Below are 72089 nucleotides of genomic sequence, written 5' to 3'. Positions count from 1 at the left end.
CAATTTACTTTCCAAGAAAGAAATCTCAAACAAGGACTTCAAGGTAAACCATGAAACAACAAGATACGTAACCAAGTAACCTCGAGATGCAACTTTTAACATTTTCGAAACCCCATGATAGGCGTTACCTATTACTTCTATTTCGTCCAAGTTAATTCGTTAGTGCTCTCATGTGCATAAATCATTAGTGTTAAGTTGGCCAAACTTAATACCATGAAGTATGCAATAATAGACTAATGGCATCAATCAATAGACCGTCATGTGCATAAATCTCTAACTCTTGTCATCTGAACAAGACCTACTACATGATAGATGCTCAGAGTATGCAATTGAAGCATAGTCAATCCATTCCTCAGGCTCTATAGGAAAGACTGCTCTGATACCATAATGTAACATCCTTACTATCAGAATGTCACACTTCTGGCTGCGTCTCTGATAGCGAGGATATTATGATGACTATATACTTAATAATAAAATAGGAGTCTTTAACTCGTAACCGTATCACTGTTTTATTTGAAAACCAAAAGTTCTTTTTCTTGAAAACAAATATGCATATACAGATATACAAATACTTCTTACACAAGTAGCTTACAAATATTATAAACATATATATCATTACAATTCCTATCTCTTTTTACAGAAACCTAATAATAACAAAGGTAAGGAAAAACCTATAACTAATATATCCAAACAAAAAACAACACAGCTAAGAACTCAGCAAAAACCTCAAAAGCTTTCTCGTCCGTCCTGAAAAGAGAAGTTTGTAGGGTGAGAACATCGTCCTCGCAGGTTCTTAATAGAGAGTTTAAGAATTGTCATAAGAAGATATTTAAAAGAAAACTGTTTTTAAATGCAGTAATCATCGCTCATCTTATGAATCTTTTTGGAAACCAACGATTAATTATCCAAAAATCCAAATTCATATTTTAAATTTATAAAAGCAAATAAAACATAGTATCCCGAGGGTTTCACTATATGCCAAAGGACCATACTAACGAAACTTACCATTGATTCCTTTAATCACGGCCTCGAGCCCAAAAACCAAATCACAGCCTCCGACCCAACACAAATCAACTCATGGCCTCCGACTAAACACAAAATCAAATCATAGTCTCCGGCCCAAAAAATAATCAAACCACCCCTCAAACCACTATAGTCTGAACTAACCAGTCACAATCATAAGTAATAAAGTTCAAATATAATCAAGAATAATTACAGCAAGTATGACAATTAGCAGTTAAACAAAGATATTCACGTAGGCAAATCAAATACAACATGCACACTAAAACAATATCACATAGATGCAAATGATACATGGCTGCCCTATGGCTAATGAGCTCATCTATCGATTAAAGCCAAACCCGACATGTCCGGTAGCGAACCCTGGATAGTCCTTCGGTGTGCGCATCCACAAGAGGTATTCACTTTCCTTGGAGGAATTATATGGAAAGGTCTAAGTGTCCGACCACATCTTGCGACGGAGGGTCAACAAATACCAACCTAGAGCAAGCAGGACAAAACCACAATACTTGCGTCTACCCGGAAAGCTCAAATTCTGATATGGAGCAAGCGGGACAAAGCCACAATACTTGCATCTATCCAGAAAGCTCAAATACCAACTTGGAGCAAGAGGGATAAAACCACAATCCTTGCGTCTACTCAGGAAGCTCAAATACAATCCGAAAGCCAGCGGGATAAATCCACAATCTATGCATATACCCTGAAAGCTCAAATATCAAAATCTCTTTTAAAAACAAGTTAAATCCATTCCTCTTTCATAAAACTCAGTTTCACCAAAATCCAAAAGTCTCAAATCAACTTCTATAATCAATTCTTCTTTCAAAAGCCAATTCTCACTTAATCAAAATTTCTCAAACTACCTGAAGCCATTTCAAGTTCAAACCTCTTTCAACAGACAAAAGAAAATTATTTATTAGTTAAATCCCTCGCCAAAGTCTCTAGACTTTAGAGGAGCGACAACCAATCTCATCTTTTTAAACCAACTTACAAAACTTTCTCAAGAATCAAAATCCCAATTTAAAGTATCTTCACAGTCTCCAACCGTCGTCTCAAAATTAAATAAGTTAAATCATAAACCAACTTCAAAACCATTTCAAGGTTCAAAGCTATACCCGTTAAAAATTGAAAATCCAAATTAAAAACCCCAAAAGCATTTAGCTTCAAATCCATTATTTTAATTGCTTTAAAAGTACTAAAGACATATTGATGAGAGCCAGATGTCGGTTTAGAATTTCTCAAAAAGAATTGCTTCGTCGGCAGTATAGTTCCAAACCATCAAATGAACCTAATCAAAGTTTAAATGATTTCCATGATACAGTTTAAAATAACTGGAAGTAGAATCTCAGGTCGTTCTCCTTAGGAATTGCAATCGAGTGCTTGGTTATTGGCTATGAGATATCGGAGGTGTATAGCAATTGACAGGAATTTAAATAGCAAGAAAGCAAATAACAATTAACTAATAAAAGAAAGGAAATTAAAATGCTAAAGGACATCTTAGCAAGGGTTGAGAGTCAAAGTTTCCTATCCTAGTCATATATCACAAACATGGCAATTATGAAGAGTTAATCTGATTTAGTCAACCACTAATATCAGGGGTAAGTCAAGTAGGCATAATTGATCTCAATCCATCAACTCACTAATTAGGCTTAGTGAAAAGATAGTGTTAGTAGAAACCAAATCAACTAACAACCCTAAATTACCAATCAATATTAGACATCAATGATTCAAGGTTACCTAAGTCCTCAATCCCAAACCAAGAATAAGAAAATCTACTCTAAGGTTAAAATGAGGTATTTTATCAAACACTTAGAAGGCATATAAACAAAACATCATAAATTGCATGAATAATAAAATTTATAACTACCAAACTCAAGAAAGCAATAACAACAATTCAATTAAGCATCAATAACATGAAAAACATCAATTGTATTAAAGAAAATTCTAATTAGGCTTAGTGAAAAGATAGTGTTAGTAGAAACCAAATCAACTAACAACCCTAAATTACCAATCAATATTAGACATCAATGACTCAAGGTTACCTAAGTCCTCAATCCCAAACCAAGAATAAGAAAATCTACTCTAAGATTAAAATGAGGTATTTTATCAAACACTTAGAAGGCATATAAACAAAACATCATAGATTGCATGAATAATAAAATTTATAACTACCAAACTCAAGAAAGCAATAACAACAATTCAATTAAGCATCAATAACATGAAAAACATCAATTGTATTAAAGAAAATTGAAATTCAACAAGAGAGTTCATAACTAAAATTAACCAAAATAAAGGAACTAACAAGAAGGACTAGGTAAATTAAGATGTTAGAACAAGAAAATATAAAGAAAACTAAACTAGAACAAGATTAAAACCTAACTCTAAAGAGAATTTAACCTAAGAAATCCTAAATTCTAGAGAGAAGTTGGAGCTTCTCTATCTAGAATTCTATCCTAAAACATAGTTCTAAACTATTCTATGACTACTTGCTTGATCCTCCCTTTGTCTTGCCTTCAAAATGCTTCAAAAATGAGTTGGATTAGGCCCAAAATTAGTCTGAAATCGCGACCCACATGTTTACTTAAGTAAATCATGTGCTACAAGTCATGCGTACGCATGAGGGATGCGTACGCCCAAATTGGTAATTTTCCAAAAGATGAGTACGCATGAGGCATGCGTACGCGCAATTGGACAAGTTTCCAAATCTTCATTTCTTCATGAATTTTCCATTTTTGCATCTTTTTTCTTCATTTCTTCAATCCATCCTTTCCTTCTAAGCCTGAAATCACTCAACAAATACATCAAGGCATCGAATGGAATATAAGTGAATTAAATTTAGCAATTTAAGGGCCTAAAAAGCATATTTTTAATCATTAAGCACAATTAGGAGAAATTCACAAAACTATGCTATTCAATGAATAAATGCAAGTTGATAAAATCCACTCATTTCAATCCAAAATTTACCATAAAATACTGGTATATCACATATCTCTTTTAGTTAAAATTAATCAAACCAAACTCATTTTTCTTTAAATTTCTTAAAATTCTTAAATCATAACTCTTTTCTTTAGTTAAATCAAAATCAAATAAAACAATTCTTCAACCAAATTAACCAAGATAAAACTTCCAAAATTCTCATAGAAATTTCGGTAGAACCTTCCCTAAAACTCAAACTGTGCCACTTTTTTCGGGTTTCAAATAAACCATTTCTCAAACTCTTTTCAAATCATTTCCAAAATCAGACCAATTCCAATATCTCAAATCATTTTCAATTCTCAAAATTATTTTCAATAAATCAAACAAAACCAATTCCAATATCTCAAATCATTCCATCATAATTCAGAAACCAATTTCAAGAAATCAGTCAAACAATAACTAACTCAACAAACTAAATCAACAAATTAGAATAACCAACCTTCTCAACAGTTCAATAAATCAATCAAATAAATATTCATATCCATCCAAAATAGTTCAGTTCAATCCATAAGACTCATGAAATCATAAAAATATATTTTTCATATTAATATCGACTTGTAACAATTCTTGAAAGTAAAATGAGTTTAAGAAAACTCCTCTACCTTGAATAGTCAAAATCTGAAAGCTATAAAATGCGCAAAAACACCTTTTCCTCTTGGCCCGTAACTGCGGTAGCCGTAACTACAATTCCAAACCACTTTCGTAGTAACCACAACAACTCTAACAGCAACATGTAATAACCAAAACTCAACCCTATAACAATAACGCCGCAAAAACCTCAACATAAGATAATAGAATAGTGACTAAAAGGGTTTTCAAAGTGAAAGCAACTTACTGTACAACAAGGAACCAAGAGCAGCACAGTTGCAGCTCTGAAAGCCTCACCAGCAAGAACAGAACCAGCGTGAACACGACACCACTTAGAATAGAGCTGGCGCAAGGGATTTTCACCGAACCAGAACCAAACAGCAGGAGGAAAAGCTTAGAGCGGCAGCATCGGTGGCAGCTGCGGCAGAAATGGAGATAACCGTAGACGGTGATGGTAGCAAGCTCCCCCTCCATACGCGACTTCCTCTTTTGTCTGCATCTCTCTCTCGATGGCTCAACGGCGACGAGACTGGTGACCCCGACGAGCTACAGATCGATAGCGGCGAGCTAGACGTGGGCTGGGTAGTAGCGGCCTTCAAGCCCCCTCTCTCTCCTCAACGTCGCGCATCTCCCTCTCTCTGCGAACTCCCTCTTCCCGGTGTTGTCTCTCCTTCTTCCCCCTCTCATTCCTTCTTCTCCTTCCCTTTTTTATTCGTTTCTATTTCTTCCTTTTTCTTTTCTTTTGGTTGGGTATTGGGGGGTGGCTGTTTTTGGTGAAAGGATAAGGGAGTGTGTTTTGTATAATGGAATTAGGATTAGGGTTTCTTTGCATTAAAAAGGGATAAGGGCAGTGTAGTAATTTTATTAAAAATAAAAGAATAGAGTAATAATTTAAAACTAAATTAAATACAAAAATATATCTTCGAAATACCATTTTATCATCAACATGTAAATTATTTTCAATTAAATACTAATTCAATAGAAATTAGAGATAATCAAATTAATTCTTCTTTTATTCATAAAATAAGGTTTGAAGTCTGAATATTCAAATTAAATAACATAAAAATTTCCATTCTTTTTCAATTACTAAAGCTCTAAACTATAAATAAGAACTTTTCTAATTTATATACAAAAATCTCTAAAAATATATTTTTGAATAAATAAGATAAATCATAAATAATTTATTATTTAAGTTCCAAAAATCCGAGGTCTTACAAGAGACCTATTAACTTACTACCTTATGGTTTTGAGTTGGATGTGGTGTCTTCTCATCTTATCTTCTCTCACTTAGTTCCTTCCTGAAGTCTCTTCAGTGATTTAGAGTTTTTCAGAGTGGCCCAACAAGATGGTATGGTAGCCAAGACCCCAATTTGCAAGCTACCATATTCATATGTGAAACAGGGAGCTACCATATTCATACCTCTTAGATGAATCTCTTCAATAACCTACATAAATCAAGTGTAAAATAGGATAAAAATCCCCCAAAATTTTGATTCTAAATCACGTAATTACGAGTTCAACCTACAGTAAGTGCATGTGCGATAGGGATCAGAACTAAGAAAAGCATAATCCAATGTAGAAGAAAAATTAACTCAAATAAAACTAAAAACTGATAAGAGATATGGAAAAAGGATAGGCAATAGAACATAAATTAGGAGCACAAGAATCAAAATTGAGAGAGAATTAAGGAACTCATACCTGATTACTAGAGTGCGATAGAGATTTTAATCAAAATTAGCAGAAGCTTGTTTGAGAAAAGGATTCAGAGCGCGATTAAGATTGAGATGAAATTTGGGAAGAGATTTGAGCAATGAAGAACATGGAATGAGGAAGATGTGAGAGCGAGAGCGAGATCGAGGAGGAGGAGGAGGAGGAGGAGGAGGAGAAGAAGAAGAATTTGAGCGATGAAGAACAAGGAATGATGGAGATGTTAGAGTGAGAATGAGATCGATGAGAAGAAAAAGAATATTGGTGTGTGGTTCTCACTTCTCAGAGAGAATAAGGCACAGAGAGAGTAGTTTTGTGTGAGGAGGTGGCGAGGCAATGAGAGAGTGATGTTTCTGCATTTCATGGTTTAGGAGTTTTTTTTTGTTATTTTTAAAATTTTAGCCTTTTTTTAGTGGCAATAACTGAAATGGCCATTATATTCTATAGTATTATTGGCAAATATATATTTGCCACTAAAAATGACTTTAAGAAGAGAAATTGTGACAATAATACTATTGCCGTTAAAGTTAACTATATCGACATATTCTTAAGTCCAACGGTGAAAACTAAAAAAATTCTATTTTTTATATTGCAGTGCAATTTTTTCATAGTATATCCGACAAAAACGCCAATAAAAGTTTTCATGTTTTTGGTAGTTGAAGGTAAGGATGGAAACATGCTAGACTTCACTATTAATAGGCCACGTCTGCTAGGAGTGGGCAAAAAAATCCAAAATTTGGATTTTAAACCAAATCCAAACCAAACCTTTAAAAAAAATCAGTTTTAAACAAAAAAAAATCCAAACCAAACCAAATTTATTTTATAATTTGGTTTTAAGTCCAATCCATTTAAACGGTTTTAATCCGGATCCGGATCCAAATCCAGATTAAAATCCAAATCTCACAAAACCCTAATTCTTAACTTTTGATTCTCAAAAAATCCAGATCCAGAGCACCGTCACGATTCACGAATCCTTTTCTCCTTCGCCCGCAGCCGCCAGCCGGCACCGCCGCACCGGAGCAGGCAACTGGCACTGCAGTTTCGTAGCTGCCACCACCACCACAAGCGCGTCGCGCCACTGCTCTGTTCCGCCATCCGCGGTTCCGCTGTCCGCCTTTTCTCGCCATGACCCAGCTCTGTTCTTCTCCGTTCTCTGGGTACCCTCAAGGCGCCGTCCGCCTTTTCTCGCCGTGACCCAGCTCTGTTCTTCTCCGTTCTCTGGGTACCCTCAAGGTTAGATAGGTTTACCATTAAGTAATTAATTTGATAGATTGAAATGTTGTGAAGCAACAGAGAAGAACCACAGAGTGAATCTATCATCTGAGAAAAGGAATTGAGTGGTAGATAGGAATTTACTATATTTGTGATTATATAGTTGAAATTGCCAAATGTGCTTCCATGTTCTTTTCTGTTCTGTTCCATTCCATCAATTTGAAAAACTGAACAAGATTTGATTGCTTATGCTGTTATGCATATCAAGTGTTTGTGTTAATGCCATTTTTATTTTGGAGTTTTTTTTTGTAGCAAGGTTGTGTGGTTGTCCTTTGGTCAAGTGTTGACGGTGATTTCTCAGAAGTAGAAGGCTATCTTGAGGAAAGTTTATAAGAAGAAGAGGTACACGTCAAGCTCTTGATCTCCACCCTAAGAAGTAAGAATACCAGAGCCATTCGCAGAGGCTCACCAAGCACCAGGTATTTGCCTTGCCTTGTGTTTAAATTTTTTTAATTAGCTTTGAATTTTGTTCCTGTTCATTCATCATGCTACTCTGTTGTTGAGACATTGCACCAGGTTTCTAGTTCTAGCATACTGTTAAAGCATAGGATATTTCACTTTGCTAATGGTTTATTGCTGAGGATACAACACATCAAAGTTCATTGTTTGTTTACTGGGGAAGGGATGCAAGTATGATTTTATTAGGGAATAGTTTATAGTTGATAGTTGATTTTTAGCAGTATTTTATTCCCTGCCAAAGCTAAACAGAAATATATGGATGCAAATTGCAAAATTTTCAGTAATGGTTAACAATGGATTTCCAGGTTCTTTGTGATTTAAGACCAAGAGAATTATACTAAGAGAAATCAGCTACTAAGAATAAGGGTTAGGGTAGTTAGAAGCTCAATTATATGATATATAAACTGAAATAATGAAGCTGTATTAGTTGAGTTTGTGTTGCTGGATTTGTGCTTGATTATGTTATGGCGAATGTTTAATTGATCTTCTGAATATGTGATTTTATATTGTGATGATTGAATGCTAATCAAACACTTGGGGCTGAGATTAAGCTTAAGGATAGTTGAGAATCAATAAAATAAATATGATCTTAAGTACTGTGTGGTCACAATGCATATTGCTGCAAGAAATTATTTTAGTTATATTTGCGAAATTTGATAGTTGATCACTCTGTTGTGATCTGATGCAACTCTATTAGGGTGATACAACAGAGGTAATAAGAAAAATTTCATGGAAAGATCCCGAGTTTGACTTTGGGGAACGGAGAAATTGTGGCTTTTCTTCGATAATAACTTCTAAATTTTTTAGGATAGTTAGAAACTAAGAAAATTAGTAAGTCATATTAAAATTGTTAATCACAGTTTAGAAAGCAAAAAGACAGGGGAATAGAGTTAGGTCCACTTTTATACAGAGATAAAAGAGAAATAAAAAAGAAAAGTATAATAATAAGGTAGAATAATGTTATTTAAGAAACAATTTTCAACTTAGAACCATGTTGGAAACATTTAGATAAAGTTTCAGCTTAAAAAAAGTGTTAAATGGTTGGACCATGTTGTCTGATAATTGTTCAATGCATACTCAGAACAGAAAAAGCTTAAGAACAATCTTAAAAGCTTTCAACACTTGGTAGAATGTATAATTCTTGATTCACATTTGGATGAACTTCCTAAAATAGTAAAAACGGATGGTTGGTTTTATTATTTATTGGTTTTTATATGAATCTTAGTTTTATTTCATGTTATTGTTGTTTAGGGAAGTTCTGAACCTATGTTTAATTGGCTTACGAGATATATGAACATGCATTAGTTTATGAATCATGCTGAAGTTTTATTGGCTGCTGTTTCTTTGGATTAGTTTGTGTTAATTTTAACATGTTTGGCACCAAATTTTGAGTTATGTACACCTTGCTTTATATACAGAGCAAGATGATTAAAAACAGTAATATTGAAGCAGCAGGGATGTCTGCTAACACTCAACCATCTTCTCCACCGTCAGGTGTTCGTAAGAATCGATCAGCTGTCTGGGATCATTTTGATATGGAGAATGCTACTGAGAAGAAGGCTAAATGCAAATATTGTGGTAGCTTAATACAATATCGGAATGGAACCAGCTCAATGGGTGGTCATTTGAGAAGATGCAAGCAAAATCCTAATAATGATTCAAACAAAAGAAGAAAAACAACGACCACACCGACTATAGATGAGCGTGGTATTTTAAATTCACCCAGTGCTTCCAAATTTGACCAAGAGGAGGCTCGAAGGGCACTTGTGGAAATGTTTATTGGGGAAGAGCTACCATTTCGCTTCGTTGAAAGCCCGAAATTCCAAAAATTTGTGCATGCCCTACAAGCAAGATTCAAAGTTCCTTCACAGACTACATTAGCACGTGACATTGGAGCTCTTTATGCTGAAGAGAAGATGAAGTTGCAAGATTTTCTTTTGGCAAATTGTGGTAGAGTATGTCTAACCACTGACACTTGGACTTCAATTCAAAATTTTACTTATATGAGTTTGACAGCACACTTTGTTGATTTGGATTGGAAATTACATAAAAAAATACTTAATTTTTGTCAAGTAACAAGTCATTCAGGAGAGGTTATAGGAGCAACAATTGAATCTTGTTTAAATAATTGGAATTTGAATCAGGTCTTTAGTGTGACAGTTGATAATGCCTCGTCTAATGATGTTGCAATTAAATATCTGAAGCAGCGATTGAATTCTTGGAATAGCATTATTTTGAATGGTGAATTTATTCATATGAGGTGTTGTGCACATATTATAAACTTAATTGTAAAAGAGGGGTTGAAAGAGATTGATGAATCGGTCTTGAGGATTCGTAGTACAGTAAAGTATGTTAGATCTTCTCCATCTAGAGCTAGTAGGTTTCAAAAGTGTGTTGAACTAGAAAAAATCCAATATAAAGGCTTGCCTTGCATGGATGTTGAGACTAGGTGGAACTCTACCTATCAAATGTTAGAGGTAGCTTTGAAGCATCGCAAAGCATTTGAGTTGCTTGCTTTGAAAGATAATACCAATATAGGAGAGATGAATGGAGGAAAAGGGAGAGGTGTTCCTTCTGATTCAGACTGGGAGTATGCTGAGTCCATTGTACCATTTTTGCGAGTGTTCAGTGATGCCACTATACGTGTTTCTGGTACCTTATATGTTACCAGTGATATGTATATGAAGGAAGTATTTGCAATTGGACGATTTATTCATCATTCTTGTGATTCTGTTGATTTTAGTACTATGTCAATGGCAGAAAGGATGAGGGTTAAGTATAAAAAGTATTGGGGCAATCCTGATTCGGTGAATATGTTGTTATTGATTGCTATCGTACTTAATCCAATGCAAAAGATTGAGTATGTCAATTATTTCTTAGATTACTTCTTTGGAGAAGAAAAAAGAGGCGAATTGAAGTCAAAGTTGTCCAAGTGCATAAAGTTACTTTATCAGCAATACCAAAGTTCTGAGGAAGCAAGTGAAGCTGATACGCAAGATGTTCAAGCCAACAACATTAATACCGATCTTCATGGCATGGGCTTTTTTCTGCAAGCAACCGGTCGCAGAACAAATACAAGATCTGAACTTGATAGATATTTACAAGAAGAATGTGAGCCATACTCCCATAAGTTCGATATACTAAACTGGTGGAAGGTCAACCCAACCCGATTTCCAATTCTTGGAAATATGGCTCGTGAGGTATTGGCTATACCTGTTTCTACGGTAGCTTCAGAGTCTGCATTTAGTACTGGAGGAAGAGTCCTCGATCCATACCGCAGTTCCTTAACACCTAGAATGGTAGAAGCCTTAGTCTGCACAGGAGATTGGCTTAAGGAAGATCTTTTCTCTGCTTTAGATGATGATGGTGAAGTTCTTCAACAAGTTGATCAAGGTATAAAAATTGTTTCATATTTCTTCTCATTTTATTTTATTTTTGTTTTTGTTATCTTTCTATTTTAGAATTTAGGTATTAGTTACCAATTAAAAGTTGTTGAATATAGACTTGATAATTAATTTGATTCCCTTGGCAGATATATTTTCCTCTAATGATGGTGCTTGTTCTATGGCGGCATCAATTGATAATCTTGATGATGACAAGGTATGCTTAATATTCTCATTTGGTTTAATACTTTCATTCAAAGATTTGTTTTAAAATGACAAAGGTATATTTGTTATTTGCAGATATATTTTCCTCAAAGGTTGTGGTTGTTTGATGATTTTGTTGGCAACTTGGCATCTTTTGATACTTTTTGGTTGTTGTTTTAGAGAGATTTTTTAGTGGTATTCTTTTGATGTCTTGAGAATGATTAAATGTTATATAAATTAGCTATTGTCAATAGATTTATAAAGAACCAAATTCTAGTTGTAATGAACCTATACACTTTAAAATGACTTTAGTATTAATTTTACTTTTAAAAAAATTATGGTTTGAAAATTAAATTTCTAAAAACGGGTTTTAAAAGTGGATTTTTTGTTAAAATATCTGGTTTGAAAATTTAATTTTTAAAAACTAGTTTTAAAATTGGATTTTTGTTTAAAGAAACTGGTTTTAAAACTAGATTTTCAAAAATTGGTTTTAAAACTGAATTTTTGGTTAAAAAATCTGGTTTTAAAACTGGATTTTATAAAAAAAACTGGATTTTAGATTGGATTTAAAAAAATGGATTTAAAACCGGTTTTATATGTAAAACTGGATTAAAAACCGGTTTTATATGTAAAACTGGATTTAAAACCGGTTTATAAATAAAACCGGATTTAAATTTTAAAACCAGTTTAAAACCGATTTTTATTTTTCTAAACCGGTTTAAAATCGATTTCTCTCTTCAATCCAGTTCTGGTTTAGTTTCATGAACCATAAAACTGGTTTTGAAATGGATCCAGTTTGGATTTATAAAAATCCAAACCATATCCAGCCTTAACGTCTGCAATAAAATGTACTGGTATGGGTCTTACATGTAGTGTGTTTGTTATAGATTATTTACTAAGTACGAAGTTTAGCTTGTTGATAAATCTGGCCTAAAACCTGTTAAAAGGTCTTATAATTTAAAAAAATTATAAAATAAATAAATAATCAAGTAAAAATATTAAATGAATGATATGAAATATTTTTTAAAAAATGTATATACGTAATTAAAGAATCAATTAGCCTAATGAATAAAAATCTTTAAATAAAATAAATGAATTAAGTTTAAGCTCTCATTATTCTATTTTTTAATATAATAAAATTATTCATTTATATATCTTAATAGGCTAGATCGACTTGACAGACTATTTTATAAAACTAAATCTGTCTTATTAAAAAATTTAAAATTTTTAAAATAATTTAAGCCTGAATTTATTTTTTATTAGGCTAGGCTAAACACCGGCCAATTCACATGCGTTTAGCAGGTTACTTGGTCTTTTTCCACCCTAGTTAAAGAAGGATAGCAAAAAAAGTGATGGTAAAAAAAAAAGAAATGAGAAGAAAATAATAATATAGATGAAACATGAGTTAAACCTCAAAATGGTTCTTGAGATTGACGTTGTGCACTAAAATTGTCTCTGAGATTTTAATTGCACCAATTATATTTTTAAGATTGAAAAAAGTGCACCATATTAGTCCCTGGCCCATTTTTCCTTAACGACGTGATGACATGGCTGGATGATGTGGACGGTAAATGACACGTGTAATGAAATGATGATGTGGTGACCAGTGACACGTGGCATGCTGATGTGGATAGTTGTGCCACGTGTCGCAACAGTATTCGTGCACATGTCATCCATTATGTCATCGTTGTAGAGGCACCAAATTAATCCATCATCACTTTGCATTAAGTGACTCATTTTAGTCCCTGAAATTGAATGTCGGGCATCAAACTAGTCCCTTCACCAATTTTTTCTCATTTTTTTCTATAAATTCAAAATTCTCAATATTTTTGAATGCTTTAATTTCAATTCTATTTTTTCACATGTTATTCAAATAAAAGTGCTTTTATAAAATATTTTTTCTCTTGCGAATACCCTAACCGCCGACTTGGAGTTGACGTAAAGGCATTTCAAGCACCTTCACTACTATCTCCGACCTCTTTCAGTGCTTTTATAAAATATTTTTTTCTCTTGCGGATACCCCTAACCGACGTCTTGGAGTTGACGTGAAGGCATTTCAAGCTTCCCTCATTACCATCTCCGACCTCTTTTGTTTAGACTGCAGAGGTCGGAGATGATAGTGAGAGTGCTTGAAATACCTTCAATCTAGCTCATTTACACATAACGAAAGCATGTATTGCATAAGAATAAAAAAAATGTATATTTTAATTATTGATTTCTTGTTAAAAGCACATGTTTTTTTATGAAAAGAAAAGTATCCAATCAATCATATAATTATTTTTTTATAATAACATACTTATATATTACAAAATTTACCAATGTTAAATTATTAAAAAAATTATATAATTAAAACTAAAATATTAAAAATTTTTATGAAAGCACTTGTATTTAAACGACATATGAAAAAATAGAATTGAAATTAGTGCATCTAAGATATTAAAAAATTTAAATTTAAAAAAAATGAGAAAAAATTGGTGAAGGGACTAGTTTGGTGCACGATATTCAATTTCAGGGACTAATTTGGTGCATCCACGATGATGACATAATGATGACACGTGAACAAATACTGTTGTGACACGTGGTACAAACAGACATGTGGCCAAATAATATTGTGACACGTGGCACAACTATCCACATCAGCATGTCACATGTCACTGGTCACCACATTATCATATCATTACGCGTGGCCAATTCATAGAGTGACACGTGTCACTTACTGTCCACATCATCATGTTGTTAATAAAAAATGGGTCAGAGACTAATATGGTGCACTTTTCTCAATCTCAGAGACGTAATTAGTGCAATTAGAATCTCAGGGATGATTTTAGTGCAAGACGCCAATCTCAAAGACCATTTTAGGATTTAACTCGATGAAACATACATATACAAACAATGGCAAGAATAACAACAATGACAACGAAAACATGCGGAAAAAGAAGAGATGTTGGCAGTGGTGATGGTGTTAGGTGCTCGATTTGGGCATGAGAGGTTTTGGGAGAAAAAAGGAGCCTAGCCTAGATGAGATGAGCGATGGTGATCGATGATGATGTATTGCCGTATTTGGTGATGATAAATGGTTTTAATGAAAGAGTAAAATTAAAAAGGGTGTGAACTATCTTTGCTTATCAAAAAGTCAACGGTAAAAATAAAATTGAGACATATTTAAAATATTAAAAATAAAATTAAAATCATTAAAAAAATAAATAAATAAATTAATTAATTAAAAAAATTAATTATTTGGTATATTTTTAAAACTCTTGAATAGTATTAGGAAAAAGTATATTTACGTGTTAACTAATTATCAAAAGTGTTCGCAAGTTTTGTCAATACTTTTGTTGATATTTAATAATTATTAACTGTTCAAAAGTATTGTCAAAATAGTTTCATTTTGACACATAAATTAACTTTCAAAATTTTTTTGTGAACATTTTTTAATTATGATCCATTTTTTAATACGTTTAACGTGGTGTATGTTTTGCCCGAAAGAAAAATATATTGTTTAGAAATATGAGAAAAGGAAGTGCAAATTTCAGAGATTAGTAATAGAGGAGCGAGAAAATCACTGGAATATTGGTATATAAAATATAAATCCCTTTCAAAACAGTTTTCTTTATTTATCTCAAACTGATCTTAAAAAATTAAATTGACCAACCAATAATAATGCATCATATTTTTCAGTTTTATAAACAGCTGGATCATTTTATGAATTTAAAAAGAAACAAATTGATAAATGAAAAGGATTTTGATGTTAAAGTAAGAAAGTGACAAAATAAAAGAGTAAATCTTTAACGTTATCCTAATTCTCCTAGCAAACATTTTTGCATACTAAAACCTTTTTCTAACGATTTTATATATTTCATTTAAAATTTTTAATAATTTGACAAAATTACTTTTAGAATTTATAACTATAAATTCGTCTATCACCATTTAAAAAATATAATCAATTAATTATTTTAATTTACACATATAATAAAAGACTTAACTTTAACAATAATCATACTACTTACATTAAAAATTAGTCTTTAAATTAATCATTAATATAAAATATATATTAAAAATAAATTAAACAACTTATATATTTATACACAAATATATAGTAATTAATTTGATAAGTAATTTTTTTATATATTTTTTATTTTTTAAATAAAAAAAATTATCAGATATAAAACAATGTATGATAGCCGGCTAGACAATAACAATAACAATATAAAATAATGATCGAGAAGGAAAATTCAACTTCACTATGTAACGGTTGGGTATATGAAGATAATTTTAAGACATAATTAGATTGTTTTTTTAGAGAAATATTTATCTTTAAATTTAGTTGCTATAAAATTTATGATAATATTCTCTTAAAATACAATAAAATCTAAGAATTTTTTAATTAGTAATAATAAAAAATTTTCAATTCTATTGAATAAAGAAAATCTCTTAATAGTTAAGTAAAATATACATTTAGTATTTGTGTGTTTGAAATATTAGACAAGGAATTATTTATACATATTGCACGTAGCAATTATAATTTATTACGGCAGAGGCGGAGCATAGCGGCGTTTTTTTAATGATTAGTGGCGGTTTTAAACCGTCGCAAAATCAAAGGCCGGCGGCTTTTCCAACCGCCGCCAAATGTGGGTGACACAATTACTGGCATGTTCACCGGCGGTTCCAAAACCGCCACAATTCTTTTTGATCTTTCATGATGCCGCTTGTTTTGCGGCGTTTTTAGAGCCGCCACAAAACAGTCCTGCTTTTTCGAAGCATTTTCCGACGGTTTGTAACTGCCGCAATCTTTGACAATTTTCCAATTATTTTGTTCGATTTTTCTGCGGTTCTAAATCGCTGCAAAATTAAGAATAATTAAAAAGTAGGAAATTTGAATTTTTAATTTAAAAAATCGTGTAATTTTTAATATCAGAACTATTTTTTTTCTTTTGTGGCTTTTTAGATTTTTGTAATATCTTAAGTGTTAATATATTTTAGACCTTAGAATGTAAAATTGTAGAAAACAAATAAATTATTGCAAGCCAAAATAATATTTTCATAAAAATATGAAGAGTACAAATCTCTTGCAAAGAGTTGCATAGTCTAATTCAAAGAAAAAAAATACTTGATTCGATCCAAAATATCTCTAATCCTACTATTATTGTTCACTCTTTCATTCGACGGAACTCATCTCTACAGTGATGTCTCGCGGCAGCTCCTCACCCTGCCTTTGAAAAAGATAAATCAGAGCTCTCTCCATCGCCTGCATCTTTTTCTTATCTGCTGCTGCCTCGTCTTCCATCGCCTTCCTCTTTAACTTCTCGCCTTCCAATTCTGCATGCAGTGCAAACAACTTCCTCTGGGTCTCCTCTTCTTCGACTCTATTTCCTGGCACATGTGAATTCGAACCGAAGAGTTGGGTAGGAGTCAGACCGAAACCCACACCACGTACTCTACCCGGTTTCTCTTTACCAAAAACCTGAGCAATGGAGTCATTTTGAGACAACACTCTAGAAGATTCATCATGTTGCTCAATCTCCTCAATTCTTTCTTACAGACACAAATTAGAAAATACAATCATAGCATTTATCGGTCTATGTCAATAAAAACTCAGTCAAATATGAGAGAAAGATATATGGTTCGAAAGTAATTTATGTAAAACAACCAAAATAACGCACGTCACATAGGATGTTTCTAACACTATAAAAAGAAATAAGGAATAACTTAAATTGATTTATTTCAATTTAAACCTAACTGTCTCTAAATTACATAGAAGTTTAAACTCTCTAGAAACAACTGAGGTAAAATAGCAAACTAAATAAAAGTAACCAGCGTTGGGAAAAAAATTTCCTTTGGTCCATTTTGAATTAGGATTGATAGAAACTCATCTTTCAATACCTTCTTGTTGTTTCCAACCCAAGTCCAAACCATTCAGCAAAGAAAAATAGAACAAAATATAATAGAGAACTAAACTATTAACGTATTTGAAAACATAATTTTACCAAAAATTTATGAGAAGTAGTACTTACACCAATTGCCCTTACTTCATCATTCATATAGGAGCCATCATTTTTTGTGCACTTTTATCCATAGCTCTCCTCTATCAAGTCTCCTTCCTTGTTCTTCAGACTGTAACAACGTTTACGCCATTACCATATTCCACACAATTAAGGAAACTTAAGTCATATAGATAGTCCAAACAGTGAATAACAAGTGGAGTACCTCTTCTTCCATCCGCCGTGTGAAGCTTTTTGAACCGCCAGTGTGGGTATATACTTGCTTTGATCGATTAGTCGCATTCTTCTTGCACTTCTCCTATTGGTCCATAAGTGCCAAATTAAAGTCACGATTAGATACTGATTTAATAGCACTTAATGCTACATAAAATACAGCACAGTCTACCAATGGTATACTGGATTACCTTCGTCTCAGGTTTGGCGCGATATTCTAGGAACTCTCTCCAATTCTCTCAATCAATTTCCGGTGGACGGTGCTCGATATTCTGCTCAAATGTGAATGTTGGCTCGTAAAAGGCATTATACAACCTCAGCCTTGTATCCTTCCAAGACCTTCCCATACTTTTCAAAATATATTTCTTGATACTTCCTTCACTATCTTCATCAATATGAAATTTTGCTGCACATATAATTGAATTTTGTTAATAAAAGAAATTTGTTACAAAGGGGATTTAAATCTTTACAAAGGGGATTTAAATTGAAGCAGATTTGAAAAATTTGCTGCACATATATTTCATAATACAATTTGTCAATAATTGAACAATAAGCAGATTTGTTACAAAGGGGATTTAAATCTTTACCTTGACACATTCGTTATACACCTTGTCTTTAGTGGTAACCTTGTGCCAACTTTCCTTACCGATAGGAAATTTTAAGTAATCAGATCCCAGCAGACCAAGCACCCCACTCAACAATCCAGCCTCGTCTCCAATTGGATGCATTTCGTTGTTGAATCTGAGCACGATCCTTCTACCATTAGGCCGTTCCATAGCCTCCCTCACGCTTAATCTTGCCGGCTTGACTGTGCCATTAGAATCTATAATCCAAATATAAATCCTTATGTGTGCATCCGTTGTTGACATTATGCACGAAAAAAATTATATAACATAGCTCAAATCGATTATAGAAAAATTATAAAATACGTTATCGATGATCTTAACTGTCCAAAACTCTGTAGTCTTGCGCCTTTTGCAACTCTGAGCTTCAGAAGAACTAAAGTGGTCATCAACTTCATGATCACGAGATTCTACCTCTGGAGCATTACCCTCCAAAAGGGTCTCCTGGCCTAGCTCCGAGTTGTGAACGCTATTTGCGCTCATCTGTATAGTAGGCCTTGGTTCATTGCGCGGCGGACGAAATGGGTGGGAAGTTGGAGGGATACCGTCACCACCGGCCGGGAGGACTTGAGAGTCAGCTTGGTGGGAACCTGAGCCCAAAGGCGGAGCGGTTAGAGGTTGCTGACATCCTGGTCCTAATTTTGGCTTTTTCGTGTACCGACCTTTCCTAGCCATCTTAACGCCCTAACACCATGGGACAGGATAAAAATCAAGTCAAATTAAAATCCAATTAAGATGATTTGTTAGTAACCATGAGCAAGTTCGAACAGCATTCATCAACAATTATAACAGAAAAAATCACTCAAGCAAAAGGTAAATACATGTTTTATAATCTGGGTTTATAGTAGTCAATAGTAATGATTTGCTACCAAAATTTAAAAGATGCATTTGAACAATATTACCCGGTACTTCAGAATAATCAGCAATGTGAAAAACTAAATGATTGACACAGTTATTTGAATGCATTTACAAGCACAATACAAGTGCACCAAAATTGGACTATTAAAAATACTACAAGGTCCTGACTAAGAAACCCACCAGCATAGATCTCTATATAAGCCTAATTTGTCTGACCTATATATAAGTTACAAATATTTGCTTATCAGAAATAGCTAAATCTTGAAAAGTTAAATAATGAAATCTAATAGAAAAAATGTCCCTGTATGACCTAATTAATCATTAAAACTCTAGTATACGTGGACCAAATTTTCTATTCTTATTGTCGTGTAGCATTATATCATACCACTAAAACAATAGTACTCACTCTTTTGGAACTGCCGAAATCCATTCTTCTTCAGTAAGCAACCTTATTTACAAATATTCCATTTTAGTAAAAAAAGAATAAAGAAAAAAAGGAAGCATACTTTGATATAAAAAATAAAATAATATTTCACCCATGACTCTATTCTTGATTTGTTCATGACCAAAGTCTAAACACAATGCTTTTAATAATGTGTACCAATGGTAACGTGTTCACAGGGGGAAGTTACAACACATAACACGCCTATGTGCTAACCAAGTAACTATGTATATACCATGATATGAATATATCAAATGTACATGGAAGGGTCACAGACGTTGGTGTTTGGTGAGTGCTGTTTCTCTTTCTGTAATAATGAAGAACCTTGTTTTAGCACTTTTCCTGATGAAGTTATGATAATTTCATTACTATACAAAATTAATTTTGGTTAGTTTAATAATTAGTTCATTAATTAATTTAAATAAAAGTTAGAATTCGAATTTTATTGTGTGTATATAATAATTGGTTAATAACAAATTTTCAACCTATAACTGTGTGTTCTTAATCCCCAAAATCCCTACCCTTCATCCTTTCTTCCCAATTAAATTAAACTCCCAAGCATACCCTAAGAGAATATTGACACAGTATGAAAAAACCATCTCAATATCAACACATAGATGGAATAATGATATGAAGAACTCCTAAATTCTAGCACTACTCATGAAAACATCAGCAATATAAAAGGCTTTAAAATTTTAAAGACACTTATGAGAATCAAATTCATTCAATGCCCTTCAGACACCCACCAAGTTGATAAAAATGGCATATATGATAAATCAAGTTGTAGATGGCATAAATGCAAGCTTATCATGATCCCAAATTCATCAAAACATATTAAAATATAAATTTTCATGGGTACATGAGAAGCAAGATAATCACAGTAGTAGTAATGAACTTATAGTCCACCTCTCATCCTAACAGCAACTATTGACAGATAGCAAGAAGCAATCACATTAGAACATCACAAATGTTATTGAAAGAAATTAGGGTGGTTACCGGAATAGAGAGGGCGGGCCTAACAGCCGTCCCGAACCGACGACCTCCAAAATAATAGAGAGAGCGACGTGACCGGCAGGTTCTGGAACCTGAAAATCAAGGATACAAATGAGCAGTACTCTTCGTCGACAACAAAGACAGGCCAGAATAGTGAGCTAGGGCATCGTGGGTTATAAAGTGTATAAGGAGTGAGGAGAAGTGGTAGGGCGCAGCAGCTGGGGTTTTTGAAATTTGGTAGAAACAGATCCACTATTTGTTATAATGAGTAAATATTGTCCAAAAAAAAAAAAAAAGAAAAAATTAACTGAGACGCGGGAATGATTATAGCAAGAGGAAACTGAAACAATAAAAATATTGTAGAATCTAAATTTATTACTGATTCTTTAATTTTGAAATAATAATAATAATAATAATAATAATAATAATAATAATAATAATAATAATAATAATAATAATAATAATAATAATAATAATAATAATAATAAGAGAAAATTCTACTCGCCTCTCCTGCGAGATGCTAAAGTGACACTCCCCTATCCTCTATTTTATTAATGTACATTTCCTTCCCTTCTAACTTTCAAAAAACCTTCTCTTTAATCGATTTTAAACCTTTTGTATTAACTAATGTTAACTTTATCCATTTTTAAGGAAAAAAACATTTATTTTAAAGTAAAAACCCATTAGCAAAAATTTTATTTTTTATCATTAAATTTTATTTACCAAAATACCCTTTAATAAATTATTCTTTTATTGATTAAATTGTATTTTTAAAATAATTTAATAGTTATATTATTTTTTTTAAAATACCCTCCAATAATTTTTTAATTTTGGTAAATTATAATTTTACCAAAATTTCTGTTAATAATTTATTTGTATTTTATTATTAATTCTTCAATATCCATAAATAAATTTTGATTGTTATACATATTAACAGTGATAAAATTTTTTTATTTAATGCTAAAATAATATATTTTACTATGGACTTATTGTCCATTTCAGGATCTATCCCATAATTTATGCCATCCCTATTGTCCTGGTTCTTGATCCAAATTTCTTCCCATCCGATTGTAAACCTATCCTAAAGAATTGGACTGCTGGTCAAGCAGAAAGACTCAATGATGGGAATTGCTTGTGTTCCTTACATAATCTCTTAAAATGCATATTTACCAGGAAGAGGCTGTTGTTTGGACTGGATTTGGCAGCGGTTTTCTCCTTATTTACTGGTTTTTCCTGTTATTTATATGGATGATAATTCTTACATGAGGCACTACTATACAACCTTACTAGAACAGACCCAAGGCACAACTTCTCCATCTATTTCTATCACATCTATCTTCACTATGGTTATGATATTTCAGTGGTGGAGAAGCTTTTCTCAATTTTGCCACAGTTCATGGTGCAGCTGGTTCTTATTTTTTTGTTTTGCAAAGAATTTGTCATTCTGTCTGTTTGCTCAGACTGTAGCATTTATAGCATTCAATAAGGTTTGCACTTAAATTTTCTACTAGTTATTATTCCCATTTAATTATTTGCAAGGACTTTGTACTTAAACATAAGCATTCAACACCGTGAACTTGAAATAGTGACAATTTCATGGCACTTGAAACCTTTATTTTTGTGTGTATCTTGAATGATACAAGTGCAGCAAAGATATTATGCAGTGCCTGGAAAATCAAATTGGGCTTGTTGATCATTTGGCATAATTTCATTGCCAACAACAATGTACCTGAATTTGACATAATTTCAGGGTTGTATATTCTATGCGGAACAGAGCAGGAATCTTAGCAAAACAGGTCACTTATTGTCCCAAAAAATTTATATTAATCAGCATCTTGAAGTAGTAAAAATAAAAAAATGCAGAAATAGGTAAAACAGTAGACCAATGGCCTTCAATGCAGCATACTAACAATCCCTAAAAACAATATGAAGAGTTATAAAGTCATGACAACTTCAAAACACAAGTCTTGGGTATCCTATAAATTTGAAACCAAATTCTTCAATTATACTATTGCAATATCCTCAAGGGTTCAGGTATCATGTCGCCCACATAGCTAGGTGCCAGGCATTCTTCTTATCAAGAGACATTCCACTATATGGATATTCATTCTCATCCGGCGTTTATTGAGGTCATATGACAGCATCGAGGCCTTTTGTCCAGCAGAATCAGCCTCTTCAGAGCTATCGGAGGAGACAACGGCCTCTTTCTCCACTGAATCCAGAACCACCTCCCCCGTTTCTACCAATGCCTCCTGAATTTGGGATTGAGATAACCCTGAGAGGTACATCATAGCGAAATATAGGCACAGAATATCAAGAATTAGTGTATGAACATAATCATATTAATTCAACAACCAAAAAGTTGATAATCTTATGTTCCTATAGTCGTTCAAGTCCATGTTCTATGAGTTTGAATTCCTCTCGTGCTGCAATATCCAGTTCAACAACAAGAGAATTTTCATAGCGTACCTGCACAACACACCACCAAAATAATGTAGAAAAACTTTTTGCAAAAACCTGAGACAATATAATCCCTTACAATATATGATATATAAAATTAGCTAAATTATTTCGAACCTAAAAATTAGAATACTGGTGACCAGTCAGTTCATTACTATACATTTTTTTTAAATAACAAACAGATTAGATCACAAGAAGACTACAGCATCAAAGAAAGAGAACACAAGTAACAGCAGCAAATTACCAAATCTTTGGGGTTGTTCCTTCTACTCAAGTCAGAATAAAAAAATTAGCCTCATACACACAGTTGAGTTTAAGACGTAAAATTAAAAGAGAATCCACCTTCAGCAATATCCCCGTTAATGATACATATATAATTAATATATATATATATATATATATATATATATATATATATATATATATATATATTAATTATATATATATATATATTCCCATATAAAGAAGCTTCCCATATAAAGAAGCATGCGTTAATCCCATGCATTACCCTTCTAGAAGAATCAACCATTTGTACTTTATAAGGGAAATTACTATTAAAATAGGATAAGGATAATAAGCCTAAGTAATCCCAGAAGGCAAATTCATAACAGGTTTGAGAATTTCGCATTATATATATATAAAACAGTTATCATCATGACTTTATCTTCATGTAATTTCACAATTTCCTTTAATTTATTACACCCGCATAGATTAGATAAGATTTTTGGGTGCAGTTTGACAATTTTTTAAGAAAAAAGTCTTAAAAGAATGTAATATCATAACCATCTAGCTAAGCATAGCTTCTCCTGTAACATGGCATTTTGAAACCACAAGAGGGTCTATATTATATGAATGAGTATGACAATACGGTCTCTATTATATGCTATTAAGTTTCTTCTAGCAAACATATCTCATCAAGTTTATTTTGCTATACAAAATACAATTAAACTACCCAGCCTCAAAAGTGATTCGGCTTAATGAACCAAATTTATTAACTCTAGAAAGCAAATATTATGGTTCAGTTTTATATACTTTAGATAAATAGCAAGCAAAAACACCACTATTTTACCTTCACCTCGTCAAGTATTTTCTGTGAGCACCATGTTTTCATACTTATTATAAACTCAAACCCAAATTTAGCCCGGTACTTTTGGTTCCAATAAAGCAATTCCTAAAATTTAAACATAACCATGTGAATATGGATTTCATTCATGAATAAGAAAAGGATTAACATAATTAAATTGGGCAGCGGCAAACAAACCGTCATCATTGAAGTCGGGGCATAACGAATGGCTCGATAGAGGTGACTGTGTCCAGAGAAGGCATCCAACCATGATTGTATACGAGACTGTTTGAACCACAACTGCCTTGCAAATGAGGTTGCATCCTCCAACGAAGAGAAAGGAGACACATCTATCATCTTCTCTGCGAACCAGCGGCTTCTGGAAATGAGAAAGAAGTCTCTACTCTCCAATTTCCCTGAAAGTCAACGGAGATAGAAAGAATGTCCAAAGATAATATAAAAATGTGATTGTAGGAAGACTTGAAGGAGAGGGTACAGCATTGTGAAGACCCAACAAGATAAAAGAGCTTTATATGAAAGGATAAGTTTTAAAGAATTTAAGAAAACTCAATCAATTCAACCTACTGTCTAATGATATGACTAAAATACACTCCACTAAATACAACCCAGTATTTTATGAATCGGTTGCCTCATCACAATCTTCAACCCCGTCGGTAATGGTCTCCTCTAAATCGCCGTCTCTTGTCAACCGCAGGCCTTCAACATCAAATTCAGGCAAGCTAGTCATACAGGACTGTGGATGAAGGTCGACCTCACAATGTTCATAATCTTCGCCCATGTCAAACAAATCTCTTGGCTTTACATGGACTACTACACTCCATCCGCTCTTCACCTCATCCTGCATGTAGAACACAAGACGCGCCTCAGATGCCAAGATGTACGGCTCATCGTCTTCATGTTCACCGGTGTGAATCGGTGTGGCAAAATTGACACAAGTGTGGCCCAAAACGTCTTGTCGGATGCCTCTCCCCGACGTGGTATCTGCCCAAAGACACTTGAACAAGACTACAATAAATTGACCATTGTAATTAAGCTCGATGATGTCTACTAATCTCCCGTAATACGAGACACCGCCAACAGCAACATTGGCATCCCGTTTATTTGCATAACTTCTAGTATCCGAAGTGACATAAACCCCGCTATTCTGTGTTTTCATCCCTTTCTCCCTTGACATGGTCCTAAATTTAAATCCATTGACGTTGTATACCTGATAGCGTTTGGCCTGAGCAATCGGACCGCAGGCGAGCCACTTTAACTCGTTCTAAATAAATGAATTAGCACATACAAATAGATAATTAGTAAAAAAAGACATGAAACTAAAAAAAATAAAAAAAAAGGGTGTGTGTTAGGAGAACCAATAACAGTCTATCACAATTATGATATGAGAGAGTACCATACGTAATAAACTCGACAATATATTACAAGCAAAACCATGTAGGGAGCGACGTAATAACTCAAAAGGGAAATAGAAACAAAGTTACTTGCATCCCGGATAACATGAAGCACACGAAAGGTATTGAGAAGGAGGCTTACTCATTGCAAAATTCTGTGCTTTCTTAAAAGATTACTGGTAGAAAGAATTGCTAGTTCCAAGTCCAAAAAATGAAAAGACAAAGAAAAGCTTCCTTAAAAATTGAAAAAGAAAACAAGAATAAATGTTAAATTTTAAAAATAAATAAGTCAATGAATATAACTAAAAAATCATAATGTACAGTGAATAAAATCTTCAAAATATCTTAGAAATGGAAGACATAACAGTATTGAAAGTTAGAATTAAAAGATAATTAAAAAAAAAGCTAGGTTAACAATTATAACAGATAGAGGATAGGATCTTAAAATTGTAGATATATTATGCCTTGTATGCTTATAAGAAAGTCATATTATAGTTTTTCTGTCCTGTCTTCGACCGTGTAAATAGCATAAATTAGTTCAGTGAAAAAAATAAATTATTAACCCTTCATTCAAGAATATTTTCTGAAAAACAAAGAATCCATGATTAAAGCATTGAAAACATTATTCGGTTAAATACATTTAAATCTGCTTCTCATGGACCATCATTAGTTCATTACTCTTTTATCACCAAACAAAGCGGCATCTTCATGAAAGAAAATTCACAGTATACAAACAAAACCCAACAAATGGTATAAATCATTAAAGAAAAGAAAATGCCAATAGTATTCAGTAATGATTTTATATGATAAGAATTATAACTATTTTATCACTGATTATACTGCATAAAAATAACTTAAAAATTAGAAGTTTAGTTTATGTTATAATATGAAACCATTCTAGAAATTTCAATTTTTTTTCTTCAATTTTTTTCTCTCTATTCTAAGAAAATGAATGAATACACAAGCTTCTCATCAAGATACTTTGTTTAGAACCATGCCTGATCCATCATTCTAAGAATCAATTAATGGAGACTTCAAGCACAAAAGGTTTGTCTATGAATTTGCTTCGAATCCAGTTGCAATTATTGATCTTACAATATAAGAGCATGACCAAATCCAATTATCCAAACAAATTTGTGATGGATCAGCATGAAAGTATTATGTACATCGAATAAAGCCACTTTATTCAATGACTCTATTGCTTTCTGTTATGCCAGCAAGATTCAATGCTTAATTTCCTTTTAATTTGATCTTTGTGTTACTTTCAAATTGATACTGTCACCTTATTTAAGAGATATTATTCTCAATATAAAATGCATTTACGACTAGATCTTATCAACTTGAGATGTGACCGTTTGAAAAGATCAAATTGAAAGTAGCATTCCTTCTAGTTAGCCATAGTCAATGCGATTAGGAAATTATTATCGACAAGGTCCAAGAACTTGCATCCTAATAATTAAAACTAGATTAGTCCAGATATTATTATCGTCAATGTCCCAGAACTTGCATCCTAATTAAAACTAGATTAGTTTAGGATTCCATATAAGATTATTTAATTAATAATACAATAAAAACAAGAGTAAATACTAAATAATCAATCCAACCATGACCATATACTTGTTATATAATGAATGCTAACAAAGTTGAATCAATAGACTCTGCCCTCTGTAACCAGCAAGTATATTGAATTAGATATGTAGAGTTACATCAGGACTGTGTTATGACTATTGCTCAGAGCAAATGAATCAACAGGAGTTTAAGAAAATGGTGCATCAAAAGAGGTGAATTGCAGAAAAGGAGCTAGTAACTATTTAAATCAACTTGTCTACTACTATATAAAGGTGTTGGCTACTTGGCAGAGTTTAACTGCCATGCCTTGCCATTGCACTGAAAGGGAGCTATTAACCAGCAAGTATCTTACATTTTCTACTTGTTAGGAATCTAATAGAAAATTTATATAACATGAGAATATAATTATAAAAATTTAAACTACAGAGATTTTGTATTAAAATTTTGATAATACTGTACGAACATATAACTTAAATCTTAAAATAAATTTCCAATTACTTGATTGAAAGATCACTTCAAATCAAACTTTAGAACGAAAAAAGTTTGTCCTGTAATAAATTTCTCTCTCTATCTCTCCCGCTTTACACTTCTCATATTTAATATGGATTACTCATTACACATGACACATATACTTTTTTCTGCAATTCGTTGAAGTGTCTCCAATTTTTTTACTTTAACATCATGAATCTATATTTATACTATTAATTTCAATCTTTCTTTAATGACTTTGTTATTAGCTATGTTCTTCTGTGTATGCAGAGGTTCTTCAGGAGATTAAACATCAACTGAAAAATCTCTATTGCAAGTTCGTACATATACATGCAGCAAACATCTCTCACTTTTCTTGTTTTATTACCACTTTTGATTCTTCAAAATGAAAATAAAAACACACACATGATCAAACAACAACACGATTTCTCATCATCATCCACTTCTTCAGTTTTGCCATTAATGATCGATCGTAAGAAAAAGGGGAGGAAAAAAGCAACAATGAACAATCAATTGAGAAGAACAGAATCTGTAAAATTAAAACAATAGAATGGTATCAACATGCTCTTCTGATCACTCAAACCCCTCAACCTTGTTTCTCAACTCCACACTCATCACACAATGGTATCAATATTTTAATAAAAATAACTAGCGTGCGTGCGTGTTTTTCTTTTAATCAATTTTTCGAAAAAAAAACTGAATTCTATAATCTTTTTGGAACAAGAATCAAAGCATCATGGAAAAAAAAAAACCAATGGAATCAACTACAATTAGTTTCGAATTTAGAACATAAAATTGAAGTTTTTTTGCTAACAGTTTTTAGAGTTTTTATGAAACTATAGTTTCTCATAGTAGATTGATCAGATTCTTGGTGATAAGATATAGATATAGCTAAGAAGATCAAGAGATACAGAAGAAAGAAAAACTGAAAAGATAGTGTGCGTGTGGAAAACCTTATTCCCAATTATTTGTATAGGGAATCCTTATCCCCAATTTGTATTATCTTCTCATCTTAATGAAATTATCTCTTTTTTTCAATCCAAAAAGAAAACAAAAAATGCAAGACCTAGAAAGCTTCATCTTATCCAAGTTCATAACAATACATCTTAGCCACTCATTCAAATCACAAGAGGGAAATGATCAAGTACTATGTCATCATATTTGTTCTTACATCTCCATATAATTTATAAATTATCAATGTCTTGTACTTTATAGGATAAAGTTATCAATAAACAAAAGATTCAGATTAGTGCGTGCAAAGTTCCTCACTTTCTCCTGTGCAGGAGAGATGCAAACCAAAGAAACACATTCTTGGGTACTTAAAAAAACAGGAACAAGATGCAAGAGAGATGAAAACTAAGGAAAGTCATCCCTCTAATAATGATAACGACCCTTTTTTGATTTATCTACTCTAACTATCACTTTCAATGCAAAGCACCCATTAAATCGAAAAAAGGGGTACCTTCAAATTCCAATCACTGAAGAGCAGCAATTAACCCCAATTAAAGACAGATATAGACAATGTTTTTTTTTGCAAAATTCTAACCAAGAATGAAAATAGTAAGAAAAGATCAGAGTGTCAGGACTAACCAGTGACAGGGGAGAGGTCGCGATGGCAGCTACACAACTCGACAGGGAAGAGTATGAGTTTCAGGAATTGTGGATGACAGGGGAAAGCTCGAAAGATTGGGGGTTTTTGCAAAATTGGAGAATTCGATTAATGGTTATAACAGGACAAGGGGAATGGCCAAATTGAATTGTGATCAGATCCTCACCTGGGTGGGTTCTTCCACTGATGAATCGGGACTCTACGCCTGCTCGTTTGGCGCACTACCAAAAACACAAGACACGGGTTTCTGAACAATTGGGGGGAATCAAATGCTGGAAGTACGAAACGGGGGGCATTGAAACAATGAATTGAAACCTACTCAGCTGCGTTTCTTGAGGTAATCGCCAGGTATTGTTGCGAAATGAAGGGTGGGCGTGTTTCGCGCCTCTGCTCCTGCTTCTCTTCGCGCCAAGAAGACTTGCCAAATCAGGCAGGCCTGAGGAAATATACCCCGAATGAACGACGGTTTTCACTGCCGTGCCGCTATCTAGGGATGTTTTGCGGCCTCGGTAAAGACCACCACTCACCTGTGCCGCTATCCTTCGAATGAGCGGCGGTTATGGCCAATGCCACTATTTAGTCGTAGCTATCATCCGCCTCTGCCGTAGTGACATACACAATTCTTAAAGGATTGTGTCTCTTTAGTTAAATGGTATTAAATGGTTAGTATCTGTTTATTAATATTAATAATAATATCAATAATATTAATAATATTAATTAATCAAATTTGTAAATACCATTCAATCTCCACTATTTACAAAACTTAAATGTCATACAATTATATGCATAAAGAATGTGTCACTAAGATTAAACATTATTTTAGTGTAAATTTTAATATTCTAACAAAATAACAGGTGTCTAATCGATTAAACCTATAATCCATATGCTAGTATTGAAAATCACACACATTACTTATACCCTCCAAGTTCAAGAGTTTATAATTTTAAGCACTTATATGACTCATCCTGGTTTCATGAATATTTACGAGAATAAAACCTCTAAAATTCTCTATTAGAACAACACCACTCCTATATTTATATAAGTTGAATCTTTTGATAAATAATATTATCATTCCATTAAGAGTTTTAACCCACCCTCCTAATTTATTGTAAATAGTACTAAATCCTATACCTTAGTGTTGTAATAGCTAAATAACTTGTTATTACTTATTAAACCTTGAAACTAGTGGTCTACTAGAATAAGGTTGGGTTTTTATTATTTAACAATAATAGGTTTTAATCCCATTTTAGCAGTAGTCTCTGTGATTTTATCCCTTGACAAACTTTTAGTCAAAGGATCTGCTAAATTTTTTTGGGATCTTATATAAGTGATGGTAATTATACCATTATCTATTAGTTGCCTCACAAACTCATGTCTCAAACTTATATGTCTAGACTTTCCATTATAAACCTTATTATACACTCGAGACATGGTTGATTTATTATCACATAAGATTGAAATAGTTGTCTCTACTGTGACCACAGCTTTATATCATACAACGAATTTCTTAACCATTTCGCTTCTTTACCTATGGCTGATAAAGTTATAAACTCAACTTCCATAGTAGAATGTGTAATACATGTTTGTTTTGTTGAGACCCAACTTATTGCTCCATTACCTAAGGTGAAAATTTATCTTGAAGTGGATTTATTATCACTAAGATTTGTAATCCAACTTGTATCGGAATAACCTTCTAAAAATTGCAAGATAATCACTATAATGTAATCCTAAGTTTATGGTTTCCTTGAGATAACCAAGAACTCTTGTTATAATTTTCCAATGTTGATTGTTAGGTTTTTTCATAAACCTTGATAATTTGCACACAAAAAATATTATATCAGGTCTGGTACAATGCATTGCATATATTAAACTTCCTATAGCACTAGCATATTTTAATTGTGCTAAGGTTTTAATTTCCTATGTTTCCTTCTTATTTAAAATTAGGATCATAGGGTGTATTGGATTCTTTAACTGTAAGATGATCAAATTTTTTCAATACCCTTTTTATATAATGAGATTGACTTAAAGTAAAGTCAACTTTATTCTTATACACATTTATGCCTAATAATGTATCAACTTCATTTAAATCCTTCATCTTGAATTTAGAAGTTAGATACTCCTTCATTACACGAATTCCTTCTAAGTTTGTTCCGATGATTAAAATATCATCAATATATAGACAAATGATTACTCCATAATCTTTAGTAATTTTTGAGTAAATACATTTATCGGCACTATTATGTGAGAAGTCATTTGATAACACCATTGAATCAAACTTGTCATGCCATTGTTTAGGCGCTTGTTTTAGGCCGTACAAAGACTTAATTAATTTACAAACTTTCTTTTCATTTTCGGGCAGCACATAGCCTTCCGATTGCTCCATATAAATTTTTTCATTAAGATCTCTATTTAAAAAAGCCGTTTTAACATTCATTTGATGTATATAAAACTTGTGAATGGATGCTAATGCTATAAGAGTCCTAATAGAAGTCATTCTTCCCACAGGTGCGTAAGTATCAAAATAGTCTAGATCTTCTTGTTGTCTAAACCCTTTGGCCACTAACCTTATTTTAAAGGTTTGTAATGAACCATCAGTGTTATACTTTCTTCTAAATATATACCCACTTATATCCTATAGGCTTTAATCCTAGAGGTAAATCAACTAAGACTCAAATATTGTTTGATAATATTGAATCCATCTCATCATTTGTTGCTTCCTTCCAAAAGGCAGAATTCCTTGAAGCCGTAGCTTCTTTGAACGTTTGAGGATCACTCTCTATGTTAATCACAATAGGAATCTTGTTTGTCACAAAATTCCTAGTTCCTTTTACCAAAAAGGTGATAGTTTGAGAAGAAATAAAATATGGACCCAAGTCTTTTTTTCTCACTCTTAAACTCTTTCTCGATTCAATCAATTCTTTGTCACTTAGACGTTTATTATTTTGATTATTTATTTCTTGTGAAACATTAGTATCATTTTGGGGATATTCTAAACTAGAAGTTGAATCGTTAATAAATTTATTTTTAATAAATTCTACATCTCTTGATTCAACAACTACATTAGACATTAAGGACTTGTTTGGGTGAGTTTCTAAAAAAATATCTTTTTTCGAGTTATCTTTTTTAAAAAAATCTTATGAAAAATAAAAGTATTTTTATGTTTAAATATCTCATGCAAAAAGATCTTTTTATTTATCAATTATGTTTGGGTATAACAATCTAAAAGTACTTTTTTATTTATTTATTACATAAAAAACATCTTTTTTTAAGGAAAAAAGATCTTTTAAAAAAAGATGTAAATTACAGCTTCTCAAAAAAGATATTTTTTATTTTTCTAATGCCTTTACTTTTACTACTAGAAATTTGCTAAACACGCTAAAAAATAAAAAAATCTTTTTTATTAAAAAAAGATCTTTTTTTATTAAGATAATGGTGCCTAAACAAGCACTAAGTCTAATATTCTATATGCTTTAGAATTTTGAGCATATCCTATGAAAGTGCCTTTTATGGCTCTTAGCCCCAATTTGGTTCTCTTATGATCGAAACTCGATAAAAGGTTAAACATTCCCCATACTTTAAGATAATTCAAATTAGGTTTTTTTCCTTTCCAAATTTCATAAGGAGAAACCTTTCTATATCTTGATGGTATCCTATTATGATATGACATGATATCAATAATGTTTCACCCCACAAACTATAAGGTAATTTTACATTTAGTAACATTGAATTAACCATATCCACTAAGGTACGAGTTTTTCTTTCCACCAAACCATTTTGTTGCACAGTATATGAAGCGGAAGATTCATGCACAATACCATGTAATTCACAAAAAGTTATCAAATTCATTAGAAAAATATTCTCCACCTCGATCACTATAAGAATATTTATTTTCTTATTATGCATATTTTCTACATTCATTTTATATTTCTTAGACATCTCAAGAGCTTCATCTTTATTTCTAAACAAACACACATAAATAAATCTTGAATAATCATCAATAAAAGTTATAAAATATCTTTTTCTTTCTCTAATAATATTGCCATTTAATTCACAAATATCACTATAAATCAATTCTAATAAATATATATTTCTTTCAATTTCAACAAAAAAGTTTCTTAATAATTTTAGATTGTATACAAATATCATATTTCTTATTAAAATCCTTGTTACTAAGATCAATATAGTTATTTTTTGCATATATTTAATTGATTTATAATTTAAGTGTGCTAATCTACTATACCATAAGAGAAATTCTTCATATACAATCATTTTTTTATACAAGTCTTTACAAGTTATTATATTAACGCGCTTGAACGTTACTGTACGTTCTTCTTCCTCTTCCTCTTCTTCTTATTTTCTTTCGTTTCTTGCTTTCTCTTTCTCCTTCTTCAACCGTTACTGCATAATTTCACTGCACCGTCTTCTTCTTCTTGCTGCACATTCTTCTTCCTCTTCCTTCTCTTCTTCTTCTTCTTTTCTTTCGTTTTTTGCCTTCTCTTTCTCCTTCTTCATTTACGTGCTTTTCTCTTTGTTTTCTTTTTTCGTTATTCTTGATTTCCATTATTTTTTGATATCAAGCTCTGAAATCGTTTTTGAAGAAGAAGAAGCAGCAGAAGATAAGGAGGAGAAAGAGAAAGAGTTCTGAATTATGCATAAGGTGTCCTTTGGGTGTGTTTCTGTAATCGTTTGGGTGTATTTTCTGTAATTATTTGGGTGTATTTCTGAAGTTCCATTATTTTCAAAACGATTTCAAAACTTGATTTTAGAAACCATGAAAATCGAAAAAAAAAAGAAGCAAGAATACCAGTAATAAACGCAAGTAAAACAACTAATGAAAAGGCAAAGAGAATAACAAAGAAATATTGTTTGGGTGTATTTCTGTAATCGTTTGGGTGTATTTCTGAAGTTCCATTATTTTCAAAACGATTTCAAAGCTTGATTTCAGAAACCATGAAAATCGAAAAAAAAAGAAGCAAGAATACCAGTAATAAACGCAAGTAAAACAACTAATGAAAAGGCAAAGAGAATAACGAAGAAATATCGTTTGGGTGTATTTCTATAATCGTTTTGGTGTATTTCTAAAGTTCCATTATCTTCAAAACGATTTCAAAGCTTGATTTCAGAAACCATGAAAATCGAAAAAAAAGGAAGCAAGAATACCAGTAATAAACGCAAGTAAAACAATTAATGAAAAGACAAAGATAATAACGAAGAAATACATGGAGGAAGAGGAAGTCGTTCATAATCCACGGTGAGTGAAGAAGAAGAAGAAGAAGAAGAAGAAGAGGAAGAGGAAGAGAAAGAGGAAGAGGAAGAGGAAGAGGAAGAGGAAGAGGAGTCGTTCATAATCCATGGTGAGTGTAGTGCTTTGGAAACTGAATAACGCATTAAAAGACTCTAATGTATAGCAACTTGTAAAATTTGTAAGTCAAAAAGACTTGTATGTGTAGCAAGTCTCATACCATAAATCACAAGAATCAACAACATACAAAAAAATATTCACTTTATTAATATTAAGTTTAAACATGCCTTCAGTACGATATCCTTTTCCTATGAATACATCATTCTTAAGCAAGATCATTTTATCGGATTCCATTACAACTTTAAATTCTTTCTTACACAAGAAACTAACAGAAACCAAATTTTTTTCTCAAATTCGGAACATGAAGCACATTTATTAAACTTAATTTCTTTCCGGATGTAGAATTTAATTTCTTCTGTGTATGCAGAGGTTCTTCAGGAGATTAAACATCAACTGAAAAATCTCTATTGCAAGTTCGTACATATACATGCAGCAAACATCTCTCACTTTTCTTGTTTTATTACCACTTTTGATTCTTCAAAATGAAAATAAAAACACACACATGATCAAACAACAACACGATTTCTCATCATCATCCACTTCTTCAGTTTTGCCATTGATGATCGATCGTAAGAAAAAGGGGAGGAAAAAAGCAACAATGAACAATCAATTGAGAAGAACAGAATCTGTAAAATTAAAACAATAGAATGGTATCAACATGCTCTTCTGATCACTCAAACCCCTCAACCTTGTTTCTCAACTCCACACTCATCACACAATGGTATCAATATTTTAATGAAAATAACTAGCGTGCGTGCGTGTTTTTCTTTTAATCAATTTTTCGAAAAAAAAACTGAATTCTATAATCTTTTTGGAACAAGAATCAAAGCATCATGGAAAAAAAAAAACCAATGGAATCAACTACAATTAGTTTCGAATTTAGAACATAAAATTGAAGTTTTTTTGCTAACAGTTTTTAGAGTTTTTATGAAACTATAGTTTCTCATAGTAGATTGATCAGATTCTTGGTGATAAGATATAGATATAGCTAAGAAGATCAAGAGATACAGAAGAAAGAAAAACTGAAAAGATAGTGTGCGTGTGGAAAACCTTATTCCCAATTATTTGTATAGGGAATCCTTATCCCCAATTTGTATTATCTTCTCATCTTAATGAAATTATCTCTTTTTTTCAATCCAAAAAGAAAACAAAAAATGCAAGACCTAGAAAGCTTCATCTTATCCAAGTTCATAACAATACATCTTAGCCACTCATTCAAATCACAAGAGGGAAATGATCAAGTACTATGTCATCATATTTGTTCTTACATCTCCATATAATTTATAAATTATCAATGTCTTGTACTTTATAGGATAAAGTTATCAATAAACAAAAGATTCAGATTAGTGCGTGCAAAGTTCCTCACTTTCTCCTGTGCAGGAGAGATGCAAACCAAAGAAACACATTCTTGGGTACTTAAAAAAACAGGAACAAGATGCAAGAGAGATGAAAACTAAGGAAAGTCATCCCTCTAATAATGATAACGACCCTTTTTTGATTTATCTACTCTAACTATCACTTTCAATGCAAAGCACCCATTAAATCGAAAAAAGGGGTACCTTCAAATTCCAATCACTGAAGAGCAGCAATTAACCCCAATTAAAGACAGATATAGACAATGTTTTTTTTTGCAAAATTCTAACCAAGAATGAAAATAGTAAGAAAAGATCAGAGTGTCAGGACTAACCAGTGACAGGGGAGAGGTCGCGATGGCAGCTACACAACTCGACAGGGAAGAGTATGAGTTTCAGGAATTGTGGATGACAGGGGAAAGCTCGAAAGATTGGGGGTTTTTGCAAAATTGGAGAATTCGATTAATGGTTATAACAGGACAAGGGGAATGGCCAAATTGAATTGTGATCAGATCCTCACCTGGGTGGGTTCTTCCACTGATGAATCGGGACTCTACGCCTGCTCGTTTGGCGCACTACCAAAAACACAAGACACGGGTTTCTGAACAATTGGGGGGAATCAAATGCTGGAAGTACGAAACGGGGGGCATTGAAACAATGAATTGAAACCTACTCAGCTGCGTTTCTTGAGGTAATCGCCAGGTATTGTTGCGAAATGAAGGGTGGGCGTGTTTCGCGCCTCTGCTCCTGCTTCTCTTCGCGCCAAGAAGACTTGCCAAATCAGGCAGGCCTGAGGAAATATACCCCGAATGAACGACGGTTTTCACTGCCGTGCCGCTATCTAGGGATGTTTTGCGGCCTCGGTAAAGACCACCACTCACCTGTGCCGCTATCCTTCGAATGAGCGGCGGTTATGGCCAATGCCACTATTTAGTCGTAGCTATCATCCGCCTCTGCCGTAGTGACATACACAATTCTTAAAGGATTGTGTCTCTTTAGTTAAATGGTATTAAATGGTTAGTATCTGTTTATTAATATTAATAATAATATCAATAATATTAATAATATTAATTAATCAAATTTGTAAATACCATTCAATCTCCACTATTTACAAAACTTAAATGTCATACAATTATATGCATAAAGAATGTGTCACTAAGATTAAACATTATTTTAGTGTAAATTTTAATATTCTAACAAAATAACAGGTGTCTAATCGATTAAACCTATAATCCATATGCTAGTATTGAAAATCACACACATTACTTATACCCTCCAAGTTCAAGAGTTTATAATTTTAAGCACTTATATGACTCATCCTGGTTTCATGAATATTTACGAGAATAAAACCTCTAAAATTCTCTATTAGAACAACACCACTCCTATATTTATATAAGTTGAATCTTTTGATAAATAATATTATCATTCCATTAAGAGTTTTAACCCACCCTCCTAATTTATTGTAAATAGTACTAAATCCTATACCTTAGTGTTGTAATAGCTAAATAACTTGTTATTACTTATTAAACCTTGAAACTAGTGGTCTACTAGAATAAGGTTGGGTTTTTATTATTTAACAATAATAGGTTTTAATCCCATTTTAGCAGTAGTCTCTGTGATTTTATCCCTTGACAAACTTTTAGTCAAAGGATCTGCTAAATTTTTTTGGGATCTTATATAAGTGATGGTAATTATACCATTATCTATTAGTTGCCTCACAAACTCATGTCTCAAACTTATATGTCTAGACTTTCCATTATAAACCTTATTATACACTCGAGACATGGTTGATTTATTATCACATAAGATTGAAATAGTTGTCTCTACTGTGACCACAGCTTTATATCATACAACGAATTTCTTAACCATTTCGCTTCTTTACCTATGGCTGATAAAGTTATAAACTCAACTTCCATAGTAGAATGTGTAATACATGTTTGTTTTGTTGAGACCCAACTTATTGCTCCATTACCTAAGGTGAAAATTTATCTTGAAGTGGATTTATTATCACTAAGATTTGTAATCCAACTTGTATCGGAATAACCTTCTAAAAATTGCAAGATAATCACTATAATGTAATCCTAAGTTTATGGTTTCCTTGAGATAACCAAGAACTCTTGTTATAATTTTCCAATGTTGATTGTTAGGTTTTTTCATAAACCTTGATAATTTGCACACAAAAAATATTATATCAGGTCTGGTACAATGCATTGCATATATTAAACTTCCTATAGCACTAGCATATTTTAATTGTGCTAAGGTTTTAATTTCCTATGTTTCCTTCTTATTTAAAATTAGGATCATAGGGTGTATTGGATTCTTTAACTGTAAGATGATCAAATTTTTTCAATACCCTTTTTATATAATGAGATTGACTTAAAGTAAAGTCAACTTTATTCTTATACACATTTATGCCTAATAATGTATCAACTTCATTTAAATCCTTCATCTTGAATTTAGAAGTTAGATACTCCTTCATTACACGAATTCCTTCTAAGTTTGTTCCGATGATTAAAATATCATCAATATATAGACAAATGATTACTCCATAATCTTTAGTAATTTTTGAGTAAATACATTTATCGGCACTATTATGTGAGAAGTCATTTGATAACACCATTGAATCAAACTTGTCATGCCATTGTTTAGGCGCTTGTTTTAGGCCGTACAAAGACTTAATTAATTTACAAACTTTCTTTTCATTTTCGGGCAGCACATAGCCTTCCGATTGCTCCATATAAATTTTTTCATTAAGATCTCTATTTAAAAAAGCCGTTTTAACATTCATTTGATGTATATAAAACTTGTGAATGGATGCTAATGCTATAAGAGTCCTAATAGAAGTCATTCTTCCCACAGGTGCGTAAGTATCAAAATAGTCTAGATCTTCTTGTTGTCTAAACCCTTTGGCCACTAACCTTATTTTAAAGGTTTGTAATGAACCATCAGTGTTATACTTTCTTCTAAATATATACCCACTTATATCCTATAGGCTTTAATCCTAGAGGTAAATCAACTAAGACTCAAATATTGTTTGATAATATTGAATCCATCTCATCATTTGTTGCTTCCTTCCAAAAGGCAGAATTCCTTGAAGCCGTAGCTTCTTTGAACGTTTGAGGATCACTCTCTATGTTAATCACAATAGGAATCTTGTTTGTCACAAAATTCCTAGTTCCTTTTACCAAAAAGGTGATAGTTTGAGAAGAAATAAAATATGGACCCAAGTCTTTTTTTCTCACTCTTAAACTCTTTCTCGATTCAATCAATTCTTTGTCACTTAGACGTTTATTATTTTGATTATTTATTTCTTGTGAAACATTAGTATCATTTTGGGGATATTCTAAACTAGAAGTTGAATCGTTAATAAATTTATTTTTAATAAATTCTACATCTCTTGATTCAACAACTACATTAGACATTAAGGACTTGTTTGGGTGAGTTTCTAAAAAAATATCTTTTTTCGAGTTATCTTTTTTAAAAAAATCTTATGAAAAATAAAAGTATTTTTATGTTTAAATATCTCATGCAAAAAGATCTTTTTATTTATCAATTATGTTTGGGTATAACAATCTAAAAGTACTTTTTTATTTATTTATTACATAAAAAACATCTTTTTTTAAGGAAAAAAGATCTTTTAAAAAAAGATGTAAATTACAGCTTCTCAAAAAAGATATTTTTTATTTTTCTAATGCCTTTACTTTTACTACTAGAAATTTGCTAAACACGCTAAAAAATAAAAAAATCTTTTTTATTAAAAAAAGATCTTTTTTTATTAAGATAATGGTGCCTAAACAAGCACTAAGTCTAATATTCTATATGCTTTAGAATTTTGAGCATATCCTATGAAAGTGCCTTTTATGGCTCTTAGCCCCAATTTGGTTCTCTTATGATCGAAACTCGATAAAAGGTTAAACATTCCCCATACTTTAAGATAATTCAAATTAGGTTTTTTTCCTTTCCAAATTTCATAAGGAGAAACCTTTCTATATCTTGATGGTATCCTATTATGATATGACATGATATCAATAATGTTTCACCCCACAAACTATAAGGTAATTTTACATTTAGTAACATTGAATTAACCATATCCACTAAGGTACGAGTTTTTCTTTCCACCAAACCATTTTGTTGCACAGTATATGAAGCGGAAGATTCATGCACAATACCATGTAATTCACAAAAAGTTATCAAATTCATTAGAAAAATATTCTCCACCTCGATCACTATAAGAATATTTATTTTCTTATTATGCATATTTTCTACATTCATTTTATATTTCTTAGACATCTCAAGAGCTTCATCTTTATTTCTAAACAAACACACATAAATAAATCTTGAATAATCATCAATAAAAGTTATAAAATATCTTTTTCTTTCTCTAATAATATTGCCATTTAATTCACAAATATCACTATAAATCAATTCTAATAAATATATATTTCTTTCAATTTCAACAAAAAAGTTTCTTAATAATTTTAGATTGTATACAAATATCATATTTCTTATTAAAATCCTTGTTACTAAGATCAATATAGTTATTTTTTGCATATATTTAATTGATTTATAATTTAAGTGTGCTAATCTACTATACCATAAGAGAAATTCTTCATATACAATCATTTTTTTATACAAGTCTTTACAAGTTATTATATTAACGCGCTTGAACGTTACTGTACGTTCTTCTTCCTCTTCCTCTTCTTCTTATTTTCTTTCGTTTCTTGCTTTCTCTTTCTCCTTCTTCAACCGTTACTGCATAATTTCACTGCACCGTCTTCTTCTTCTTGCTGCACATTCTTCTTCCTCTTCCTTCTCTTCTTCTTCTTCTTTTCTTTCGTTTTTTGCCTTCTCTTTCTCCTTCTTCATTTACGTGCTTTTCTCTTTGTTTTCTTTTTTCGTTATTCTTGATTTCCATTATTTTTTGATATCAAGCTCTGAAATCGTTTTTGAAGAAGAAGAAGCAGCAGAAGATAAGGAGGAGAAAGAGAAAGAGTTCTGAATTATGCATAAGGTGTCCTTTGGGTGTGTTTCTGTAATCGTTTGGGTGTATTTTCTGTAATTATTTGGGTGTATTTCTGAAGTTCCATTATTTTCAAAACGATTTCAAAACTTGATTTTAGAAACCATGAAAATCGAAAAAAAAAGAAGCAAGAATACCAGTAATAAACGCAAGTAAAACAACTAATGAAAAGGCAAAGAGAATAACAAAGAAATATTGTTTGGGTGTATTTCTGTAATCGTTTGGGTGTATTTCTGAAGTTCCATTATTTTCAAAACGATTTCAAAGCTTGATTTCAGAAACCATGAAAATCGAAAAAAAAAGAAGCAAGAATACCAGTAATAAACGCAAGTAAAACAACTAATGAAAAGGCAAAGAGAATAACGAAGAAATATCGTTTGGGTGTATTTCTATAATCGTTTTGGTGTATTTCTAAAGTTCCATTATCTTCAAAACGATTTCAAAGCTTGATTTCAGAAACCATGAAAATCGAAAAAAAAGGAAGCAAGAATACCAGTAATAAACGCAAGTAAAACAATTAATGAAAAGACAAAGATAATAACGAAGAAATACATGGAGGAAGAGGAAGTCGTTCATAATCCACGGTGAGTGAAGAAGAAGAAGAAGAAGAAGAAGAAGAGGAAGAGGAAGAGAAAGAGGAAGAGGAAGAGGAAGAGGAAGAGGAAGAGGAGTCGTTCATAATCCATGGTGAGTGTAGTGCTTTGGAAACTGAATAACGCATTAAAAGACTCTAATGTATAGCAACTTGTAAAATTTGTAAGTCAAAAAGACTTGTATGTGTAGCAAGTCTCATACCATAAATCACAAGAATCAACAACATACAAAAAAATATTCACTTTATTAATATTAAGTTTAAACATGCCTTCAGTACGATATCCTTTTCCTATGAATACATCATTCTTAAGCAAGATCATTTTATCGGATTCCATTACAACTTTAAATTCTTTCTTACACAAGAAACTAACAGAAACCAAATTTTTTTCTCAAATTCGGAACATGAAGCACATTTATTAAACTTAATTTCTTTCCGGATGTAGAATTTAATTTCACAGTTCTTTGACCACAAATTTTGGCTGAGTTGTCGTTGCCCATCAAGACTTCTCTATTGTTCACTTCTTCATATGTTTTGAATTGATTGCGATCATTGCAAATGAGAACAGTAGCCCCAGAATCTAACCACCACTCAATTGATTTTTCTTGTGTTGCCATATTGAGTTCTGTAACCATGTCAATATGCATATTTTGTACGTTTTCAGAAGTCTACATTCTTTAATGTAATGTCCTTTCTTGTGACAATGATAACACTCTCTTTATTTTTTTTTTATCTTGCTTTGAATCTTTTGAGAACTTTCTTTTCTTTTTATTGGTGTTGTATTCACCAATATGATTCACTTTAGAATTTTGAGAAAAATACACAACATCACATTTTCAAGTTTTTTCCTCTATATGTATATGCCTTAATAATTTTTCAACTGTGAAGTCCTCACCAAGATGTAAAAGTTTCTTCTTGTAACCATTCTAAGATGAAGACAATTTTGAAATAATTGTTCCAACTTGTAATGATTCAGGGATCACTACTTATAGATCATGAAGTCTACTTACAAGAATTTGTAACTCATGAATTTGATTCATAACAGGCATAGTATCATTCATAATAAATTCAAAATATTTCATCATAATAAACTTATTTGTTCCTTGTCTTTCAGTATTGTACTTTTCTTCCAAAAATTTTTAAATCTCCAATGGTGACTGAGTTGACATGTAAAGATCATAGAGTCGGTCGGATAAAGTATTGAGAATATGATCTCGATATGCAAAAGTATCTTCATCACGTTTATTCTTTAATTGAACAATCTTTTCTTTCTTTTTTGGTGTAGAATCTTCAGCGACATCGACAATTGGTGTAGTCTTTAGGTCAATTACATATGCAAGATTGAAAATCGGAAGAAGAAACATCTTGTCCTTCCAACGGTTGAAGTTCGTTCCATCAAAGTGATCCAACTTGCAAACTCTTGATTCATGACCTTGAACGTGGTGTTTAGATTTTGTGTCATCTTCAAGAAATATCTCTCTAAAATTGTTGGGTATATGAAGATAGTTTTAAGACACGATTAGATCGCTTTCTTTAGAGAGATATTTGTCCCCGCACTTAGTTGCTATAGGGTTTATGACAATACTCTCCCAAGTTACAATGAAACCTAAGAATTTTTTAATTAGTAAAAGTAAAAAATTCTCAACTCTTTTGAACAAAGAAAATCACTTAATAGTTAAGTAAAATGTATGTGTGTTTGAAATAGTGGACAAGGAGTTATTTATACAGGTTGCACGTAGCAATTATAATTTGTTACATATACAAATGGTTGTATCTTTTCTATTACTAATAGATATAATATTTTAAATATACACAACTAAAGAGTTGTGTTCTTTTAGCTAATAAATACAACATTTTAAACATACATAATTTTTAAAAAGTTGTATCCTTTTAACCAAATGGTACTAAACGATTAGTAATCGTTTATTAATAAAAGAAAGTTTAAGGGGCAGCATTTTTATTAAAATTTGGTTAGTACTTAACTATAAAAGAAAAGTAAATAATTTTACACCATTAAAAATACTTATAATTATAACTACAAATTATAAAATTTGCTGGCTCCTTAACACTTCTCTATTAATAATATTAATTAATTAAATTTATAAATATCGTTAAGCAACCATGCACAAAATAGGATCCTAATGAGATCAACTGATCAAGTGTTGGCGAAAAAAAAAGGTAAAAAAGATTTACTTTCATAGAATATTCAATTTGGTAAAAGAAAAAAAATAGTATATATTGGCATGCATATGCAATACACGTGGTGAGTTTGACTAAAAGTTGGAAGAATGGAAGCCATGTGAAATTTGAAATAAAAAATAATAAATATATAAGCCGCCACTATGCAGAAATTATTTTTTATCTTGAGACGGGGGAGTAGGGATTGAACGGGGGAGTGGTGACAAGTGTATCTTGCAGGTGGTGAAAAGCTGGCATTGTTAACTTGCAGTTGGCGAGAAGATGTCAGTTCTATCTCGTGGGTGGCGAGAAGCAAGGGGTGCAATACGTATGCACGGATGCTGCAGGTTTTGATCAGGATGCATGATACGTTTTTCGTGACCAACGAAAAAGACAGTACAGTAGAAGACAACACCTGTCAAGCATGCAGGGAAGTAGGTGTACTCTCCCACCTCTTCCGCTTCTATAAATTCGAGTTTTTCTTCTCATTGTATCCGAAGAGAAAAACTTAAGTTACACTATTTTTAAGTGAAACTGTCAAAAGTGTGAGAGAGAGGTGAAAAATAAAATCTGTGTGTCTGCCTTTACAATAATAAAAGTGTGGTTATTAATGAAAAAGTGTGGTTTGAGTTAAAATAGTTTATTTAATTCTACCAAAAAAATATATTATTTTACATTTAAACCATCTTCGATATGTAAGTTATTATTCTTTTAGAATTATTTATATCAATATATACATGTTATATTATTAGTGTTGTTTTTCTTTTAATATATTAATATTATTGTCATTTTAAATATTTAGAAAAATTAATTACGCATGTTAATATTATGTTTAAATTTATTAAAATGAGTATCTGAATGTTAGTATAGAAGACAAAATACTTAATAAAAAAAATTATGCCTAGGATTTTTTATTTTTTGTATTTATAATTGTTATATATTAACATTATTATGTCTAATAATATGAAAATTACTTATTATTAATTTTAAAATGTTAATAATGTGTAATACTCTGAAAATAATATGTTATTGTTGATTTTAAATTAAAATTATATATTAGTAATCATATTTCAAATTATAGTATATTATTAACGTTAATGTATTTTTTATCTTCATGTTAATAAAATATATTTATATTAATATATTTATTTTAAATAAATAAATTATGCAACATATATAAATATATTAGTAATAAATATAGTAATCGTTAAAGTTATTTTTTATATTTATGTTGGTAAAATATATTTGTTATATTTATTTTAAATATATTGTAAATAAATAAATTATGCAAAATACATAAATATATTAGTAATAAATATAGTACGATAATAATATATGTCATTAGGGTTAAAATATATGTATGTTAATATATATGACGTCATGTTATAAATAAATATATACATTATTTAGATTTTATTTATTAATTTTTATATCGAATTTAATTATGAATATGATTTACACTAAAGTATTGTATATATTGATGTTACTAAATATATTTATATTAAAATATTCATTCTATATATATATATATATATATATATGACGTATTACAAATAATACCTAATTCCACAAATTCAACATACAATTTGATTATCAACATATAAGCTTGATTTTATCGATAAATTAAATCATTAACATTTCTAATATAATAATTTTATCGGTCACATTCATTATAAAAAAAGAGAGCTATTTTAACATAAATTTTTAACAGTCATAGTTAAGTATAAAAATTAATATATATTTTTGACAAACATCATAAATATCAAATTTTTTATATTTTTTTATTTATAATTTAATTGTAGAAAATTAGTCCTTAATTTACTCATTTATTTTCAACATACTCCATTATCCCTTTTTTTCGTTGAGCTCCGTCAATTTTAGCATCACACTGCTCTTAGTTTGGAATCATACTACTCATTCTTTATCTTCAAAATTTCAGTTTATTCTTCAGTTTCAAGATCTGATATCATTTTTTGTTAAAAATTTTTTGTTGAGAATTTTTTATGGTCGATAAGTGTCAAAATAAATAATATTTTTGACGGTTAATAAGTATCACAACACTACGGCAGAGGCGGACGATAGCTGCGACAAAATAGTGGCATTGGCCATAACCGCTGCTCATTCGAAGGATAGCGGCACAGGTGAGTGGCGGTCTTTACCGAGGCCGCAAAACACCCCTAGATAGCGGCCCAGCAGTGAAAATCGCCGCTCATTCGGGGTATATATCCTCAGGCCCGCTCGATTTGGCAAGCCTTCTTGGCGCGAAGAGAAGCAGGAGCAGAGGCGCGAAACACGCCCACCCTTCGTTTCGCAACATTACCTGGCGATTACCTCAAGAAACGCAGCTAAGTAGGTTTCAATTCATTGTTTCAATTCCCCCCGTTTCGTACTTCCAGCATTTGATTCCCCCCAATTGTTCAGAAATCCGCGTCTTGTGTTTTTGGTAGCGCGCCAAACGAGCAAGCGCAGAGCCCCGATTCATCAGCGGAAGAACCCACCCAAGTGAGCATTTGATCACAATTCAATTTGGCCATTCCCCTTGTCCTGTTACAACCATTAATCGAATTCCCCAATTTTGCAGAAACCCCCAATCTTTCGAGCTTTCCTCTGTCATCCACAATTCCTGAAACTCATACTCTCTCCTGTCTAGTTGCGCAGTTCCCATCGCGACCTCTCCCCTGTCACTGGTTAGTCCTGACACTCTGATCTTTTCTTGCTTTTTTCATTCTTGGTTAGAATTTTGCAAAAAAAATTTGATTTTATCTGTCTTTTAGTGGGGTTAATTGCTGCTCTTGTGTGATTGGAATTAGAAGGTACCCGTTTTTTTGATTTAATGGGTGCTTTGCATTGAAAGTGATAGTTAGAGTAGATAAATCAAAAAAGGGTCGTTATCATTATATTAGGGATGACTTTCCTTGGTTTGCATCTCTATTGCATCTTGTTCCTGTTTTTTTAAGTACCCAAGAATGTGTTTCTTTGGTTTGCATCTCTCCTCCACAGGAGAAATTGAGGAACTTTGCATTCTCTAATCTGCATCTTTTGTTTAATTGATAACTTTATCATGTAAAGTACAAGACATTGGTTTAAATTTATAAATTATATGGAGATGTAATAACAAATATGATGACATAGTACTTGATCATTGCCCTCTTGTGATTTGAATGAGTGGCTAAGATGTATTGTTATGAACTTGGATAAGATGAAGCTTTCTAGGTCTTGCATTTTTTGTTTTCTTTTTGGATTGGAAAAAAGAGATAATTTCATTAAGATGAGAAGATAATACAAATTGGGGATAAGGATTCCCTATACAAAGAATTGGGAATAAGGTTTATTACACGCACACGAGCTTTTCACTTTGTCTTTCTTCTGTATCTCTTGATCTTCTTAGCTATGTCTATATCTTATCACCAAGAATCTGATCAATCTACTATGAGAAACTATAGTTTCATAAAAACTCTAAAAATTATTAGCAAAAAAACTGCAATTTTATCTTCTAAATTCGAAACTAATTGTAGTTGATTCCGTTGGTTTTCTTTCTTTCCATGATGCTTCGATCCTTGTTCCAAAAAGATTATAGAATTCAGTTTTTTTTTCGAAAAATTGATTACAAGAAAAACACGCACGCACGCTAATTATTTTCATTAAAATATTGATACCATTGTGTGATGAGTGTGGAGTTGAAAAACAAGATTGAGGTGTTTGAGTGATCAGAGGAGCATGTTGATACCATTCTATTGTTTTAATTTTACAGATTCTGTTCTTCTCAATTGATTGTTCATTGTTGCTTTTTTCCTCCCCTTTTTCTTATGATCGATCATCAATGGCAAAATTGAAGAAGTGGATGATGATGAGAAACCGTGTTGTTATTTGATCATGTGTGTGTTTTTATTTTCATTTTGAAGAATCAAAAGTGGTAACAAAACAAGAAAAGTGAGATTTGTTTGCTGCATGTATGTGTACGAACTTGCAATGGATATTTTCAGTTGATGTTTAATCTCCTGAAGAACCTCTGCATAAACAGAAGAACATAGCTAATAACAAAGTCATTAAAGAAAGATTGAAATTGGGAAAATAAATATAGATTCATGATGTTAAAGTTTGATTTGAAGTGATCTTTCAATTAAGTAACTGGAAATTTGACTATAAGATTTAATTAAGTTATATGTTCGTACAGTATTATCAAAATTTTAAAACAAAATCTTTGTAGTTTAAAATTTTATAATTATATTCTGATGTTATATAAATTTTCTAATAGATTCCTAACAAGTAGAAAATGTAAGATACTTGCTGGTTAATAGCTCCCTTTCAGTGCAATGGCAAGGCATGGCAGTTAAACTCTCCCAAGTAGCCAAGACCTTTATATAGTAGTAGAGAAGTTGATTTAAATAGCTACTAGCTCCCTTTCTACAATTCACCTCTTTTGATGCACCATTTTCTTAAACTCCTGTTGATTCATTTGCTCTGAGCAATAGGCATAACACAGTTATGATGTAACTCTACATATCTAATTCAATATACTTGCTGGTTAACATTCATTATATAACAAGTATATGGTCATGGTTGGATTGATTATGTAGTATTTACTCTTGTTTTTATTGTATTATTAATTAAATAATCTTATATGGAATCCTAAATTAATCTAGTTTTAAATAGGATGCAAGTTCCTGATTGCATTGATTATGGCTAACTAGGAGGAATGCTACTTTCAATTTGATATTTTCAAATGGTCACATCTCAAGTTGACAAGATCTAGTCAATATTGAGAATAATATCTCTTAAATAACGTGACAGTATCAAATTGAAAGTAACACAAAGATCAAATTAAAGAGAAATTAAGCATTGAATCTTGCTGGCGTAACAGAAAGCAATAGAGTCATTGAATAAAGTGGCTTTATTCGATGTACATAATACTTTCATGCTAATCCATCACAAATTTGTTTGGATTATTGGATTTGGTCATGCTCTTATATTGTAAATGCAATAATTGCAACTGGATTCGAAGCAAATTCATAGACAAACCTTGTGTGTTTGAAGTTTCCATTAATTGATTCTTGAATGATGGATCAGGCATGGTTCTAAACAAAGTATCTTGATGAGAAGCTTGTGTATTCATTCATTTTCTTAGAATAGGGAGAAAAAAATTGAAGAAAAAAAATTAATCTTGTTAGAATGGTTTCATATTGTAGCATAAACTAAACTTCTATATTTTAAGTTATTTTTGTGCAGCATAATCAGTGATAAAATAGTTATAATTCTTATCATATAAAATCATTACTGAATACTATTGGCATTTTTTATTCTTTTATGATTTATATCATTTGTTTGGTTTTGTTTTTATACTGTGTATAGTCTTTCATGAAGATGCCGTTTTGTTTGGTGATATAAGAGTCATGAACTAATGATGGTCATGAGAATCAAATTTAAATGTATTTAACTGAATAGTGTTTTCAATGCTTTAATCATTGATTCTTTGTTTTTTAGAGAATATTATCCATATATCTTTTCCGAAAATATTCTTGAATGAAGGGTTAATAATTTATTTTTTTCACTAAACTAATCTATGCTATTTACACGGTCGAAGACAGGACAGGGGAACTAAAATTTGGCTTTCTTATAAGCATACAAGGCATAATATATCTACAATTTTAAGATCCTATCCTCTATCTGTTATAATTGTCCACCTAGCTTTTTTTTAATTATTTTTTAATTCTAAATTTCAATTCTGTTATGTCTTCCATCAATAAGATATTTTGTATATTTTATTCATTGTACATTATGATTTTTTAGTTATATTCATTGACTTATTTATTTTTAAAATTTTAAATTTATTCTTGTTTTCTTTTTCAATTTTTAAGGAAGTTTTTCTTTGTCTTTTCTTTTTCTGGACTTGGAACCAGCAGTTCTTTCTACCAGTAATCTTTTAAGAAAGCACAGAATTTTGCAATGAGTAAGCCTCTTTTCCAATACCTTTCGTGTGCTTCATGTTATCCGGGATGCAAGTAACTTTGTTTCTATTTCTCTTTTGAATTATTTCGTCGCTCCCTACATGGTATTGCTTGTAATATATTGTCGAATTTATTACGTATGGTACTCTCTCATATCATAATTGTGATCAACTGTTATTGGTTCTCCTAACACACACCCCCTTTTTTTTAGTTCCATTTCTTTTTTTTACTAATAATCTATTTGTATGTGCTAATTCATTTATTTAGACATTGATAAGAGTTGGATTACAAAGCCACGGGGTAGTATAGAATATAAGAATGGACTGAATAGATTCCTTGACTTTGCGTTTGACAATGCATCATCCGATGGGATGATACATTGTCCATGCCCTCTGTGTGGGTTCCGGTTTTTCCAAACTAGAGAAGCTGCATACGATCATCTTCTGATGAAACCATTTCCCCCTAACTATACCTTTTGGTTACATCACGGTGAGAGGATCGTAGACGAGAGACCCAGCGGTAGGGAAGAACTAGATTCCACTATAAATTCAGGAGATCAAATGCGTGACATGATCCACGACGCATTCAATTTGCCGGGACTGCAGAATGAGGATGAAGATTCCATGGATGGGCATGCTGGAGCCGTTGCGGATGGGTTGCCGTACTTATCCGAAGAACCTAGTCACGAGGCTCGTGCCTTTCAAGACTTGCTAAAGGACGGCGAGCAGGAATTATATCCGGGATGTTCTAGATTTTCGAAGCTGTCATTCTTGGTCAGGCTGTACCATATAAAGTGCATGTGCGGAGTGAGCAACAAGGCTTTCGGACTGATTCTAGAGCTATTGGGGGATGCCTTTGAGCATGCACAGATTCCGAAGACCTTGCACGATGCCAAGAGGATCATAAGGAAGCTGGGTATTGAGTACAAGAAGATAGATGCATGTCCAAATGACTGCATGCTATACCAGGGTTCCGACCACGGTCTTTCTAGATGCAAATGGTGTGGAGCATCGAGGTGGAAGCAAAAGACCAGGAAGAATTCTTTAGTAAGGATCAACGCCATTGTCAAGAAGAATGGTAAACCTCAGGCGGCGAAAGTTCTTCGTTATTTTCCTCTGATTCCACGGTTGCAGCAATTATTTATGTCCAGCAAGACAGCTGTGGACATGTTGTGGCACAAGAGAGGCACCAACTCTGACGGTTTCTTGAGGCATCCCAGAGACGGCGAGGGTTGGAAAGCATTCGACATGAGATATACTGACTTTTCCTGCGATCCGCGCAGTGTTCGCTTAGCCTTGGCCAGTGATGGCTTCAATCCTTACGGAAACCTCAGTTCAAAGTACTCAATATGGCCAGTGATTCTTATTCCATACAACTTACCCCCATGGATTTGCATGAAACAAACCAACTTTATACTCTCTATGATTATTCCCGGTCCTAAAATGCCTGGCAATGACATAGATGTATACCTGCAGCCCCTGATCGATGAGTTGAAGCAGTTGTGGGCCGGTGTTGATACCTACGACGCCAGTGAGAAGAAAACATTCAAGATGCGTGCAGTGTTGATGTGGACTATCAGCGATTTTCCTGGCTTGGGCAATTTATCTGGTTGGAATATGTACGGCGGGAGAGCTTGCCCCACGTGTAATTTGGACGCCGAGACTAGGCGACTCACCTTCAGTCAGAAATGGTGTTATATGGGTCATCGTCGCTTCTTGAATCGCGATCACAGATATAGACAAGACCGGATTAGATTTGATGGTAAAGTAGAGGATAGATCCCCACCTACCAAATTGACTGGCTGGGATATACTGAGACAATTGGAGGGTGTGCCCGTCTCACAGGGAAAGGTGCAAGCGGTGGGGGTAAAAGAAGACGCGGACATCAGACCGGGCTGCAAGACGAGTCACCCTGGAAGAAGAGGAGTGTATTCTTTGATTTGTCATACTGGGAGAACAACGAATTACGTCACAACCTTGACGTCATGCACATAGAGAAGAATGTGTGCGACAACATTGTATTCACCATGTTGAACGAGAGCGGTAATTCCAAAGACCACCTAAAAGCTCGTAAAGATCTCCAGTTGATGGGAATCAGGCATGATATGTGGCCACTTGAAGGTGGAAAGTATCCCGCTGCAGTCTTTACCATGTCGAACCCACAGAAGGATGTCTTTCTTAGGACCATCAAGAATGTGGTCTTTCCAGACGGGTACTCTAGCAACATCTCTCGCTGTGTTGACTTAAAACAGCGCAAGTTATTTGGTTTGAAGAGTCATGACTGCCATGTTCTAATGGAACATCTGTTGCCAGTTGCGTCAAAACACGTATTGCCCACCCCAGTGTCCGCCGTCTTGGCTGATTTATCAGCCTTCTTCCGACTAATATGTAGTAAATCCATAGATCCTCAACAACTTCCTCTCCTTCAGGATCGTGTGGTCCATACTCTGTGCCACATGGAGATGATATTTCCACCTTCCTTCTTCACAGTTATGGTTCATCTAACGGTGCATTTGGTCGAGGACGTACGTCTCGGTGGCCCAGTGCACTACCGGTGGATGTACCCAATTGACAAACCCCATTTGTAGGGTTTATCTTGTATTGATTTTTGGGGATTTTATCAACTTTTACCCACATTTATTCAATGAAATAGCATGGTTTTATAACTTCTCCCTTAATTGTGCTTAAGAGTGAAAACATGCTTTTTAGGACTTAAAATAGCTAAATTTAATTCACCTTGATTCTATTAGATGCCTCGATATGTTTGTTAAGTGATTTCAGATTTAGGAGGCAAAGATTGGATTAAGGGAATGAAGAAAAAGCATGTAAAGTTTGAGAACTCATGAAGAAATGATGGAACCAAAAAGCTGTCAAGCCTGACCTCTTCGCACTTAATTGACCATAACTTGAGCTACAGAGGTCCAAATGATGCGGTTCTAGTTGGGTTGGAAAGCTAACATCCGGGGCTTCGAAACGATATAAGATTTGCCATAGTTACATCGCGCATAGGGGCGCGCACATGCACGGTACGCGGACGCGCCGATGGTGGCACATGACCCACTTAATGCAAACGTGGCCAGTGATTTTAGAAGCCTTGTGGGCCCAATCCAACTCATTTCTGATGCTATTTAAGCCAAGGATTGAAGGGAAATCAACATACTTTTCATACTTTACTTTTACTTTTAATCATTAGTCATAGTTTAGTTTTAGAAGTAGTTAGAGTTAGAGAGAGAAGCTCTCTCTTCTCTCTAGAATTAGGATTAGGAATTAGGGTTAGATTAGGATCTCATAGTTCTAGGTTTAATTCAAGTCTCCTTCTACTTCTACCTTCAATTGATGATTGCTACACTTTGGTTCTTCTCTCTATCCCTATTCTCTTGTTGTAATTTCTCTTATTTTGTTTCTAGGTTTTGTAATCATGATACTCTTGTTCTCTTTATTTTCTTTCAATAATGCAATTTGAGGTAATTCATGATAATTGTGATTTCCTTGATTGTTGTTGTTAATTCTTTACATTCAATTGTAGTTAGAATTCATTCTTGTTGTGATTGACTATACTTTTCTTTTGTGCCTTCCAAGTGTTTGATTAAATGCTTGGAAGAATTTTAGACTAGAATTTTATGTTCTTGGCTTGAGAAGGTAACTTAGGATTTCTTGAGTCACTAGTGTCCAATTGATTGATAGTTGATAGCCATTAACTCTAGCCTTCATTAATCCAATCAGTGGAAAGCTAGGACTTATGGACTAGGATTGATATAACTCACTTGACTTTCCTTTGTTAATCGATTTAAGGATGACTAAGTGGGATTAATCCTTGCAACTACCATACTTGTGGCTAGTGATAATGATGAAGACCCTTGACAACCAAACCTTGCCAAGACCATTTTGTGAATAAAGTTTTCCTACCATTTACTATTCACATTCCTCATCCAAAACCCCAAAATAAACAAGTCCATAACCAATAACAAGAACACTACCCTGCAAGTCCTTTGAGAGACGACCCGAGGTTTAAATACTTCGGTTTATAGATTTTAGGGGTTTGTACTTGTGACAAACAACTTTTTGCATGAAAGGATTATTATTGGTTTAGAGACTATACTTCAACGAGATTTCATTTGTGAAATTCTAAACCGTCAAAAATCCGTTCGTCAAAATGGCGCCGTTGCCGGGGATTTGCAATGGTGTTGTGTTATTGGTTATTGTACATATGTGAATATTGTGAATAGGTTTATCTTTTGTTGTTTCTTAATTTTTGTTAGTTTTATTTTGTTCTCTCATTATGAGTTCTCACCACTTTGGCTTTGAGTTTGGTTCTAAGTGTGTTGTAGGAAATGTGGACTTTAATGGCAACATGTACCATGGATGGAACCAACAAAGATGGGAAGAGCCTCAAGGAATTGATCACTCCTATTGGCAACAACCTCCGGATACTTATAGGTATAATTTCCATCCTAATGCATGCCAACTTAGCGGCTATGATGATTCTTTTTGTGACACTCAACAACCACCATCATATGCCTATGAATCTCATCCTCAACATGAACCTCAACCATTCTCACAAGCCTTTCATCACCAAGCACCACCCTATGATCCATATCCATCATATAACCAATCATCCATACCATATTTTTATGGCCATTATGAGCAAGAACCTTTAGAATCACCACAACCATATCAAGATTACTCCCAAGAACCACCTCAATACTCATCATCTCCATACCTTTACCAAGAAGAACCACCTTCCTACCATGAACCCTCCCTCCAAAATAATGAACCTTCCTATTCACCCCAAGCCCCAATAGACGATCCTCTCACTTTGTTACTCCAAGGACAAGAAGCCATGAAGCGGGATACACTTGAGTTTGTGACCAATTTGACCAAGGTGGTGCACACTTTAGCCCACCAATGCTTGAATACTCAAGGTACTTCCGTGACCACATGTGAAAAGTCAAAAGAAGAGCAAAGTATGAAGGTGAAATTGGAAAATTCGGTAGAGAAAGAGGAGTCAAATTTTGTATTGGAGCAACTAGAGGAACCTATAATCATTGAAGAAAAGGAAGAAGTGGTTGAAGATTTAGGAGATGTTGAAAGTCCAAGGGAATGTAGTCTCATGGAGCACTCTTCCAAGGAGCTTGATATTGAAGTTGAAGAAGGTGCGCAACCCTCAAGGCATATCATCGTTGGAGACTTGGAAGAGGCTTATCAAGAGATGGATTCAATCATGGATGAATTTCTCTCTACAATGGAATCCTCTCCCATTGGACATGGAGTTGAAAGTATAAAAGAGTGTGCACAACCTCCCATACCCTTGGTGAGCAATGAGAAAGAGAGCTACCAAGAGAAAAACGTTGACATGGTGTATATCGAAATTGAAGAATATGAAGAGGTTGACCAAGAAATGGATCTATTCATCAATGAATTTCTATCCAAAATTGAACCACCTCCCATTAGGCAAGAAATCAAAGTTCTTGAAGACAACACCAAGCTATGTGATAAAAGGGGAAAGGTTGAAATCAAGGAAGCTCGCAAAGAGGTGGAAATACACAAAGAAGAGCACAAGGAAGTAGACCTTGCATTATCTAAGTGTGGGGAGGTCTCCCTTCCCGAGTCACCATCCAACACAACATTCAAGTGGGTAAAATTCCTATCCATAAGCTTTACTTTTTCGCTTGAATATGGTTTGATTGAAACAGATGGACAACTTAGAGCTCTTTGTGGAATTAAAAGCAAGAATGAGTTGTGTAGTGGTTGCGAGTTGGGAATTAGGCTCATTAAGGTCAAAGCTTCAAGGTATAGGGATGATGTTGGGACAAGGATTACTTTATACGGATCTAGGAGAAAGCATTGGTGGAGTAAAGAGAATTCTATGAGTCAATCACCTTTATGTCAACTGCTCATCCGACAAAACCATGAAACTCAACTAACGGATGGGTGTGAAGACAAGATATGGGATCCCGGTTCGCTATGTGAAGACCAACTATGGGGACTCATATCTTGGGTAGAACTGTGCCCAAGCTTGATGAACATGGTTGGAAATTCTGTCAACCAATTGAGAAGAAAAGATCCTTGGAGATTCAAGGACGAGTACAAACACAAGCCACCATGACAATAGGCTTCTCAAAATGTCCAACTTAAGGACTTAAACTAAAAGTGCTAGGTGGGAGACACCCCACCATGGTAAACTCTTTCCTTCCTCTTTTAGTTTTGTTTAATAAGTGATTTGAGTTGCCATTGTAGGTAGATTTTCATTTCATATTGATTTGTTTGTAAAGATTGGTTGTTAGTATGTTGTATTCATTAGTAGTAGATGAATAAATCCTAAAATCAAATTGCATTTTTGTGAATTGTTTGATATTTGATTGAATAAAGAAGAGTTTTGGACATTATAGGGAGCTCTTGGGCATTTTTTCTGCTTTTTGGGCAAAAAAAAAAAAAAAAGGGCATCGGCGCGCTAGCACGCTGTGCGCGCGCGCGCGGATTGCACTTCTGCAACTTCTAGTACAAAAACCAGAGAGTTGTGCGCGCTTTGTGCTAACATTGTGCTAGGAGCACAACCTCATCCACGCGTAAGCGCGCTGTGCGCGCGCGCGGATTGTCCCTGCTGCATCCACGCGTAAGCGCGCTGTGCGCGCGCGCGCGGATTTGCACCCTGCTTTTCTCCTCCCTCCTTTCTCCTTCTTTCCTCTTCTCTTCTTCTTTCTTTCTCATTTTTTTTCTTCTTCCTCTCTTGAAAGATTTTTTTTCTTTTCTCTTTTAATGTAAATAAAAAAAAATTTAATAATAAAAAAATATATAATAATAAATAAATAAATAAAATACTAAAAAAAAATTTAAAAAAAAAATTTTTTTTTCTCTTCTTCCATTTCCTTTTGTCTATTACATTTGCATATTTTTATTCTTTGCATTTTAATTCTATTTGTTCTCATTTTCTTTTCTAAATTTCTCATTTTAATAATGGTGTTGAATTCTCTCACTCAATTGTTGAGAATTTCTTGCATTTGTTTTGGTGCTTCATGACTTGTTACATTAATTGTAATATTTGTCAACACACAAGATTAGTGCTTTAGTCCTTCCTAATTCATTACCCTTTGTTTTTTTTCTTGTACCGCTTCATCATTGAGTTAGGATAGAATCAAATGCTTTCATGCGTATCACTAATCTTGTTTGTGTCAATTCTTATTTGATCTTGATGCTCAATATACTCGCCATGCTTTAACTTTACTCTTGCATCAAGTATCAGTTGATATGCCTTTTGCTTATATTGATTTCTCACTCACATGTTGTAGCTACCATGTAGTAGAGAATCATACTCTTATTTGGCATTAGCCCCCGCCTATGTTCTATTTACTTTGATATCTTTTTTGTAGGCTTAATTTTCTTTCTTTTTCTCTCCTTTTAGGCTGGCCACCAAGAAAGGAGGAAACGGAAAAGCTTTTAAATGGGGCAACGAACAAGTCATCCGCACAACCTTTCGAAGAAGCTCATCAATTGTAGCAACCCATCCACCTTGCTCTTCTTTGCATGCACCGAGGACGGTGCAATCTTCAAGTGTGGGGAAGTCGTCTGACCGATCTCCATGGGTAAAAAAAAAAAAAATTTCCTTTTCAACACCAAATTTTTTATTTTCTTTAATTAGATTAGCTATTGCATTGCATGATAGGTTGCATGTTAGTTAGAATTTGTACATATTTTTACCACTTCTTTGTTATTAGGACTACTTGGTTAGGGTGATGATTTTCTTTCCAAGAAACCGTTTTAGGGTAACCTACCAATTTGAAAATTTTTGTTGAACTTGCTTGAAAGAATTTATTTTGGAACATGGTTTTGAGCTAAGAACACAAGCTTGCGAGATTTGAGCCTAATGGTGTGGTTACATCTTATAACCACTTATTTTCCTTCGTGCGTGTAATTGTTCTCTTTCTATGATTGTAATCTTTGATTTGTTTGAATCTATATGTCCCATTATTCCTTGTATTCATGCATTTATATGATTGAGGCCATCATTTCATTAGCTCACTTATCCAAATAGCCTTACCTTTTACTCTCCTTTGTTAGCCGATTTTGAGCCTACGCTTAACCCACTTGTTCTTATTTTAGCACATTACAAGCCTTAAAGCGGAAAACAATGAATGTCCTTTATTTGGATCTTTGATTGGCTTAGGCTAGTGAGTGTGAGTGTCATCCAAGAGTGGGAAAACTTTGGGACATTGGTTGGGATAAAAGGGTGTTTGTGTTTTGTATTTTTATATTGGAGAATTGGTACATACTCATGTATTGATTAAATGTATAGACCTTATGCATTAATGTTCTTGTATATAGTTTGAAAGAAAAAGAAATAAAAGTGAAAAAGAAAAAAAGAAAAGAAAAGAAAAAAAAATGTATATAGAAAAAGAAAGAAAAAAAAAAAGCAATAAAGGGGACAAAATGCCCCAAAGTGAAGCTCAATAAGAATCAATGCATAAGTGTTGTGAAATGAAAAGAAAATGCATGAGTATGTGAAAAAGTGAGGAATGGGTAGTTAGATTAGTACTTAATTGTATAGGTCATTATATAGGTTAGGTGGGAAAGTTTAAGTTAATCAAAGATTCAAATCCTAAGTCCACTAGCCATATATGATCCTACCTTGACCTAGCCCCATTACAACCTAAAGAAAAGACCTCATGATACATGTATGCATGCATTGAATAATGTTGATTGTTAGAAGAAAAACAAATCTTGGAAAGCATGATTAGGGGAGAATTGAGAGAATCAACCCCAAACACCGAGCGACTAGAGTGCAAACACTTCCGGTGAGGGTTCGATGCTCAATTCCTTGATTCCTGGCTTTCATGAGCGTTCTTCTCGCAAGTCTACTTGAACTTCATTTTGATATTCGAATTGGTAGGATTCATGAATCGTTATATGATCTTGGCCCTACTTGTGCACGTATGACTTGGAGGATTGATCTATTTTTAACCAAGTAGGTAAAACTATTTTGCATTTAGTTGCATATAGTTTAGGTTGCATATAGTTCATTTACATGGAATAAATGTTGAAACTCTTTGTTTCTCTCTTGGCTTAAGCATGAGGACATGCTTGGATTAAGTGTGGGGAGGTTGACAAACCCCATTTGTAGGGTTTATCTTGTATTGATTTTTGGGGATTTTATCAACTTTTACCCACATTTATTCAATGAAATAGCATGGTTTTATAACTTCTCCCTTAATTGTGCTTAAGAGTGAAAACATGCTTTTTAGGACTTAAAATAGCTAAATTTAATTCACCTTGATTCTATTAGATGCCTCGATATGTTTGTTAAGTGATTTCAGATTTAGGAGGCAAAGATTGGATTAAGGGAATGAAGAAAAAGCATGTAAAGTTTGAGAACTCATGAAGAAATGATGGAACCAAAAAGCTGTCAAGCCTGACCTCTTCGCACTTAAATGACCATAACTTGAGCTACAGAGGTCCAAATGATGCGGTTTCAGTTGGGTTGGAAAGCTAACATCCGGGGCTTCGAAACGATATAAGATTTGCCATAGTTGCATCGCGCATAGGGGCGCGCACGTGCACGGTACGCGGACGCGCCGATGGTGGCACATGACCCACTTAATGCAAACGTGGCCAGTGATTTTAGAAGCCTTGTGGGCCCAATCCAACTCATTTCTGATGCTATTTAAGCCAAGGATTGAAGGGGAATCAACATACTTTTCATACTTTACTTTTACTTTTAATCATTAGTCATAGTTTAGTTTTAGAAGTAGTTAGAGTTAGAGAGAGAAGCTCTCTCTTCTCTCTAGAATTAGGATTAGGAATTAGGGTTAGATTAGGATCTCATAGTTCTAGGTTTAATTCAAGTCTCCTTCTACTTCTACCTTCAATTGATGATTGCTACACTTTGGTTCTTCTCTCTATCCCTATTCTCTTGTTGTAATTTCTCTTATTTTGTTTCTAGGTTTTGTAATCATGATACTCTTGTTCTCTTTATTTTCTTTCAATAATGCAATTTGAGGTAATTCATGATAATTGTGATTTCCTTGATTGTTGTTGTTAATTCTTTACATTCAATTGTAGTTAGAATTCATTCTTGTTGTGATTGACTATACTTTTCTTTTGTGCCTTCCAAGTGTTTGATTAAATGCTTGGAAGAATTTTAGACTAGAATTTTATGTTCTTGGCTTGAGAAGGTAACTTAGGATTTCTTGAGTCACTAGTGTCCAATTGATTGATAGTTGATAGCCATTAACTCTAGCCTTCATTAATCCAATTAGTGGAAAGCTAGGACATATGGACTAGGATTGATATAACTCACTTGACTTTCCTTTGTTAATCGATTTAAGGATGACTAAGTGGGATTAATCCTTGCAACTACCATACTTGTGGCTAGTGATAATGATGAAGACCCTTGACAACCAAACCTTGCCAAGACCATTTTGTGAATAAAGTTTTCCTACCATTTACTATTCACATTCCTCATCCAAAACCCCAAAATAAACAAGTCCATAACCAATAACAAGAACACTACCCTGCAAGTCCTTTGAGAGACGACCCGAGGTTTAAATACTTCGGTTTATAGATTTTAGGGGTTTGTACTTGTGACAAACAACTTTTTGCATGAAAGGATTATTGTTGGTTTAGAGACTATACTTCAACGAGATTTCATTTGTGAAATTCTAAACCGTCAAAAATCCGTTCGTCACCAATCGAGAGGTAAAGATCTACTTAGGCTTTCTCGGCCTATTTTAGTAGGATATCTGTCACCTAGTAATTTATGTTATGTTCTCGAAGGTACCTATGTCGTCTCAAGCAGTACGTGCGTAACAGGGCACAACCGGAAGGATCGATTGTAGAGGGCTACCTATCCGAGGAGATTCTCACATTCTGTTCAAGATACCTAGATAACGTGGAGACTAGGATCAACCGACCGACACGCGTTGACGACCGTCCGAGCGATGCTCCGCCGAGCGAGATTGCCAACATGTTCCCAGAGGTTGGAAAGGCAGTCGGGGCAGCTTCATTTTTCACACTAAGTCCAATCGAAAAGCTTCAGGCACATCGTCATGTACTGGTTAACTGCATTGCTGTAGAGAAATTCTTGGAGTACGTATAGAGCTTGGGTTCTAAAATTATACAATGAGCCAATTTGATATTGATGGTACTGAACTTGAAGTATCTTTTTGTGTGCACAGTGAGTACAGAGCCATCACAAAGAGAAAACTGCGAAGTAAAACAAGGTCCCAGTCTCACATAGATAGTGTTGTGCACAGAGAATTTTCGAACTGGCTCAGGCATGAGGTAATCTCTAAAATCTGAGGATCCTACTACCCTTTGGTGCTTTCTTGCCTCTAATGTTTCAATGCCAGGTCCCATTTGGAAGCACCAATCATTCGAACGAGTTGCAATGGCTCGCCTGCGGTCCAATTGCTCAGGCCAAACGCTATCAGGCGTACAACGTCAATGGATTTAAATTTAGGACCATGTCAAGGGAGGAAGGGATGAAAACACAGAATAGCAGGGTTTATGTCACTTCGGATACTAGAAGTTATGCAAGTAAACGGGATGCCAATGTTGCTGTTGGCGGTGTCTCGTATTACGGGAGATTAGTAGACATCATCGAGCTTAACTACAGTGGTCAATTCACTGTAGTCTTGTTCAAGTGTCTTTGGGCAGATACCACGTCGGGGAGAGGCATCCGACAAGACGTTTTGGGCCACACCTGTGTCAATTTTGCCATGCCGATTCACACCGGTGAACATGAAGACGATGAGCCGTACATCTTGGCATCTGAGGCGCGTCTTGTGTTCTACGTGGAGGATGAGGTGGAGAGCGGATGGAGTGTAGTAGTCCATGTGAAGCCAAGAGATTTGTTTGACATGGGCGAAGATTATGAACACTGTGAGGTCGACCTTCATCCACAGTCCTGTATGACTAGCTTGCCTGAATTTGATGTCGAAGGCCTGCGGTTGACAAGAGACGGCGATTTAGAGGAGACCATTACCGACGGGGTTGAAGATTGTGATGAGGCAGCCGATTCCTAAAATACTGAGTTGTATTTAGTGGAGTGTATTTTAGTCATATCATTAGACAGTATATCATTAGACAGTAGGTTGAATGGAATGAGTTTTCTTAGATTCTTTAAAATTTATCCTTTCATATATAATTCTCTTATCTAATTGGGTCTTCACAATATTGTAGCCTCTCCTTCAAGTCTTCCTACGATCACGTTTTTATACTGTCCTTGGACATTCTTTACATCTCCGTTGACTTTCAGGGAAATTGGAGAGCAGAGACTTCTTTCTCATTTCCAGAAGCCGTTGGTTTGCAGAGAAGATGATAGATGCGTCTCCTTTCTCTTCATTGGAGGACGCAATCTCATTTGCAAGGCAGTTGTGGTTCAAAGAGTCTCGTATACAATCATGGTTGGATGCCTTCTCTGGACACAGTCACCTCTTTCGAGCCATTCGTTATGCCCCGGGATCAATGATGAGGGTTTGTTTGCCGCTGCCCGATTTAATTTTGTAAATCCTTTTCTTATTCGTGAATGAAACCCATATTCACATGGTTATGTTTAAATTTTAGGAAATGCTTCATTGGGACCGAAAGTACCGGGCTAAATTTGGGTTTGAGTTTATAACAAGTACGGAAACATGGTTATCACAGGAAATACTTGACGAGGTGAAGGTAAAATAGTTTAAATTTTCCTTGCTATTTATCTAAAGTATATAAAACTGAACCATGATATTTGCTTTCTAGAGTTAATAAATTTGAGTCATTAAGGCGAATCACCTTTGAGGCTGGGTAGTTTAATTGTATTTTGTATAGCAAGATTAACTTGATGAGATATGTTTGCTAGAAGATAATAGCATATAATAGAGACCCTATAGTTGTACTCAATCATATAATATAGACCCTCTTGCAAAAAGTTTTAGAAGGGTTGTGTTAACTATAAGGAGAAGTATTAGAAGGATATTTAGGAAGGTATATCCGTATGCATAACAGAATTTATAAGTTGCAACAAGAAGGGCATTCTCTTCTGGATAAAATCTATAAGTTGTGAAAGTAATAGGATCGAACAAGAATAAATGTAGGGGATGAAATGTGGATGAAGAAAAGATTTGCTCGAGGAGGAAACCTGGCACAACCAGCAGCCCTTTAGCTGCTCTAATGCAACAGTGCTGGCATGCAGATTGGAGCAGATTGAATGTAGCTGTTACATATTCATATATGGTATGATGACATATGGAAGAGAAGTGGTGGCTTGCAGCAGCATGTAGTGATCTGGTAGTAAGGGGCTGCAATTTTAGTGGCAATGAGGCAGTTCTTTCCTGCATTGGTTCAGTAGTACAGGGTTGAGGTGCTGCAGTACCTGGGGGAAGGTTGCTCTTGACGTTAGTTTGTGGCACTAGAATGGGAACTGGAGATTGGGATGTTTACTGATTAAGCTGTTGGTTTTCGTGATCTTTGAGCTATGTGCTGCGTTTCTTTTCTGAACTTTCTTCAATTGGTATGGCTATGTTTTGGAACATGCAGCTAAGCATGAGATTAAGGCTATTTTTTGAACTGATTAAAGTTTTCCTTTTCTTTATCGTTTTACTTATTCTGGATTTGTTGCATTGTGAATATATGGTTTTGTTGTTTTGGGGTTCTGGTTGAAAAGCTCCCGCAAGGCAACATTATTGCACTATAGGCAGGCAGCACACTGTATGTGTATATGCATAAAGGGCATGGGACAGATGGTTAACTCAGGTTTTTGCAAAAAGTTTTTCTACATTATCTTGGTGGTGTGTTGTGTAGGTTCGCTATGAAAATACTCTTGTTGTTGAACTGGATATTGCAGCACGAGAGGAATTCAAACTCATAGAACATGGACTCGAACGACTATGGGAACGTAAGATTATCAACTTTTTAGTAGTTTAATTAGTATGATTATGTTCATACACTGATTCTGGATATTCTGTGCTTATATTTGGCTATGATGTACCTCTCAGGGTTAGCTCGATCCCAGATTCAGGAGGCATCGGTAGAAACGGGGGAGGTGGTTCCGGATTCAGTGGAGAAAGAGGCCGTTGTCTCCTCCGATAACTCTGAAGAGGCTGATTCTGCTGGACAAAAGGGTTCGATGCTGTCATATGACCTCAATAAAACGCCAGATGAGAATGAATATCCGTAGAGTGGAATGTCTCCTGATAAGAAGAATGCTTGGCACCTATCTATGTGGGCGACACGATACCTGAACCCTTGAGGATATTGCAATAGTATAATTGAAAATTTTGGTTTCAAATTTATAGGATGCCCAAAACTTGTGTTTTGAAGTTGTCGTGACTTTATAACGCTTCATATTATTTTTAGGGATTGTTAGTATGCTGCATTGAAGACCATTAGTCTACTATTTTAACTATTTCTGCATTTTTTTATTTTGACTACTCCAAGATGCTGATTAATATAAAGTTTTTTGGGACAAATTCAGTTTCATTGTTGTTGGCAATGAAAATATGCCAAATGATCAACAAGCCCAATTTGATTTTCCAGGCATTGCAGAATATCTTTGCTGCACGTGTATCATTCAAGATACACAAAAAAATAAAGGTTTCAATTGCCATGAAATTGTCACTATTTTAATTTCACGGTGTTGAATGCTTATGTTTAAGTGCAAAGTCCTTGCAAACAATTAAATGGGAATAATAACTAGTGAAAAATTTAAGTGCAAATCTTGTTAAATGCTACAAATGCTACAGTATGAGCAAATAGAAAGAATGGCAAATCCTTTGCAAAATAGAAAGATAAGAACCAGCTGCACCATGAACTGCGGCAAAATTGGGAAAAGCTTCTCCTCCACTGAAATATCATAACCATAGTGAAGATAGATGTGATAGAAATGGATGGGAAGAAATTTGGATCAAGAACCAGGATAATAGGGATGTTGTTAATTATGGGATAGATCCTGAAATGGACAATAAGTCCATAGTAAAATATATTATTTTAGCATTAAATACAAAAATTTTATCACTGTTAATATATATAACAATCAAAATTTATTTATAGATATTGAAGAATTAATAATAAAATACAAAAAAATTATTAACGGAAATTTTGGTAAAAATATAATTTACCAAAATTTAAAAATTCTTGTAAGGTATTTAAAAAAAATTATCTAATTATTAAATTATATTAAAAATATAATTTAATCAACAAAAGAATAAATTTTTAACGGGTATTTTGGTAAATAAAATTTAATGATAAATAATAAAATTTTTACTAATGGATTTTTACTTTAAATTAAATATTTTTTCTTATAAAATGGATATACTTAACATTAGTTAATACAAAAGGTTTAAAATGGATTAAAGAAAAACTTTTATTATTATTATTATTATTATTATTATTATTATTATTATTATTATTATTATTATTATTATTATTATTATTATTAATATTTCTAAATTAAAGAAGCGATAATAAATTTTGATTCTACAATATTTTCATTGTTTCAATTTCCTCTTGCTATAATCATTCCCGCGTCTCACAATTTTTTCTTTTTATTTGGGCAATGCTATGATCATTATATAACAACTAGTGGATCTGGTTCTACCAAATTTCAAAAAAACCCAGCTACTGCGCCCTACCCCTTCTCCTCACTCCTTATACACGTTAAAACCCACGAAGCCCTAGCTCACTATTCTGCTCTGTCTTTGTTGTCGACGAAGAGTACTGCTCATCCGCATCCTTGATTTTCAGGTTTCAGAACCTCCCGGTCACCTCGCTCTCTCTATCATTTCAAGTTCCAGAACCTGCCACCCTCTCTATCCCGGTAACTACCCCAATTTCTTTCAAATACATTTGTGATGTTCTAATGTTATTGCTTCTTGCTATCTGTCGATACTTGTTGGGAAACAAGTGGTGTGTTTACTATAACAATTTAGGATGAGAGGTGGAGTATAGGTTCATTATTACTACTGTGATTATCTTGCTTCTCATGTACCCATGAAGATTCCGACTTTGATATATTTTGATGAACTTGGGGACATCATAAGCTTGCATTTATGCCGTCTACAACTTGATTTATCATATATGCCATTTTTATCAACTCAGGATATGCTTGGGAGTTTAATGTAATTGGGAAAAAAGGATGAAGGGTAGAGATTTTGGGAATTAAGAACTCCCAGTTATAGGTTGAAAATTTGTTATTAACCAATTATTATATACACAATAAAATTGGAATAGTTACTTGGTTAGCAAATAAGCGTGTTATGTGTTGTAACTTCTCCCCTGTTTACACGTTACCATTGGTACACATTATTAAAAGTTATTTGTGTTTGGACTTTGATAATGAACAAATCAAGAATAGAGTCATGGGTGAAACATTATTTTATTTTTTATATAATCAAAGTATGCTTGTTTTTTCCTTTTTTCTTTTTTTAATAAAATGGCACATTTGTAAATAAGGTTGCTTAGTGAAGAAGAATGGATTTCGGCAGTTCCAAAAGAGTGAGTACTATTGTTTTAGTGGTATGATATAATGCTACACGACAATAAGAATAGAAAATTTGGTCCATGTATACTAGAGTTTTAATGATTAATTAGGTCATACAGGGACATTTTTTCTATTAGATTTTGTTATTTAACTTTTCAAGATTTAGCTATTTCTGATAAGCAAATATTTATAACTTATATATAGGTCAGACAAATTATGCTTATATAGAGATCTATGCTGGTGGGTTTCTTAGTCAGACCTTGTAGTATTTTTAATAGTCCAATTTTGGTGCATTTGTATTGTGCTTGTAAATGCATTCAGATAACTGTGTCAAAAATTTAGTTTTTCACATTGCTAATTATTCTGACGTGCCGGGCAATATTGTTCAAATGCATCTTTTAAATTCTTGTAGCAAATCATTACTATTGACTACTATAAACCCAGATTATGAAACATGTATATACCTTCTGCTCCAGTGATTTTTTCTGTTATAATTGTTGATGAATGCTGTTCGAACTCGATCATGGTTACACACAAATTATTTTAATTGGATATTAATTTGACTTGATTTTATCCTGTCCACTGGTGTTATGGCATTTAGATGGCTAGGAAAGGTCGGTACACGAAAAAGCCAAAATCAGGACTAGGATGTCAGCAACCTCTAACCGCTCCACCAAGCTGACTCTCAAGTCCTCCCCGCTGGTGGTGACGGCATCCCTCCAACTTCCCGCCCATTTTGTCCGCCGCGCAGTGAACCTAGGCCTGCTACACAAATGAGCGCAAATAGCGTTCACAACTCGGAGCTAGGCCAGGAGACCCTTTTGGAGGCTAATGCTCCAGAGGTAGAATCTCGTGATCATGAAGATGACGACCACTCTAGTGCTTCTGGAGCTCAGAGTCGTAAAAGGCGCAAGACTACAGAGTTTTGGACAGTTAAGATAATCGGTAACGTATTTTATAATTTTTCTATAATCGATTTGAGCTATGTTAAATAATTTTTTTTGTGCATACTTTCAACAACAGATGCACACATAAGGATTTATATTTTGCTTATAGATTCTGACGGCACAGTCAAGCCGGCAAGATTAAGCGTGAGGGAGGCTATGGAACGGCCTAATGGGAGAAGGATCGTGCTGAGATTCAACAACGAAATGCAGCCAATTGGAGACGAGGCTGGACTGCTAAGTGGGGTGCTTGGTCTGCTTGGATCTGACTACGCAAAATTTCCTATCGGTAAGGAAAGTTGGCACAAGGTTACCACTAAAAACAAGGTGTATAACGAATGTGTGAAGGTAAAGATTTAAATCCCCTTTGTAACAAATTTGCTTATTGTTCAATTATTGACAAATTGTATTATGAAATATATGTGCAGTAAATTTTTCAAATCTGCTTCAATTTAAATCCCCTTTGTAACGATTTAAAGCCCCTTTGTAACAAATTTATTTTATTAACAAATCTGCTTATTGTTCATTTATATGTGCAGCAAATTTTTCATTTTGACGAAGATAGTGAAGGTAGTATCAAGAAATATATTTTGCAAAGTATGGGAAGGTCTTAGAAGGAAACAAGGCTGAGGTTGTATAATGCCTTCTACGAGCCAACATTCACATTTGAGCAGAATATCGAGCACCGTCCGTCAGGAATTGATCAAGAGCACTGGAGAGAGTTCCTAGAATATCGTGCCAAACCTGAGACGAAGGTAATCCAGTATACCATTGGTAGAATGTGCTGTATTTTATGTAGCATTAAGTGCTATTAAATCAGTATTTAATTGTGACTTTAATTTGGCATTTATGGACCGATAGGAGAAATGCAAGAAGAACGCGACTAATCGATCAAAACAAGTATATACCCATACTGGCGGTTCAAAAAGCTTCGCACGGCGGATGGAAGAAGAGGTACTCCACTTGTTATTCACTGTTTGGACTATCTATATGACTTAAGTTTTCTTGATTGTGTGGAATACGGTAATGGCGTAAATGTTGTTGTTACAGTCTGAAGAACAAGGAAGAAGAATTGGTAGAGGAGAGCTATGGATAAAAGTGCACAAGAAAAATGATGGCTCCTATATGAATGAGGAAGCAAGGGCAATTGGTGTAAGTACTACTTCTCATAAATTTTTGGTAAAATTATGTTTTCAAATACGTTAATAGTTTAGTTCTCTATTATATTTTGTTCTGTTTTTCTTTGCTTAATGGTTTGGACTTGGGTTGGAAACAGCAAGAAGGTATTGAAAGATGAGTTTCTATCAATCCTAATTCAAAATGGACCCACGGAAAATTTTTTTTCCAACACTGGTTTCTTTTATTAAGTTTGCTATTTTACCTCAGTTATTTCTAGAGAGTTTAAACTTCTATGTAATTTAGAGACAGCTAGGTTTAAATTGATATAAATCAATTTAAATTATTCCTTATTTCTTTTTATAGTGTTAGCAACATCCTATGTGACGTGCGTTATTTTGGTTGTTTTACATAAATTACTTTCGAACCATATATCTTTCTCTCATATTTGACTGAGTTTTTATTGACATAGACCGATAAATGCTATGATTGTATTTGCTAATTTGTGTCTGTAGGAAAGAATTGAGGAGATTGAGCAACAGGATGAATCTTCTAGAGTGTTGTCTCAAAATGATTCCATTGCTCAGGTTTTTGGTAAAGAAAAACCGGGTAGAGTACGTGGTGTGGGTTTCGGTCCGACTCCTACCCAACTCTTCGGTTCGAATTCACGTGCGCCAGGCAACATAGTCGAAGAAGAGGAGACCCAGAGGAAGTTATGTGCACTGGAGGCAGAATTGGAAAGCGAGAAGTTGAAGAGGAAGGCAATGGAAGACGAGGCAGCAGTAGATAAGAAAAAGATGCAGGCGATGGAGAGAGCTATGATTTATCTTTTTCAAAGGCAGGGTGAGGAGCTGCCGGGAGACATCGCTGTAGGGATGAGTTCCGTGGAATGAAAGAGTGAACAATAATAGTAGGATTAGATAGTGTTTGGATCGAATCAAGTATTTTTTTTTTCTTTAAATTAGACTATGCAACTCTTTGCAAGAGATTTGTACTCTTCATATTTTTATGAAAATATTATTTTGGCTTGCAGATAATTTATTTGTTTTTTGTACAATTTTACATTCTAAAGTCTAAAATATTTTAACACTTAAGATATTACAAAAATCTAAAAAGCCACAAAAAGAAAACAAAATAGTTCTGATATTAAAAATTACACGATTTTTTTAATAAAAATTCTATTTTCCTGTTTTTTAATTATTCTTAATTTTGCGGCGGTTTAGAACAGCCGGAAAATCGAACAAAGTAATTGGAAAATTTGCATAGATTGCGGCGGTTACAAACCGCCAGAGAATGTTTCGGAAAAACTGGACTGTTTTGTGGTGGTTCTAAAAACGCCGCAAAACAAGCGGCATCAAGCAAAGATCAAACTGAATTGTGGCGGTTTTGGAACCGCCGGTGAACATGCCAGTAATTGTGTCACTCTCGTTTAGCGGCGGTTTTTTGAACGAACGCCGCGAAATACTGATTTGGCGGCGGTTATGCCAGCGGTTATTAAAAACCGACGCCGAATATAACCCCCGCGCCCATAACCGTGGCAGTTGCGCCGGCCTTTGATTTTGCGGCGGTTTTAAACCGCCGCTAATCATTTAAAAAAACGCCGCTATGCTCCGCCTCTGCTGTAGTGCAAAAAATATATTCTCAAATTTTTCTAACAAATTATTTTTTATGGCCAATATTTATCAAAATATGATTTAAACTTTTTTTACAATTACTTATATGTTAAAAATACTATTTTTGACAAAATTTTTATTAACATATTTTCATAGTTAAAATAGTGTCAAATTTTATATTTTTGACGAATTTTAATTTTTTTAACACATAATAATCTTTAAAAATATTTTATATTGTTGTAGTGTTTATTATTTAAAACTATATTACATACATCACTAAAAATTAATACAGATTATCTATATAAAATACTTTTAACTCTCTTTAACAAATCGTTGTATATGTATTGGCATAGTCTATTTTGTAATTTTACAAATAATATTGTGTAAAAAATAATAAAAAATATTAAATTTGTACAATTAAATTTCACACCTTCATTTATATGTAATATAATTTCACCCTCAAAATATACTAATAAACACATTAGTTTTATGGTTTCAAAAAATAAAAACTTCTCAAAAAAAATTTTACATAGTGAAGACTTATACAAAATCATAGTTTTAACTTCTCAACCAAAATAAATGTTACTTCTAGAATACTAACTCTTTTATATAAAAAAAATTAATTTTTTATTATTTTTTAACAATTTTTTTCAAGAAATAGTTAATCTTATTTAAAATAATATTAAATTATTACGCATTTCACAGTCTCCAAATTAATAAAAATGTCCTATTATATAAAATTTATTGAGTTAAAATATTTTTTTCAAATTTTTTCATAAATATATTTTTTTAATTAAATAAACTAATCTCGCATCCTGCCATTTTTCATAAATACATTTTTTTTAAGTAAATAAACTAATCTCGCATCCTGCCAAATGGATTCAGGAAAAATAAAGAAAATATTTTTTGTAGTGGACGAAAAGCTTTTGCTTTTACTTTATTCCATGATCATGAAGTTTAATACCTCACATACCCATAATAAAGAACAATTCCAAAAAATTGCCATATTTAATTAATTTTTGAGCAGCCATTATGTAGTGGCTCTTTATTATATAAAGTTAATAGTCAAAATCGTCCCTTAAAGATATCTCGATTTCTATTTTGGTCATCGAAAGACAAAATTAATCGAAATCGTTCCCGAAAGATACATGACTTGGTCACGTTAGTCCTTCTGTCAGTTGGATGATGACGTGTCACGTTAAGTATCATGTGGCATGATGATGTGGTGGGTTAATGCCACGTGTCACAAGATGATTAGTTGACGTATCAGATCAGTGACACCTGACACGCCACGTGTCACTTGACATGTAAAAAGGTTATTTATAATCAAAATAGTAATTGAAAGTTCAGACGTAAGTCATTTTCATCCCTAAAATTTTAAAAATTAATCAAATTAGTCTTCATATAATTTTTTTATTTTTTCTTGATAATATTAAATTTGAAATATTTTTTGATACTACTAATTTTAATAGAAATGTAATTGACAAAGAAAAAATTAGTAATTGTATCTTTTCTTCTTAAAAATTTTTCAATAAAATTATCTCTCTCCTTTAATTCTTCTTAAAATCTCTCTTATTCTTTTCTATTCTAAAATCTTTTTCTTACATTATTACATTTTGCTGGAATATATATATATATACTCAAAATTAAAATGTATGTATTTGTTAACCTAAACAAAGTTATATGCTCAAAATCAAAATTTATGTATGTTAACCTAAATAAAGTTATACCACTTTTTTTTTACTACATCTTTTTTTTTCCATTACGATATTACTTTTACATATAGGATGTAATTGTAGTAATATTAAAAGTAAAAATTCAAGAAGATCCACAAATTTTGCTTCAATTTCAAACTTTACAAAATATTGAAAATTTGTTGCTTATTATTATTATTATTATTATTATTATTATTATTATTATATATGCTAAACGAATTGCTTCTTAAGCGTACTATATGCAAAGATCATAATAAATTTGTGTATTTCATATGTTTGAGATAGATTGTATAATTTTTCTTTTAATATCACTACTATTACATACTATATGTAAGTAATACCGTAATGGAAAAAAAAAGATGTAGTAGAAAAAAAAAAAGGAAAAGTCTAGGGGATCAGTAACTTTATTAAATTCTCGCCAGCATGTAACCAGCAAAGAAAAGTGAGCCATTGGATAAAATCTCACA

The 72089-nt window shown here is 33.2% G+C and overlaps 2 protein-coding genes and 2 pseudogenes across 2 annotated transcripts; all 4 read left to right on the top strand.

Moving 5' to 3' along the window:
- Positions 1 to 9443: 9443 nt before the first annotated feature.
- Positions 9444 to 11786, top strand: LOC110266036 (zinc finger BED domain-containing protein RICESLEEPER 2-like). The gene is made up of 3 exons (XM_021109751.2): positions 9444 to 11412; positions 11552 to 11619; positions 11703 to 11786. The coding sequence occupies exons 1-3, from the start codon at positions 9444 to 9446 to the stop codon at positions 11784 to 11786; spliced, it is 2121 nt and encodes a 706-aa protein (XP_020965410.2).
- Positions 11787 to 21713: 9927 nt separating this feature from the next.
- On the top strand, positions 21714 to 22233 carry LOC107611431 (GPI mannosyltransferase 1 pseudogene; annotated as a pseudogene).
- A 27923-nt stretch (positions 22234 to 50156) lies between these two features.
- Positions 50157 to 63933, top strand: LOC107607005 (uncharacterized; annotated as a pseudogene).
- A 4187-nt stretch (positions 63934 to 68120) lies between these two features.
- LOC148549761 (uncharacterized) lies at positions 68121 to 69187 on the top strand. The gene is made up of 3 exons (XM_088496448.1): positions 68121 to 68132; positions 68229 to 68330; positions 68810 to 69187. Exons 1-3 carry the CDS (start codon positions 68121 to 68123, stop codon positions 69185 to 69187), a joined length of 492 nt encoding a protein of 163 aa, XP_088352574.1.
- The last annotated feature ends 2902 nt before the right edge of the window (positions 69188 to 72089 follow it).

Source organism: Arachis ipaensis, chromosome B8 (genome assembly GCF_059453495.1).
Source record: "Arachis ipaensis isolate K30076 ecotype BB chromosome B8, ASM5945349v1, whole genome shotgun sequence".
Lineage (NCBI taxonomy): Eukaryota > Viridiplantae > Streptophyta > Magnoliopsida > Fabales > Fabaceae > Arachis > Arachis ipaensis.
This window is presented reverse-complemented; position numbering and strand designations above follow the sequence as displayed.

What these genes read in the sequence shown, in the direction of transcription:
- LOC110266036 (XM_021109751.2), top strand. Translation starts at nt 9,444, where the DNA reads ATGATTAAAAACAGTAATATTGAAGCAGCAGGGATGTCTGCTAACACT. An exon ending in TCTTCAACAAGTTGATCAAG is followed by an intron (nt 11,413 to 11,551) that starts GTATAAAAATTG and finishes TTCCCTTGGCAG; the next exon opens with ATATATTTTCCTCTAATGAT. An exon ending in ATAATCTTGATGATGACAAG is followed by an intron (nt 11,620 to 11,702) that starts GTATGCTTAATA and finishes TGTTATTTGCAG; the next exon opens with ATATATTTTCCTCAAAGGTT.
- LOC148549761 (XM_088496448.1), top strand. An exon ending in AGGAAGCAAGGGCAATTGGT is followed by an intron (nt 68,331 to 68,809) that starts GTAAGTACTACT and finishes TTGTGTCTGTAG; the next exon opens with GAAAGAATTGAGGAGATTGA.